The sequence below is a fragment of the Rutilus rutilus genome (genome assembly GCF_951802725.1).
Source record: "Rutilus rutilus genome assembly, chromosome: 15".
In the NCBI taxonomy this organism is placed as follows: Eukaryota; Metazoa; Chordata; class Actinopteri; order Cypriniformes; family Leuciscidae; genus Rutilus; species Rutilus rutilus.
This window is the reverse complement of record NC_140220.1, coordinates 26,751,355-26,812,302: the sequence shown is the minus strand read 5'-3', so window position 1 is coordinate 26,812,302 and position 60,948 is coordinate 26,751,355. Positions and strand designations below refer to the sequence as shown.

Below are 60,948 nucleotides of genomic sequence, written 5' to 3'. Positions count from 1 at the left end.
CTGTTTGACATTTACAGATGAATTTGTCTGACTTTGCTAGATTTTAAAATGGGTTTGGGCACTGTTTGCTTTTTCACCCTGTCATGAGGTGTATTTGACAAAGTGACATTGGTCAGTCATGTCTGGCCTTTAGCAGTTTGTGTTTATGAGGGCACAGTTGACCTTTGCTCAGGTACAGCGAGTTCCCAACATACAGGCAGGCACCTCAAGGCCATCCGATCCCACTGTCACTGAGTGTGAGCAAGGTGAAGGAAAGGTCTAGAGATTGTTGAGACATTGAAATAAAATAACTTCAACTTTTATTTATTTATATAGCACATTTAATAGCAACGTTGTTGCCCAAAGTGCTTCACAGTTAACTAAAAACAGTAAAACATACATGTATAAAAATATTTATCAAGCCTAGCAGATGAAGGCATGACTACACAATCTCAGACATACCCCTCACACAACAGTATAATGAGATCAGTGTAGAGAGAAATAAAACTAAATAAAAATAAGTTATATCTACAATGTACAATACCCTTAACTAAAAGCTAAGTTGAAAACATACGTTTTTAATTGAGACTTAAAGATGTCTATTGTTTGAGCTAGCTGGATATGAGGGGGAAGACTGTTCCACAACTTGGGAGCCACAACTGAAAAGCTCAGTCACCCTTTGACTTTCTTTTTAAAATAAGGGACCGCCAGCTGAAATTGGTTAGTTGATCTTAATGTCCTGCCTGATATGTAAGATCCTAAAAGGTCAACAATGTAGTTTGGGGACATGTTATGCAACGCAAAAACATTAATAAAATCTTATACTCAATCCTGTAATGAACCGGTAGCCAATGAAGAGAGCATAATACTGGAGTAATGTGGTCCCTTTTTTTAGTGCCAGTCAATTATTACACCAAGATTTCTCACACTATCTTTCACCGTCATTTCTAATGGAGCAAGAGTACTGGCTATCTTCTCTTTGAATTTTGGTGGACCAAATATTGTAATTTCAGACTTTTTTTCATTAAGCTGGAGAACGTTTTTAGACAGCCAAACTTTAAGCTCATTCAAACAGTCCAACAAGGACTTGAGGGACTGTTCATTCCTGACTTTGAGAGGTAGATAAATCTGTGTGTCATCTGCATACATATGCTAAGAAATGTCATATCGACGTCAAACAGATCCCAAAGGACACATGTACAGAGAAAACAATGTAGGACTTAAAATAGAGCCTTGAGGGAGGCCATATTTTTAAGGTGGCCGCAGAGGATGAAGCATTTGCAAAATTAACAGAGAATGTTCCTCATGAGTGAAACCATGTTAACGCTCTTCCACGAATGCCAACCTCACACTCCAACCGGTCTAAAAGAATCGAATGATCAACAGTGTGCGGCACTGAGATCTAATGTAATTAAAACAGCTGCCAGGCCAGAATCAGTTGGTATTAGCAGGTCATTCAGCACTTTTACCAGAGAAGTCTCTGTACTGTGCCCAGCTCTGAATCCAGATTGGAAATTATCCAGGATATCATTCTCACATAAAACTGAAGTAATCTGAAGTAAAACAACCTTCTCTAATATTTTAGATATAAATGGTAATTTTGAAATTGGGCGAGAATTATTCAGATCAGTATAATCAAGGCCTGGCTTTTTGATTTGGGGAGTACCCACTGCTTGTTTGAGACAGGGTGGAACAACACCATTTGATAATGAACTATTCACAGTAGATAGTATATCAGGGCCTATGGTTGCAAACACATCTTTAAAAAGCCGGGGTGGAATAGGATCCAGAGGAGTAGATGACAGTTTCATATGCTTGACTATATCTGCTTCCAAAGCTAAATAAATATGCTTTATTTATTTATTTACTTACTGTCAGGTCAGTGAACTAATTCACAGCATGCACCTCAGCATTCAAATATGGCCACCTCAGACTCCATATCCCAGAATACACACACACAGACAGTGCTCTATCCACCTTTTGTGTGAATGTGCGAGACTTCCGATTTATTAGCCGCTATAGGGAAATAAAAATAAGAATATATCAAAGTGCAGTAAACTGTAAAACTGTTTGCGTTACAAACCAGCGTTTTTAATTAAGACACTACATTGAAATAATATGGTAAGAATATCAAGCAGCATAACGAGTTGTTTTGTACAGCTACAAATAACAGGAAGCAAATGACACCGGAAGCCAGACACCGGCTATGTCCGAAATCGCCCCCTATACCCTTAAATAGGGCACTATTTGAGGGGACAGCTATTTGTAGTGGTGTCCGAAACCATAGTGGACGTTATCAAGTACACTCATTCAATCCCACAATGCACTGCAATAAGGAGTGTACAACTGATGTACGCTCAACGGCTAGAGAATACCCATTATGCACTGTGAGAGTCGCACGTTTGACCAGAAGTTGGCGCCGCAGCTGAATCATCAACCCATTCATTTTCCAAACCTCTGGCCCAATGTGGCTACAGCGTAATATCATTCAGGTATAACTTCTGTTTTAATTGATTATTAAATTGTTTAATTAAGGTTTATACATGCTAGATTCCATGAAGAGTTCAAGATCATTTTTTTCATTACAACTAGCTGCCAATTTGTTAAGTTTCAAATGATTAAACAGCAGTACAAACCGCAAAAGAGTCAGTCCTTCCGGCGCACTCAAAAGTCCGTATTCACTCACTCGTTTTCATTCACTCCTTCAAGTGAACTATATTAGTGGAGGAATGTAGGGAATAGTGAATGAGGGTATAGGGGGTGATTTTGAACACAGCCTGTGTGTGTGTATTCTGGGATATGGAGTCCGAGGCGGCCATATCTGAATGCTGAGGTGCATGCTGTGAATTGTAGTTTACTGACCTGACACTTACTTACTTATTTACTTACATTAGCTTCAAAGGCCAAATGGAATTTCCAGAATTTCTAATTTGCCAACTTGACATTTGGTAAATTCTCTGAAAGCATGCTGTTGAACGTAATGTGGCTTAAGAAATTAAGGCCAGACTATATTTAGATTTCTCATTATTAGCCATTTCACTTCTCAATCATCTATAAGACCTTTTTTAATCTCTTTGCTTCAGCGTTTCTCAGATTAATGAAGAAGATTTTCTTCTGAAAGTGAAGCTATAGGTCCATTTGGAGCAGCACTGAGTTGGAGGTCATGTTTATAAATGGCTCCTGACATGCTTTTACTAATACTGACCATGTTTCCACATCAAAGAGTGCTGTATTAATGTGGGACACGACAGCTATTTCAAAAGGAAAACAGTTTTATTTTCTTACTCCATTGCCAGATTTTCTTTCTTGTTTTAAGCATTGACTCATTTAATTTTTTGATAAATTTATCAGCAAACAAAACTTCATATCTTATATTATCTTGTTGCTCAAGTATAGTAAATGTCTCGATTCTAGATGTTTAGATATTTGTACGGGAAAACAAGACAACAATAATATAGTTATTACAATGAATCTGAATGATGACCATGGAATATTTTCAGTAAATAACTTAAATTCCAGTCTGACTTTGAATAGGCTATAGTAAATTGACAACGTAAAATGTAAACGTATAACGTATAAACGTATAAACCCGTAAGTAGCCAACCATCTTTACTGATCACGGAACGTTATCCTGATGGTTCTTGTGTCAATCTCGAGGTTTTATCAAATTTGAACACTATTTACAGACAGAGCACGCAATAATATCCTGTTTTTGTGATGACATTCAGTTATTTCCAGCTCTTCGAATGCTGACCACCACACCCACTGTCAGCCAATTCCCTACTGTACCTCCACAATGCGTCTTCCAGCACACCCTCCCGTGTCTCTGAAACGACACTGCAGTTCTCGGTGTCACCAGCAGAGGGCGAGGCGAGCTCGTGCATAGATGATGTCTGACCATTTCTGCACCGAATGAACCTTTCAAGACAGATGATAAAAAATTATTATAAACATCATAATGACAAAAATGGAAGATTTAATTTTAATTTTAAGAGAAAGTCTCTTGTCTAAAAAATCCATTACATTAGTGACTGTGTGTGTGTGTGTGTGTGTGTCTGTGTGTGTTCCATATTTTGAGCGGATACAGATCCCGCTGTTTTCCAAGTTCGTCCCACCTGTTCCTGGAGCGAAATTGTAGCATTTGGACAATAGACAGGTACACTGGGCACACCTAGCAGTGCCAGCTGACAGATGGGCAGCGTCCTAATTCAAGTGAGTCATCTCCAATCTGCATTCATTATTCATATATGTACTGTAACACAACAAACATCACTGGCAGGTAAATATTTTCACTTCCTGATGCCACGCAAATGTTTTCTCCACTTCCTGTTAGCGTTGTCTAAATGTCGGGGAGAACCGGGATGGTTGTAACACTTTTTGCTTCAGCACCTATAACTCGCTGATTTTTGTTTTGTTTATAAAAAGTACCCACAGTACTACAAATGGAACCAATTCAGGCCTCTACAAGAATATCACAGACCTCGTGAGTTGATGTCAAATACATGGTGTTCCTTTGTTACAACCTACCGGTCCCCACTACTGGGGTAGGTTGTATCTATAGACAAAAGCAGTAAAATGGATGCCATACCATATGATATTGTTCAAAAACAGATTTATTGAAATAAAAGAACATTGTATCTCTCTATCAGACTAGGCCTATATCTGTTTGACTCGTGTGTGTGTGTGTGTGTGTGTGTGTGTGTGTGTTTAAAATTGTGTTTAAAGTACACTTAATAATAACACTTGGCTACTACAATGTACCTAATTAAATAACATCTTTGTACATCTTTAAGTCTAACAAAAAATAATAAATGTCAATGTGTGTGTGTCTATGTGTGTATATTCTTAATCAGAGTCACAGTTCTGACAGATGAATGATGCTGGTAACCCTGGAGTGCAGGCTTGATGGGCCCAGAAACTGCATAGGGCGCATTTCACCCAAACCTTCTTTGGCTTTCAGTTGTTAAATTGCTCCATGCAAACCACTTTATATAAAACACTGGCAGAGACACCTCTGTCAGTCTTTCTTTCCCATGCCCTAGTTATTCTTTAAAAACATTAAAATCAAGAAAATTCTTAGTTATATTCTTAGTAAGGGGATGGTTGTAACACTTTTTAAATAAGTGTTACAACCCACCCCACCCCTGTCAGCCAATGTTTAGCTAGCTGTATCAGCATAGTGGTTTGAAATTAGCAGGGGGAAAATGCATCACATATTGCCTAAGAAACTACTATTTAATCTAATATAAGTCAAACAATTGTATCTACAATACTAAACAAAATATAGTCTTGGCCAAAATTTGTACTTTTTGACCTCAAAATCAGTTTTTTTCTCTATATATATTCTGCATGTGCCTGTTTCCAGCCTTGACAATCACCATGTTGGATCGGAGAGGAAGTAGGAAAATACTGAAGTGATCACAAGACTCATATCTTATCCCTAATTGGTGGAATTGATGGTGTTACAACTTTCCCCATGTTACAGCCATCCCCGGTCTCCATGGCTTAAATGTTGCACCTTACCCGGGCTGACCCGAATTAGGACGTCCATACAGCTAAACTGTATAGCAATATATAAGTGAATGCATATAGGCCTACATGCAATATATATGAATAGCCTATTATAAAAATAGTATATACATATTTTTACTAGTATAGAAAAGAGACAAAATAAACAGTTTTCACCATTTTTAGTTTAGTATTATTTATATATAGGCATACTATTATAGTATTTATTCATATTTCAAAGTAGCTTTTATTTTTATATTTAATCATTTGAATTTGCTTTTATTTTTTCGTTATTTCATTAGTTTTAGTAATTTTAGTACTTCAATATCAACTTATTTATTATTTACCAAGTGAACAAAGTTTCATTTAAAGGAGTTATTATCTATAGTTATTTTAGGCTAAATAAAAGCTAAGCTAAATGGGACATTTATGGGTTTATGTGACGATTGTTATAAGTTTATTTAATTTTAGTTCAAATAAGTTTATTAAAGTCTAGGCTAATTGTTGTTAATACATGATTCAATTTAGGTTTGATCATTTGCAGTTTAGCGCTAAATTTTGGCTTTCAAATTATACTGAATGGCTATAACCACTCTTTTTCTCTCAGAAATTGGATGGAAAAAATCATTGGTTAAGACAATATTGTAAGGTGAAAGATGCTCCATGAAACATGAAAAGTACATTTAAGAACATTTATTTTCACATTCAGTATTGAGTACAGCTTAAGTGCAAATAGTTAAGAGTCAATGGCTAAAAGATGAACAACACTTAACAGTACAAAGATTGACAGATTCTAGCTGGCAATCACTCACAGAAGCTTCCTTCTCCTCCCTCTCTTTTGTTTTGTATCATTTTCAAGAAAAAAAAAAAGATAAATGACTGCACAAAAAAACATGAATCTCTGTAGTGGAGTCCTACGAAAAAGAAACATACTCTGTAATGCTATAGTGAGCTGACCATATCTAATCAGAACATTGCTAAATAGTTGCGTTTGTGCCCAGATATCATGAACCTCAGCAGATCCATGTGTGTAGCTGACAATGACGATTACTGTATGTTAATAATGTTTACAGATATAGTGATGGAGGAGGAAAAGCCCCCACCCAACGCCCTAGACACAAAGAAGCTTGTTTTTTTGTTTGTTTTTTTCAAGAAGAGAGTGTCACTGGAGAGCAATAAAGCTGGAGATCCTTCACATACTACAGAGATTTTCAGCACAGCTGAGAAAGCACATAAACTTCAAAGATAAAAAGAGAATTCATCAGCACTTAAGACTCTTGACTTCATGCACTTTATGAGCAACACATAAAATAAAAAAATCACATCTAGTCTTTTTACCGGATTTGAATAATATGTTTCATGGTTACTTCTACAATTCATCAAGTAGTTGTACTTCTGACTAGATCCTGAATTGAGAAACAGCACGCTTTACTTTTTTTTCTTGGTTTTTTTTTCTATGGTTACAAGATGAGGATGGGACTTCTCCTGCACAGCTTTGCCATTGCTCTAGACTTCACAATGTGTACAAAGTAGAACTATGTTCCAGTGATGTTTATTTGTGGCTGTTGTGTGTGTGTGTGTGTGTGTGTGTGTACAAAGAGGAACCCTTGATCATCATTCAGCTCTCCCTGCAATGGGTCGGTCTGGGGCTCAGAACCTCCTCCAAAAGGGCCTATTCAGCCTTTCGTTTGGCCCCTGGAATCTTCTCCTGGATCCTGTACAAACAAACACACAATTATATTATATTCAGTGTGATTTTTAAACACAATTATAATTTAAATGATGCATTAAATTGATCAAAAGTGACAGTAAAGACATGTATAATGTTACAAAATATTTCTATTTCAAATAAATGCTGGTCATCTGAACTTTCTATTCATCAAAGAATATTGAAAAAAAAAATGTATCTCTGTTTCCACAAAAATATTAAGCCGCACAACTGTTATAATAATAGCAGAAATGTTTCTTGAGCACCAAATCAGCATATTGGAATGATTTCTGAAGGATCATGTGACACTGAAGACTGGAGTTATGATGCTGAAAATTCAGCTTCGCCATCACAGGAATAAATATAAGAATCTTAAATATATATTTATTTACTAAATTACTATATTATATTATAATGCTTAAAGGGAGTACTTACTTTCCTACCACAGAGTTGACTTGGGTCCTTATTAGGTCCAGATACTGATCAATCTGTGCCTAGAGAGAGAAAGATTAAAAAAGTGAGTCATTGTAGTCATGGTGCTTATGAATTATACATGATGCTGTAGTCATGGTGACAAAGGTGCCTCTCTGACCTGGTATTTCTCGTAGACCACCGGCATCGAGAACATGGACACCACCACTGAAGCAAGATGCAAGGTAAATGTTAAAAGACAGAAGAGTGCATGATGAGTAAACACAGTAGTCTGTCATTTAAAAAGCATACATTAATCTATATTTTAAATCATAGGTGTAATTTGCGGATGGAACATCTCACTGCACGGATATACCTAATGCAAATGAAACATGTCAAGTTGAGGATAATTTGTCTTAAATAAGAGGCAATTTGGCGCTGGAATGTGTTTTTGAAATCATGCTGAGTGTTTGTTGCCACTGTTATCAGCGGCGGAACGGTCTCTTTTGGCTCGTGCCCAGTCTTCACACAGACGAGCGCTTTAATCTATCGCTTAACGCCATTGCGGAGACTCTCTGTTCTTTCCGGTGAAATCACAAAACAAAATGCACACAAACGTGTCCACGCTCGAGATATACAATCCCTTATGAACATCTTTGATTTTAATGAGGAAAAATAAAACTATACGAGAGTAAACTACATTTTTAGACATCGTAATGTTCTTTTTTTTCCTACAATTTTTACATATCTGATATGGCATTGTATTAACAACTCCCCCCACACACTCTCCTGTTTCACCCACTTTTTAAAAGAAAGTTACACCACTGTTTCAAATTACAAATACATATGGAACTGAATAAACTGCTCACCCATAATAAGAAGAGTGAGACCATTGAAGAGGGCTCCCACATAGGTCAGCAACCACATCAGCACTGCAAACTTGAGGCAAACAAAAACAACTAGCAGTTAACACACAAACACATACTAGGTATAACATGGTTTATGATGCATTTCTGTGGCAGTAACTAAACCATTATAGAAGTGCACTGACACTCATATAGCAAGAATAAACCAATAAGGTGATAAACTGCTCTAATTTTCTGTATACTAACTCTTGATTTCCTTTTAACAAATCGATGCTAACTTTAAATTGTAAAAATAATATTCCTGAAATGCACATTTCTGTTTCATATTCACTATCGGTTTAAAGTTTGGGGTCAGTACGATTCTTCTTTTTTTTTTTAAAGCAAGTTAAAAAAAAATTCCAGCAAGGATGTATTAAATTGTTCAAAAGTGACAGTAAAGTCATTTATACAGTTACATAAAAAAAATGCTGTTCTTTTGAACTTTCTATTCATCAAAGAATCCTAAAAAACACCAGGGTTTCCACAAAAATATTAACTGTTTTCTATAGAGCCCCTAAAGGGACATGGTGATGAAATTATGAGTAGAGAAGAAAAATTATACGTCAATGCTTTTGCGTTCGCTCACAACATGTTTGCGTTCCTTGAGAAACTATGCGTTAGCTCGTAAAACTTTTACGTTCCCACGAGAAACTGCGTTCGCTCGCAAGGAAGTTTTCAACGTTTCTTGGGGGAACAAAAAAGTTGTATTATGAAAAAATGTGTTTCTTCCCCACCATAATATATTTTTTTCATCACCATGTCCTTTTAGGGGCTCCGTAGTTTTCAACATTGATAATGAAAATAAATGTTTTATAGATCAGCAAATCAGCATATTAGAAGGTTTTCCGAAAGATCATGTGACTCTGAAGACTGGAGTAATGATGCTGAAAATTCAGCTTTTAAAATTACATTTTAAATTGTACAAATATTTCACAATATTTCTGTTTTTACTGTATTTATTATTATGAAATAAATATAGCCTGAGTGAGCATAAGAGATTTGAACTTGAATCTTGAACGGTCACAAAATTCACGGTTCGGTTCAATACGATACACTTGTATCACGGTTCGGTACGTTTTCGATACAGCAAAAAGAGAGAAATGCCAGAGAAATTTTCTTGATTTTTTTTTTTATTCTTTTTTTATTAAAACTAACATCATAAAGTATGATTTTTTTTTCTTTGAGCAATGATGGAGCTATAATTGACTCTTCTTAGGAGCATATAAAACAAAACAGCTCCTTGGAAAAAATTAAATGTAATATTTTGTACTTATAAACAAATGTTTATTTTAGTTCAGATTAACATTTGAGGGCAGCAATGTTATTCATAATGTCGAAATAAAACCGACATAACGTTACTTGAAAGAATTGTAGCCTAGCCTACTATTCCTGCCAAACTTCCAAAGTTACAGTGTAGTGTTACTACAGTAAATCCATGGTGAATGTTGCTGATCTGTGGACACCGGATAGTTCATTCATGGCACAATGTTTCTTCCTGGTTCCACGTCAGCGCTGTTTGATCCGTCAATAACGGAGAAATGTGAATGTTTCTCACTAGATCTCGCAGCGATGTTATTACTTCAGTGGCGAATTCAAATGCTTTCTTTACTGGATCTCTTAGCGCTGTGTAGTATAAGATCGGCTCGCGCTGCTTTGGTCCAAACTGATAAACGGTCCGTCAAGAGTAGCTCAGTTTCGTTCCGCTTACATTGCGTTTGCCATTTGATGTTGTGGTCGCGCCAGCGTCTCCTACATTATGAGCGCTTTCGCGACGTGCTTACATTTGAAATAACCGTTCGGTTTGAAAATGCGTACCTAACACCGAACCGAAAGCCTTGTACCGAACGGTTCAATACGAATACGCGTACCGTTACACCCCTAATACGGACTGGCAAGTGGAGTACATGTTATGACATGCATGCTGGCACTTATGTGTGGGCAATCGGTCAAAAAAAATAAAATCACCTCCCATAATTTCTGTGCTTTCCTATCAAGTATCAATTTAAGAAAAAAGTCTATCAAAATCTGTCATTTGAAAGAAACTTTACAATCCTGGTGTGTATTAAATTGACCGGATGTTCACCTTTAGTGAGTCCACCAGATCCTGCACCAGGAACAGTCTGCGCAGTTCTTTCAGTGTGCTGTTGATATAATACTGGATGTTTTCTGCATACTTCTGCATCTGATCATGGGACAGTGACATCTCCACATCCAGATAAGCTCTGCATCCAGGTGATAAAAACATTGTTAGTAACTCAATGTGTGGCGCACGCACACACACACACACACACACACACACACACACACACACACACACACACACACACACACACAGCCGTCTTACTTGAAGGGATGTCCCTCGTCTGTTTTCTGCACAGCCTGCAGCACGGACTTGTAGACTCTGAAGCTGATGGTGGCGGAGAGGGCAGCCAGGGCCAGATAGGCCACAACGCTGACCACGCTGAACTGAGTCAGGGAGAAGAGCAGCAGCAGCAAACTGCCAAACACCAGCCCACTCTGCTTCAGGTTCCTCCAGTACAGCAGCTCCATCGCTGGATAGGAAGAGAGAGAGAGAGAGAGAGAGAGAGAGAGAGAGAGAGAGAGAGAAAGATCAGGTAGGGTCAAAGTCATGCACATTTTGGATTGGTGGTGTATGCCACAAATCTAATAGTCATTGATTGTTTAAGGATCCTCAATTCAGCATTTAAGACCTACGGTGATGTAACCACTATTGAATCACTCTGCACCAGCGCTGAGTCAGTGATAACACCATTAGAAATGATTACACAAACAGAGAGGAGTACGTACAAAAAAATGCCAGGATTCAGTCCGCAGAATGAGACAGAATACGTGTACGTCCCTGCTTTACAATGTGCCAAAAGATGCATGTCAAATGAGAAGGAATGTTGAATAGCCTTTAACTGGCAAACAATACTGCATCTGCTTCAGATTCTGAAGTGTGAAACAAGTGAACAATTCACTATCCCATAAGGCCACGGGAGCTGAGGAGATTAAAGTTCACCCTAAAATGACATTTCTGAAACCTAATAGGCTAGATTTGAATTTCGCTCTACATGTAAACACATTTACCTGCATTCTATCAACTTCTTCAGTTTTTGAAGCCTTGAAAACTTTCTTGCATTGTCACTTTTTAAACGAGCATAATCAGTCTTTTGGGTAACACTTTATAATAAGTATGCAATAAAGTTCTTACAAATCCTTAACAAACTATTAGTTTTCAGTTAATTCATTGTCATCTCTACATTGTTAATATATTAATACTAGGCCATATACAAATACTGAGTTCTTCATTAATTGTCACTGTAATGAACACAACTATTATTGTTTAATTAGCTTGTAGTAAAGGAAGTGTTGATTGGTTATTAGGAGTAAATAGTTCTCACTTTAGATTAGGTTAAAGAACGAAGGATAATGTCATTAATTAAGCGCTTTAAACCAAACTTTTTGGACATTAATTGCATTCGTATTCAGTGTTCCTTAAAATGTTTACAAATACATTAAACACACACGCGCACACACACGGCATATGCTGTGTACGGGAATGCTCCATAGGTGTAATGGTTTTTATACCGTAAAAACTGTATATTCTATCCCCTTACACTAACTACACCTAAACCTACCCATCACAGAAAACTATATCTCATACTATATATATATATAGTTTGGTACATGTACACTGGTATTTATACATTGATTTAAAAAATGCGGTTTCATTGATTTGCAATATGTAATTGCCATGCCAATGAACAAGAGCGGAAAAGGATTCTGTAATTAACCCATTTTCTACATAGTCACATAGCATCAATCCACTGTTTTACCACAGCCATTCCAAAGCTCTTCTCACTGGCCTTTGTTTTACACCCAATTTAAGATGATGCGAGACAAAATTAGGCAGTTTATCGAGATTAAAATTACAACGTAGGAGCAGAAGTTCGCTCTAATCACAGGTATGTGTCTGAGCTAAATGGAGCTGCATGGTCTAGACAGAGTCCTGCGATCATTTCCTTGGATGTGTGCCTGTCATACTCAGTGACATTAAGAGCATTATTTTGGGCTGTGCTAAGTTAGAGCTTCTCCTAAACTAGCGCTACGGATCTCCACAACAGCATCATGCTCAGTGGGATTCTTTGTTTGTGTTACGAAGGTGTGGTGGACACCCCTTTTTGCAAAATACAAAGATTCCTGCATCATGTATAATTCATAAGCATTATAATTGTACAGCTCATTATAGTCAATGATCAATAATCAGTCCTATTCTATTTATCAGAAGTGAATAAGAAACACAGGTCTTCATTAAACCAAGGGAGTGTATTTCCTCTATTTATTTTCAGGTAGAAATCAACAAACAATAGGACACTTGCTCATTTATGCCCACTCTTTCCCATCATGCACCGACACATGCTTGTTTAAGGGGTCATTACGGTGAGCTTCTTATAAAATGTGTGGGCCGTGAAGTTGGCAGTTGAGCTCTGAGATGAAGGGAGCGCGGTCGCCACGGAAACTAGAGAGATGGGTGCAGTGGAGTGAGCAGGGATGCAGTTGCCATAGCGATGGAGCTGCCCCCCCCCCCTCCCCTCACAGAGCGCTGCCTGCCAGACAGAGTAATAAGGTACTGATGAAATGATGGGGGAGGGGAACAAGAGGTAACACTGGTATGACAGACACACAAGCAAAGACCCTCTTGCTAAAACAGCCTATTGCTGACAACAACATGCCCCTCGTTCATGAAAGACCTTTGCTTTATATCAAGCAAAAGCACAACAGCAAACAACAGTCCGCTCCTTGAGGGCAAGAATGGCTAAATATAGCTATCGCTGTGTGACTGCACTGAAAATCTTTAATTTTTTTAAGATTTTCATTTTTTCATTCTTGCTGTCCATACTTGAGAAGTAGCTAAAAGTGTTTAGTGTAAAAGCTAAGACTTGTTTTCAGAGAATAGGCCTATATCCAGTATACAGCATAGTATTGGCAAATTGGCTTTTTTTGTTTGTTTTAAGCATGTTTGTGCTTAAATCTTAATATCTTACTCAGTTTTGCTTTTCAAGTAAATTTATCTTGTTTTAATTTACAATGTGGTAAATAAATTAAATTACAGTAAGTTAATATCTAACACGATTTTGCTTCTCAACTTTTCTCAAGTCTCAAGTCAAGAGTTCTCAAGTCTTATGATGTTTTGGTATTTTACTGAGAAAAGACAAATAAAATCAAAATAAATATATAAAAAACATTAGAAGAAATCTATTAAATGTTTTTAGTATATTATATTTTGCTTCTTAACCTGGTTTTAGCACTTTCTGTGTGAATACACACACACACACACACACACACACACACACACACACACACACACACACAAAATAATGGACATGATTCGAAAAGGTTAAATGGTCCTGGAAAAAATAGTCACACTTATATTGTTCGGGGTCAAAAATGGCCGCATTGGAAATGAATGGGAGAGGAATTTCATCTATTGGAAAGTAAATTTTTTGAGATATCAACTTAAAATTTGGAACACAGCTTGCTTAGATTTATGGATTTGATTTTCTCACAGTTTTAGAGTAAAACGTTTTTTGGAAAATATATATGTCATCTAAAAATTTTCTTTTTGTGCATTTTTCATAACAATAAATGTAAAAAAGTTTTTTTTCAAGTTTTCAACTTTTTTCACTTCAGCAATAATCTGCCAAGAGTTGTTTTTAAAAAGAGACCAAACAAACTTAAGTCTGTGCTCCAAACTATTCGAGATATATGACAGTTTAAGTTGGAAATTTAATTTTCAGGTCAAAAAGTGAATAAATGGATTATAACTACTGCATAAATATAATTTAGTACCATAAAATCCCCTAAAAAAATATTAAATAAAAAATATAATATAGTTCAATAATTTAATTGAAATAATAATAAAAAGAATCTGTCATTTTTGACCGACACACGAACAGTACCAGAGGGTTAAGTACATTAATCTTGTTTTAAAGATGTTTAGATATTAAATTCAGGATATTGACATAGATATTTTATTTTGTGCAGTGTGGATATGGTTGAAAAAACACTTTCAGGAACTTTTTAAGAAAAATGTGACCTTCATCCCCTAAAATTAAGTTTGAGATGTAGCAGAACAGTGATCTAAATCCAACCAAGGTGGGATCCAAATAAAAACACATGGTCTAACAAACCATCCTCGTATAGCTTGTCATAAATAGGACTACACACAAGAGAATGCTGTTTAACACAAACAATTTATGTGGTTGCTTTAGGCTTCTGTGGTTATATACTGCAAACCTAAATGCAGATTGGATAGTTCTTTTAGGGTCATGCTCCATTGTAGACACATAGCCTGCTTCTGACATCAGTGGATCATACTCTTACAACAAAGAGATCACTTCAGACAGCCCATGACTAACATTATTACACACTAGACACTAATCTGGATGACAACAATCTTGGCATGGGACAGAGAGATGCAGTAAGGCACCAGGCAAACAACGTTTCTCTGCTATCAATAATGAAAGCTCTTTGGGTGTGAACCCAAACAGCTTCCAGATAAACATAAAAACGTCTCGGCCTGGTAATACAGTGAAGAAAACATCACCGATGCCACAATGAGACAGAAAGAAACTCAAAAGTCAGCAGTAATTAATGGCTCTGTTTAATCACTCCTCTAGACTGGTTCATCTTACTGCCCTATATGGGACAGCATAAGTCTATAGGGCATACATGTATACTCTTACAATTGTAATACAGGTTAGACTTGAGATATTAGGCAAACTTAAGAGATGTAATATATATTCTTGCTTAAGCATCTGCTGGCTAGCGTGATAAAACACTGATCCTGTCCCAAATAGAGCTCCTTGCGGTCCTCCTCCAAATCCACTTTAATGATTTAATGCTGTATAGGTTATTTGATTGCAGAGCCTGCCTCAGAAAGCGCTCGAGCTCCTTCTGAAACCTAAAGTGTCAAAGTTGCTTTGAAATTATATGTACTGTGAAAAGCGCTATACAAATAAATGTGAATTGAATTGAATATTTATTATAAATGATTTATCCATGCACATCATAATTTTTTTTTTTAATTCATGTACCCTCATAATCTTTAATCAAAATAACTTTCCCTCCCTCTCGCAGCAAATTTTTGAACTCAAAGGGATACAAATTTAAATTATGTCATCATTTACACGCCTTTATGTCATTTCCAAACCAGGACTTTCTTTCTTCTGCAGAACATAAAAGAAGATATTTTGAAAATGTCCTATTTATACGAATATAGTCATACAGGGGTTTGGAAATGGCATGAGGGTGAGTAAATGATGACAGAATTTTCATTTTTGAGTGATCACTTTAAGCAGTGTTGCTGAGAGACAAAGCACCACACATGTATCTTGAACAATGAGCTTCTATATTATTATGGGATATTCTGACCCACAGCAATGACTACTACAAACATCTGAAGAGTCAACAATAACCATCTTTCACAAATGTAAGTACCACACATTGATTCGTCGTCATTTTACCAAGAAAAACTGGGGGGGATGAATATGGAAAAATAGACCTTTGACCAACATAACACTAACACAAATGGCTGCTATGTCCTCCAACATCATGTTCTGATAACAATATTAAAGCTGATATGGATCCAAGATCAGTGAGATCATATGACACTGTTTTAAGCCTGGCTGACAAATGCCACTTATATCCTCCATTGAATAACCACTAGTGTTTACCACACCTTGAATTCTACGTTCGATATTTCCAGAGTAGGTCTTAACCAGAAATCAATTATTGGGAGAATCTGAACTGAAAAAACTAGAGGGTTTGAGGTTGGGAATGTATGTTGGATCAATCCAGTCTTATCTGGTCCAATCTTTGGTTCCAAGTTTTTATCAATCAGAACGAACACATTTGCCAGTGTGAAGTGATCAAATCTGTTTTATGATTTGCAGTTAATGGAAGAACTGGAAGATATCATTTTTGGACTAGTACCAAATGACCATCAGGACAGTAACAGCCAATGTGGCCCCTCAAGCCACAGATTTGACTAAACTGCATACTTGAGAGAAGACTGTGAGAAGAAACAGAAACTGCTGACTTAAGAGAAGCCAGCACCTTTGCTGCGGTTTGACTTTATAGCACTGAATCAATACCTATAGGACACAGACAATCCTGAGCCAACAGGCACGACTATAGAAGGAGATGGCAAAAGAACACAAGTCCCTGTGCTGACACAGGCACATCTTCATTAAACAGTACAACTTAAACCATTAAAAAAAGTGAGAAATGTTTGTTTTTAACATCTTCATATCTGTTTTCATTTTGGCAATGGCTTCGTGTTGCAGTGCCAACACAGCAGTGTTTTCTCAACTCTAAAGAGGCACTAAATCCCACTAAAGCTCAAATGATCTTAATTCAGGCAATAATGATAAATTAGATAGGACAGATAGATAAGATTATAGAACTATGGAAATAACATATAGGATAGATAGATAGATAGATAGATAGATAGATAGATAGATAGATAGATAGATAGATAGATAGATAGATAGGTATAGTATATTAATCCAGGTTAATACTTATAAAATACTTTTATAAATTATAATTAAGCTACATTAATAAATGCTGTAAAAATGCTGTTCATGATGCCTAATACATTAAATAATTAATTCTTATGTTAAAGTGTTTCCAAAAATCTGAAATATAAAAGGAACAAAGACTGAATGCCATTAACATTTAGAAACTCTCATTTAAAAGTCAAATATTCATAAAAATAGACCTATTTATGTTTTTAAGCCCTTGAACTGCCAGCAATGCGAAATGCTCAATATATAAATAGCCACAACCAGAAACCCTCCCTCTTAAATTGTTCTAGTTTTCTTCCTGACGATAGAGTCTCTTTTTAATGTGACAGTCTAGGCACTGGATTGATTAAAGTGATGGATGCATAGTTGTCTTCAAGTGGATAGTAAATAAATGACAGCAATAACGCACTTTTATTATACACATAAAACACATGCATGTGTATCTACTATCCATTCTTTCACAGAACAAGGGGTTTACATTTAGGCAAACACCACAAGCTATATCCAGGTAGCCACACCCAATACCTCTCTCTTTCTTCTTTTCTTTATTTCGCTTTCTGCTCCCTATGCAGCCTGAAGGCCTTTATGATCAACACAGGAACAATCAGACAAATGTAAAGAAATACAGCTCTTTGTGGAACTATCCGCATCTAAATGCCCATCTGACCTGAAAAGGAGGCAGTCATGCACATCATTGGCAATTAATTCTAATCAAACACACCCAGAGTATATGAATTCAGTAAGGATCCACTAAGTACAATGAGAAGGGGGTAGAAGAAGGGTGTGCCCAGCTGTCTCAAATCCCCCCCCCCCTCACCCCCCCAGTCTGCCGCTCGTATGCCCATGATGGCGGTGGCCTCGATGCGGAAAAAATGCGAAAGTGTGCATGAGCATCTTCCAGAATCCCACATGCACCTGCCCCCAAGAAAATCCAGCAGCCCTAATAAATCAACCCCTTTCTGTCCAGACATGCGCATGCATCTTCTTCACCCCGGACCCCCTTTCCTCCACACGCACTCACAGTACCCTTGCTCTTCCAGTTGCTCCAGAAACCTTCAGTCTTGGTCGAGTCTGCGGCTGCCATGGTGCTGGCCTGCATGCTAGGCTGGGTGAGGGGAAGGACTGCGAATCGCTTTCTGCTAACGCTACTGCTACAGCCTCTCCGCTCCTCGCTCCGTATCTGTCGTTATCTCTCTCTGTGCTTCTCTCTCGCTCAGCGGTTCACATCAGTGCATGAATGACCCATAGGAGGAGGGGACCGAGAGGGGAGGGGATGCAGGGATGGAGGAGGGGAGGAATAGGAGTTTATGGTGATAGTGCTGCCCACTGGTGGAGGAACTGATTTAGTTGAAGGCAGACATTTGAGGGAGGGGCGAAGCGTCATGATTGACAATCATTACTGACAATCTTTTCTTCCTTATTTTGACGTATATCCGAGTTAAACGGCTTCACAAAAAAGTAAAAATGTAGGACGGGACTTGATTTGTCCATCAGAAATTGACTGGATCATTGTGGGTGTGAGTGACAGGTTCTCCCTCCCTCATGCCAGTAAACGCATCATCAGAGAAGAGAACAGATTTTGTAACAAAAGGGAGGAAAAGTTACTTTGATTTAAGTTTATGAGTGCACATGGATAAAAAACAAAAACAAATCTATAATCCATAAAAAAGAATTGTAAATTTTGATTTCATAGTGCCTTTAAAGGAAATCAAGATGTTTTTTTTTGGAGCTTGACAGTCCCTGGCCACCATTCGCTTTCAGTGCATGTAAAAAATCTGCGTAAACACATTGCTAAACATCTGTTTTCGTGCTTTACGTAAGAAAGAAAATCATACTGGTTTGGAACGACACGAGGGTAAATAAATGACACTTTTTTTTTGGGTCACTGTCACTGCACTGTCACTGCAGACAGACACTAAAGTGGATGGATGAAATATTTGTTTTCCTCTCTTTCTCATCTTCAGTCTTTTAGATGGGAGACTAATCCCAACTAATCCTCTTGAAAAGATTGAAATCTGGTGGTAAACATTGCTGCACAACTATTTTTCTCGTTCAGAGCGAAGGCTCATTCCGTACTCATCGCATCATATTTGATGAATTTCACTCTAGACTGCTATAACAGTGAGAGTGTGTGTGTGTGTATTTGTGTGTGTGAGGAAGGAGCCTCATGAGATATGGAGAATGACTCAGCACTCTCGGTTAAAGGAAACAGGATGAGCTCACAGGCAAAGCGGGCAGTCCTGTCCAGTGGTCAGAGATGGACTTGCCATGTGACATTTTCAAATGGGCAAGACTGACTTATTGGCATTTTTTTGTGTTTGTTTTTGAAAGAAATCTCTTTTGCATCAACACTAAATACAGTAAAAACAGTAATATTGTGAAATATTACAATTTAAAATAACTGTTTTCTATTTGAATATAATTTAATTCCTCAGTGTCACGTGATCCTGAAAATGGTTGTACAATATTTGTTCTATATATTCATTCAGTTAGATCCTGCCTAAACTATTCTCTTGCTGCAACAACCATTGTGACAAATCATAAATAACAAAAACCTCTCCTTATTTTTCACATTATGAATTGAATAAACCTTTTAATATTAGCCATGAGCCATGTTTTTTTTAAATCTCAGACTATAAAGTCTTAGCTATAAATCACTTAATCATGGTCTCTGATTCTAGTCATAGTGGCAGACTGTAATGAGACACTTCAATGCACAGAGAACATCCACCATGATCCCATATGTCATGCATAGTAAGAGATAACAATAACTGCACCTAATTAATTTATCATACAAAAGAACAGCACATCATTGTGAATTATGCATGATCTTTGACATCTTTAACTCAAAGGTTTAGCATTTAATGCAAGACCAAACAAAGGAAATTGGCATATGTATAATGTCTGCGCCTCAGCTTCCAGTAAACACATCACACGTGAAATGCCAGGGGCCTTTAAAAGTTAAATAATTGATAGAGACAGAATCAAGCATAAGATAAACTAGAAAGACACATATAAGACACAAGACACAAATAACTGCTTATTTTTGCCAGTCTAAATGTAATGATTAATCAGAATTAGATTTTTTTTTACAGAATTTAAGGGGAAAAGCTGCTGTTAATGATAACCTCATGAGGAAAATGTGATGAATGCAAAACCTGGTTAAGAAAGACTGCATCAGTAGATGAAAACAGGGAATGCAACACATCAAAGAAACCTTAAAGAAAGATGTACTGGTTTCAACTGGATAGAATGATTTCAAAAGGATCATGCGACACTGAAGACTGAAGTAATGGCTGCTAAAAATTACGTTTTGCCATCACAGGAATAAATTATATTTTTAAATATATTAAAATATATAAAAGCCATTTTAAATCTTTCACAATATAACTATTTCACTGTACTTTGATCAAATAAATGCAGTCTTGGTGAACACTTCTTTCAACAGCATAAAAAAGAATCTTTTGAACCTTAATGTACGCACAATGAACTAGCATACAGGAACACATACAGGCCAGAAAACACACCGGTTTCTGATGTGTTATAGAGATCAAAATCTATATTTTCTACAGGCACACACTATGATAATGCATTATCAAATGCACAACCCCTCTCTAGTCTATGGGCTGACAGCAAGACAATGACTGCACATGGTAAACTGAGCCCTCTGCTGGAAGAAATTAGCAGTGTTACCCATCCTCAGTTTGTGTACATGCGGTTACAAGAGCCATCTCATTTCTAGAGGCTTCTGTGAGACACTGAGCTCAAGAGAGGAGGGGGGAAAGGGGGTGCGGTCAGACACAGACTGTGGCACCATACCTAATTTGCAGACTGCCATAGACACACACACATACAATGGTCTGCAGGCAACAACAGTAAAGTCAGTCTGCTTTTACAAACAGTTCTCCTTGATTAAGGGTGTTGTAAAGAGGAATATAGACTGAAAAGCATCACATGAAACATTGATAAGAATCGATTATAAGATAAACATAAAATTCACTTTATGCTGAATTTCCAATTACATTAGTACTGCATGGCAGAAGGATTTAGAGCTGTCCGTCATCCACCGTGATACATGTGATAGTCTGAACCTCAAATGAAACGCATATCAAGGTCTTTTTTATCTCACTGTAGGATCTGTGCAATGCCTTCTCATCCCACTGCAGTGTGGCTATGTAATCACAAGACGGCAGCACTCATTGGTCACAAACGTAGCAGACAGAAACTGACCTGAACCACATGGGGAGGCTTTGTTCTGAACTCTTCAAACAACAGTCCAGCCCAAAGCATTGGTGACGTAATGACTTCAACAGATAAAAACAAATGACGTACTCATTCACTAATACACTGAAGTCAATAATTATTTATTTTAAGACAAAACTAACATGAATCATTTAACATTTATTAAAATATATATATATATATATATATATATATATAAAATGATATATAAAATAAAAATAATTATTTAAACAATAATTCATTTTTAAATGTAAAAAAATTTAAAATATTTTTACATGTTTTTTGTTTATTGTGAAAATACAACAAATAGTGATTAAGTCTATATGCGGTTACTTGTATCCCTCAGTACTGGGAATCTGGGATGTGATCCAAACTCTAAAAGAATGAAAATGTTTTCAATAAATCTGTGGGTTTTACAATCCACAGACTGTTGTAGGTCAGCCAGATCTTCTCTAATAATTTTTCAGTTTCACACAAGATTTTCCACTGAGTTCTGCCGAACCCTGAAGACACAACAGCAGATGCAGGGAGCAGTCAGGTGTGAAATAAAATCTAAAACATTAGTCGCCTAACTAAAGACACAGGGGACTGTGTGAGAAATGTGTGTTGATATAATATTTCATGTGCATGACCTTCTGGAGGTCTGGAGATGATTAGAAATGTTATATCACACTGTGTTGTACTTCTCTGGACCGATGCTGTTGGATGACGAGGAATCTTGGTGAAAAAGCAGAATTGACACGTGAAGTAAACAGTTGAGAGCAGGAAATGCCTCTATGAAAACTGAGTCCAGTGTATTTTTTTGAGTGTTCTGAGCTACAATCACATTATCTACATCTGTTAGTCCGTTACACTTTTTGCTGGACTAAAGCATTTATATGACATTTTAAATACACAAACTATTGTTTTAGTCTGATTGAAATTCAACTTTTAAAGTGCATGTGAATGAACTGATGAACCTGCATGTTAAATACTACAATTAATTTAATGTAAGGAAAATATTAGCTGTGAACTGTCAGCTGGCCTGTGCATGCCCAGGATTGAGGCATTGAAATGTGTTTTTTCCTGCTTCTAAAGCCAATGGGAGTTTCCTCCTAGCAGGGTGAGGCCAATAAGTGTGAGTCAGTTTTTTATTTTAATTTCAGTGTATCACAGACTTCTGGCCTTAAAGTGACAGTTCAACCAAAAAATGAAAATTCAGCCATCATTTACTCACCCTCATGTCATTCCAAACCTGTATGATTTTCTTTCTTCTTTCTAATAAGGTGATCATATTAGCAAAATTTTGCGGACAAAAATGTTTACATTATCTATTTTCAAAAGTGTAGTGATGTACGAAGCAACAACAATAGCAACAATAACAATAAATGTGACCATACATTTAGTCTGACTGAAATTGTTCCAGTCTGTTTTTGCAAAGTTGAACTAACAGACCTAGATATTGCAAGTGTAGGTTGGCATCGTCCAGCATGTTTACACATTAATCCGACTACAATTGGCTTCACACTGTGCACTTGCTCCGAAAGACAGAGGTGATGATGTGCATTTAATCCTTTAAATATTCGATTACGCATTGTGTCATGCATACTCAGATAGATGGAAGAAGATAGAAGTTCAACTACGCAAAAACCCTCTGTAGCTCAATAGTAACTGTGCACTTAAATGCAATATGGTGACTGTCAGAACTTGTGTGTTGTGTGACCATTAGTGATTGGGGAACGTGTTTACCTTTCTCCCTGGATAGACCCTGGAAGACGACAGGTGGTACAGTCGTTCTTGCAGAGCCCCTGCGGCCTTGACTGGAGCGCCTTCTTTCTTTCTGGTGTACCTCCCCAGCAGGATGCTCCACCTTCAGCTCTGGCAGGCTGGGACTGGGGGTTGTGCTGCTGGGTTTAGGCTTCTCTTCCATGGTGGATGTTTTCTCTTTAGGAGCGCTGGTTGGGGCTGGAACGGTCGGAGGAGGTGTAGTGGGAGTCATAATGGGTTCTTTAGTTGCAGAAGTCAGGGTTGTGGGTTTTTTGACCAGCTGTGGGCTCTCCTTGAAGCCTTTTGTGGAGTTGTGGGTCAATCTTTTGGGACTTTCCTCTCCGCAGGACTCCAGAGCCAGTTCACTGTCCAGCTCTGCTTCACGCTCTTCCCTCAAGATGCTGTACTGCATAGTAGGGTTTGGGGCAAACGCAGGAGTAGAGGACGGGACAGGCGCTGTAGCTGTGGTCGATGGAGAGGTGCTGGGACTCTTACCGAAGCTCATGTAGCCAGAGCTGGGAGCTCGTGGACTAGGCTCTTCAGACACCATCTCAATCTCAGAGTCGCCAGATTCTGCGCTGCTACCCTCGACATCCTGGGAGGAAAGAGGCAAGGTGGGTTTTGGAGGAGAAGTCTTCATTTCCATTGGGGAACTGTCTTGCTTGGAAGCAGGTTGCGAGGGTGAGGTGGGTGACGTTTGAGTCTTGTCTTGGAAGGAGCTCATTATTTTAGTTTCACCAGCCAGGATATTTGGTTCTGATGGAGAGTCAGAGTCTTCTATAAAGAAAGAGAGGGAGAGAGAAAGGAGAGGGAGTGTTTTTAAAAAGGTAAGGTGTCTTGTGGCTATCTGCTCTGCCAAGGCACCCAACAGTGTTAGCAAATATGTTAAAAATGTGTATTGTACATGTACTATACTTGGATAGTATAACTGAAGCCTTGGTGAGCATAAGAAACTTTCAAAAACATTAAAAAATCTCCAATCTTTTGAACAACAAATAGTGTAACATTATCAATGGGTCTCACCACAGTTTCCCTTGGATTTTATGTTGTAAAGATGCTCATTTGTCAATCACTTTAGATAAAAGCGAAGTTAAATTAATAAGCTGAATAAAATGTATGAAAGTTCCCAGATCGACAAGTACACCTACACAGGACCATAAGGTCAGCTAGCAGAGGGAATTAACGATGGTGTGGTGGATACATTGCAGTGAAGTGCTTGTGTGGGATGATGATGCTTACCTGTAGGGGGTGTAGATGACTCAGGGCTTTCATCCTCTGGCTCTGAGAGGGTGACGGTGGGCACTCCCTCCAGCCCAAGACTCAGGATACTCTCCTTCTCTGACACTGTAAATGTGGGGCTGTGCTGGACTGTGGTGGGCGATACAGATGTAGGTGGCATTTCTGTCAGAGTGATCTTTACTGGACTGGCACTGCTGCCGGTACCTGGAGACCTATAGGGCTGATAATCAGACAGTTCTTCATCAGATGGTTCCTCCACATATGGGAAGGTCTGAGAGTCCAGAACTTCTGCAGAGCCAATGTCCTCCACATCCACTTCTACCGGTGATGGGCTCTTCTCCAGTTTAGTGTACTGGGTGGGCTCTGAGAGGCCGCTCATCCTCCAGTCCTCCAGGGGGCGCTGTGAGCTACAGGAGTCCTCTTTACGGCTGATGTCCATGTAGTTGTAAGAAGAGTCAAAAGCTTTCTCAGAGTCATGTATCTTGTGAGAGCTATCAGTCGGGTCTGCACTGGATTTTATCTCGATTCCGGAGTCCAAGGTCAACGTGAGGGAATGGGATCCAGAAATGAAGTCATCAGTGCGGGATGTATGTTTGTCATCAGATCTGCCCATGCTGCCAGAAAGGTAGGAGGTGTCTTCATGTGAGCCATAGCTTTGATTGGACAAGAGGAAGGTGTACAGGTCATCCCCGTCATCAGTGGATTTCTTCTGGAAGTTTGAATCTGATTTATCTGCATGAGAAAAGAGGAGCATGAGGAAGACTTTGTTTTAAATAACGTATTTTAACAGAGTAAACCATGTTTAAACAATGATTATTCTATTAAATTAGTGTCATTATTCAGTCAAATCTAGTAAAAAATATTCTGGGGAACGTAAAAGTTTGCGAAAGAATGCAAAAGCATTACAACGTATTTTCGTATTTTTTTCCTCCCATCTCATATTTTTGTTATCTAGCCTACTTTATCTAATTTTTGTTTTTATTTATTTCCTCATATGTCTTGCATATTAATTATCTCAAAAACAATAGATTATTTTCACATTTTATGAATTTATTCCAAAAAAAAATGTATCACAATTATTCATTTATTTATTGTACTGTTTACATAATTTGATTATTATATAGTAAAATAACTGCAGAATCCTAGATGAGAACTGCACAACAGAGTGGCGGTTTGACCTCTACTGCATATTGTGCCTCACAAAGCTCTTACATCAAGTGACCTCGGGGTGAATTAGACTGTGTGCATGTGTTGTTTGTGAAATTCAGATGTTAGAAAGAGGATGTGTGTCTGTTTCAGGTAGTCATTTTGTTGTCCTCCAGAAGGCTTTAGTGGGGTGTAGCAGTGACAGGTCTCATCAGCAGTCCGTGACGGCACCATCACACCCCCCTCCACACCAATTGTCCTTGTCTCTAAGTCCTTCTCATCACATTCCCTGTCTTTCTGTCCTTCTCTCTATTATACCGACTATTTGTGGCGGATGACAGTTTTGCAGTTCAATGTTTATCTGAAGGTCGACTGCAGTGCTATCACATAAGGGCAGAAGAAGCACACACGCACACACGCGCACACACACACACACACACACGTTGGGTTTTCATGTTTTATGGGTACATTAGTCATAATGATTTTTATACTGCAGTGCAAACTATATTGTATATTCTGAATCTGTCCCCTAACCCTAATCCTACCCATCACAAAAAACTTTCTGCATCTTTACATTTTCATCACTTACAGTTTTTTTCAGTCGCTAACAAGCGTTTGTCCAATCAGTGTTCACATTTTCAAAACTCTAAACACAATTAGCACAGCATCGGTCTTTTGTGGCCATACCATTCACACATTTCTTGTCGTTTTCACACAATATGCAGTCAGTGAACACATTTCCATAATGCTTACATTTTCTTAACAGACAAGCTATACCTCCCAACAAAATGATGGATTGTTTTTGTAGTATTTACAAATGTTAACACACAACATCCCACAATAGCAAAAACAATATTCCAAACCTTAGATACAGTATGGACTGCATTTATTTATTTACCATTTACATTAACTTTTACCATTTTTGTAAATTTCATGATTTTAGCAAAATGTGATTTTGATTGCTAGCAAAATGTGTTGCTTTTGAACAATGTCATGAAGAAACAAGCTTTTCGAGTCCATATGCATCTTCCTGGAGTAATGATGCTGAAAATTCAGCTTTTCATCACAGGAATAAATTACATTTTACACAATTTATTACATGACATACATATTTTTAAACAGAAATCAGTTATTTCAAATTGTACTAATATTTCACAATATGAAAGTTTATAAAAACCTCTGCTTCTGCAATGATATCAGTTCAAAAACAATATATCAGTGAGAGTCAAGGAGCTACAACGACAATATGTCCAGGTATAGTGTACTGTATATTCAATGTCCAGTTCTATAAGCTTTGCACTTTGCAAGTAGGTAACCTACACAGTAATAGGTTACAGTATAGTATACAGTAATGACATGATTTACATAAACTTTGTTTTGAGAGTTATGGAATTGGAGGCCAGCCATGCCCCTCATGAATTCATATACATAGATGAGGCAGGATTCAATCTGGCCAAATGGCGTCAACCTGGACAAAATGTAATGTGAAGGTGGAAGGTTTATGACCATCAGCCACATGACCAGATGTCCCTCCTTGAAGCCATGGATGCTAGCTCCAAGGGTGGATCCGACATACCAAGCAGTTTTATCCCAGGTGCATCACCTTGGATGATATCAGATGTGATCTTGATGAAAACATGTGGCTTAACCCTAAAGAGATTAGATACAGTAATTTTGTGGGGGGTTTTGTGGGTGTGTTTTTTTGTTCAGAATGATCTTGTGTGTTTCATGGATATTTTGTTCACTGTAAGCAATACTGTAAAACTTTTTCTGTTCTATCAAACCGTGTTTCTACTGTACCTCCTGTAGTAAACAGTAAAGGAATAAAAAATGATTTGCTTTTTACTGGAATGCTTATGAATGTGAACAGTACTGTACATGTGGACATACAGTTCCCAACCAAGACATTTAGTGTAAAAACGGTGGATTGCATATTTTGCATGCAAATACCTGTAAAACTGAAACATAAAAGTCTATGCAGTTTTAGTAATGTCAACAATAGCCAGGATTTTGAAACCTGGTGTACTTTGATTGACTGCATGTACCTTGTGAAGTGAAAACAAGTGTTATTCTTTGACAGAAAAATTTCATTTTGAGTCAGATTTCCAGTGTTTTGGTAAAGTTAGTGTGTGCAGAGAAACATGTGTTCTGTTTTGAAATGAAGAGTTAGTATATATTTAACTAAATGTGTTTTTGAGAAGACAATTAACCATTTGGCCAATTGTGTTTTGTAGGTGTGAGTCTGTGTTAAGAGTTTAGAAAAAGTATCTGAAGTATGGGTAAGCGCTTGTTAGCGATTGAAAAAAACTGTAATATGATTTTTAAGCTGTTTTCCTCATGAGGAACAAAAATGTCCCCACAAGGACAAGAATTTCAGATATTGCCATCTTTGTGGGGGGACACACACTGTGAGATTTCAACTAGGGATCAGTCTAAAACAAGAAGGAATATACAGTGATTAAAAAAGAGGATCTCCAATAAGTCACTTCCCTTTAAAGGTGATGAGTGTTGTTTTTTCAATGTTAAAATAGAGCATATTACCCTTCCTGTCACAGTGTAATGTGCAGAGACAAGGGTCAAAAATGATCTTAAAAATAAAACTTAAAACTTGGATAAAACTTTTGCAACTGAAAGTGATGAACACGTTCCAGATATTTAAGATGTGTGAGCAGAAATGTCTCTGTAATGTTTTATCTGTTATATAACATTTTTATCTTATGTATAATATTATCATTCACAATATTTAGCCGATGTAGCTGCCTATGGGTTTAGTGACTCAGCAGATATCACAATGATTGTTGTTGAATGTTGAGCTAATAAGAAGTGTCTTTTGTTGAAAAAATTTAATAAAATCATCCCTAAACACAATTCCAACAACTCCAAAACCAGAAACAGTGATTGGATCAAAATCAACACATTGCTGAACTGTATAATTTTTTCAATTCCATGTGGTGTGGTGCCAAATAAATACACATTTAAAACACACTAATATTTACAGTTTATAGATATCACTTTGAAGGTTAACTTGATGAAGGTTAACTTTAAGGGATAGTTCACCTAGTTCAACTTGAGGGTGAGTAAACGATAACAGAACTTTCATCTTTGGGTGAACTATCCCTTTAATGATTAAATTGTTAAAAATATTGATCAGTTATCTTACTGTCTTTCAAAGTATGTGCATTAGCAGCACTATCCCTGAATCTGATCATGCTATAAGTGAATGGATGAATGAACAGATGGAACAGAGGAGAGAGTTGAGAAGATGGATGGATGAGTACGTATGTGTCAGTAATATTACAATTCTGTCAGGACCACTATCATCAACTACGATTGACAATTAGCATTCAGTTTGGATTGGTAGTATGGTTCTGTTCTGGGCAAGAACTCCCTGCGCATTCATGCAGCCTAGCATGGATAAGAGCAGGGAGAGCAGCAATAACCCCCCTTTGTAAACAAAACAGAACCAACATGAATGTATTGCAGATATCATTAATTAATTTTAATGTACAACATAATTAGAGAATCTGATTCAGGGGTAATCAGAATGCCAAATCCTGACTGATGAGAAGAGGAGCTGGGGATGGAGGGGGGTAATTAGCTCCTGAGAAATGCGATAGCTGCTGATAATACTGAAGGAGCTTATATATGAATATGGTGATAAGCGTCGTATTCCTATAGGTAGACATGGATCAGCTGAGAGTCAGCTGATGCGAGCTTGACTAACGTGACCTGCCAGAACTGACTCTACACTTGAATTTTGAACATTTCAATTGTTTTTTTTTAGATTTCAGATCAATTCAGGTGTTAGTTTTGAAAATTACTTAAATTTCACTAAGGTCATTTTAATTTCCCTTATAACAGAACCACAAATTGTACCATCTGCTTGTGATGAAAATACACATTATAACAGCATCATACCTAAATAACAATAACTAAATTACCTTTGAAATTTTGTTTTAGTTCAGTTTTTTGTTCAAAAACCCATTATTTTAGATACAATATTTCAGGATCAGGTGTGTTTCCCTCCACACTACAGATGTCTAACTGAGGATAATTCCATGACTTGTTTAAATCCCCATGCTAACGTGACCCCACTCCATCAAAAGATCCTGTGCCTCTGTCTCTGTACTGCCCTACATTCACTGGGCAAAATGACTCCATTGGGACTCTATTTTTAACCATAAGTAGCTAAGAAGTGTGAAGATCTATAAAAATAAAAGTGCAGAGAGAGAAGAGAGCCACTGATTCTTCAAAAACAAAAACCATATCAACTTACACCCTTCTTTATCACATTGCTAAGCAACACACCAACTGAACTGACAGTGTAACCTTAAAACCTGCAAAGCAAACTATACAGTTGTGGTCAGAATTAATGGCACCCCTGGTAAATATGATCAAAAATGGCTGTAAAAAATAAATCTGAATTGTTTATCCTTTTGATCTTTAATTTAAAAAAAATTGCAAAACTAATTTTGGGGGGGTCACATTATGAAATACAGTGGGGAGAACAAGTATTTGATACACTGCCGATTTTGCAGGTTTTCCCACTTACAAAGCATGTAGAAGTCTGTACATTTTTTTATCATAGGTACACTTCAACTGTGAGTGACGGAATCTAAAACAAAAATCCAGAAAATCACATTGTATGATTTTTAAGTAATTAATTTGCATTTTACCTACCTTTTTTTTTTTTTTGCACACTAGGAACATGAAATTGTCTAGCTATGACTTGGCTGGAGTTTAAATATGATGAAACAAAGGCCAAATTCCCTTAATCATCCATCACAATGAGTAAAACCAAAGAATATAGGCTAGTTCTGATGTGCATCAAAAGATTGTTGAGCATCACAAAATAGAAAGTGGCTGTAAGAAAATAGCTAAAGAATTGCAAATCCCCATTTTGACCATCAGGGCAATAATTACGAAGTTCCAATCAACTAAAGATGTTACGAATCTGCCAGGAAGAGGACGTGTGTCTATATTGTCTTAATGCACGGTGAGAAGGAGAGTTTGAGTGGCCAAAGATGGTCAGATGAAACAAAAAAGGGCTTTTTGGCAGCAAACCCACCAGATGTGTACCCCATGCCTACGGTTCAATATACTGCTGGATCTTATATGTTGTGCGCCTATTTTTTTGCTGGAGGTCCTGGACATCTTGTTTAGATACATGGTATTATGGATTCTAGCAAATACCTACCAACAGATAAAAAATCTTTGAATAATCAAAACCTGACTGCCTCTGCTAGAAATCTTATAAAGGCCCGTGGTTGGATCTTCCATCAGGACAACGGTCCAAAACAAACATCAAAATCAACACAAAAATGGGTAACTGAGCACAGAATGAAGCTTCTGCCATGACCGTCCCAGTCCACTAAACTGAACCCTATAGAAAATGAGTGGGGTGAACTGAAGAGAAGCACCACCAACATGAACTTGTGAATCTGAAGGATCTGGAGAGATTCTGTATGGAGGAACGGTCTCTGATCTCTTGTCAGCTGTTCTCCAAACTCATCATGCATTATAGGAGAAAACTCAGAGCTGTTATCTTGGCAAAAGGAGGTTGCAAAAAGTATTTAATAACAGGGAGCCAATAATTATGGCCAGCGTGTTTTGGAGAAAAGCATTTATTTCATAATGTGATTTCCCCCCCACTTTCAATTATTTTACTTCAATGAAAGGTAAGACTTTTGCGCATTTTTTTAATGAAAGATCAAAAGGATAACCAATGCAGATTTATTTTTTACAGCCATTTTTGATCATATTTACCAGGGGTGCCATTAATTCTGACCACAACTGTATAACAATTGGATCATCTCAGCAACTGTCACAGGAATATCACAGAAATGTTTCTGTATGCGAGGGCCGATCAGTGTTCACACCACACCTCTCACCTCCAACATTTAACAGTGTGCAAGGCAAGCCATGACTCATCCTCTCAAAAACACGCCGTTAGCGAGAACACACAGTGGCCTTAAGTGCTGATCTTTCATTTAGAGTCTCTGTTACTAAAATGTGTTTCACCTGCACAAAGACAATGCTTGGATTTTGAAAAACAGCATATAAAATTAGTTTCGCCTAACAAACCCCATTACACTGGTAATTCTCTCCTGTATATATACTGAAACTCAAGTATTCAGATGTTTCTCTGTTTTAAACTAGTCATTTACTAGTGTGGTCTTTGACGAGAGAGGATATTATTCTTTTAAACACTCCATGAAATCAAAATTGGATTTTTGTGGCATTTGTCCATGTCTGTTAGCTTGAACTCCATCTATATGATACACTACCATTCAAGTGTAGGACAGTAACATATTTTTCATGTTTTTTTTATTTTTTCACATCTACTGCTTGCAAAAGCTGCATTTATTTGATCAAAGATACAGTAAAAACAGTAATATAGAGAAATAATATTACAGTTGAATCGTTTTCTATTCTTAAAATATATTAAAATGTAATTTATTCCTGTGATGTCAAAGCTGAATTTTCAGCATCATTACTCCAATCTTCAGTGTCACATGATCCTTCAGAAATCATTCTAATATGCTGATCTGCTGCTCAAGATTATTATAATTTTTTATAATTATCAGTGTTGAAAACAGCTGTGCTGATTAATATTTGTGTGGAAACCATGGTAATATAATTCAGGACTCTTTGATGAATAGAAAGTTCAAAAGAACATTTGCAACATTATAAATGACTTAAATGAAGGAAATATGTCAACCTAGAAAACAAAGCCACATTTAAGCTTTACTAAGCCAAGAACAAGACATTCATTTAGATAAAAATATGTGTCACGGTTCTGTTAGTTTGGACTTTTTGTGTTTCACCACCTTCAGCCTGAGTTAGTCGTTTGTTATCTTGCTCACTCGTTATGTTCAGCTGTGCACTCACTATCTACCTTGTTATCACGTGTAGGCCTACTTAAGTTCAGTTCTGTTTGTGTTCATTGTCGGGTATTGTCTACGTTACGTGTGTGCGAGTTGCTCTCTCGCTCTGTTTTGGATTTAATACTGTGGTTTAATTAAAGACACTTTCCTTTTCATCATCTTGTTTGTGTCGATCATCTACACAGCATGTGACAATATGTTTCTCTCTTGGTCATTACAAAATTCCTAAATGGTCGCATCCTGGCTCAAAGAAGTGTGAGTGAATGAGTGTGTGCGTGTGTGTGTTTATTAGGACCATTGTGGTATTGTTGGAACAGGTGCTGGAGCTCGGAGTAAAGCTCATGTTATGACGAGGTGTTAGGTAAGAGTCAGGCATTAGCCATGACGCTAACAATAATGCACGAAAGCTAATCACTCCTGTCCTCGGTTTAAACCTAAATAACTTATTGGGGAATTAGCAGGATCCACAGCCTTAATGAATAGATCTAGGACATACAACACTATACAAATTTGGACTTGACAGCCACCATTGCTCAAATAACATTTCACTGCCTAGTGTTGCATATATGGATACTTAGAGCAAAAAGGAAAAAGTAGGCTAGACAGGTCAATAAATGCTAAGAGCAGGGCTACTGACTTATGGTGACATATGTATATCTAAGATCTAGGGATGCACCGATGTGAAAATTGTGGCCGATACCGATAACCGATATTAATATTGCTGTTATGGCCGATACCGATATTTACCGATGTCGATATCTCTGTATAGAAAACAAATTTTAATGATTATCAAATAAAGAGCTATTTTCCCAAACACATTTTTTTTACTTTAGAAATGACTGATATTGGGCACCTTTACCTGTGTGCAAAATATGTCACACATACACACATTGCATTGCATATAATGTGTGCTGGTCAACTTGTCTAAAATTAAGAAACCCTTAGAAAACAGTAAAAAAAAAAAAAAAAACAGGAACATGTGTACAATTAAGATAGGCTACTTCATTTATTATTCCAATATCCAAATATTATTCTAAAAAATACCACAGGGAAAAGGGCTTCTTGTGACTGTCTTTGCGTTTGAACATTGCACATTTTAAACAGGACACGCAGCTGAATAAATGTTAGCCAATACAAACATATTTATAGAAAACAGTTGACAATGAATAGACAGGAGTCCAATAATAGCATAACGAATCACTTATTCTAAAAATAATAACAAGTAGGCTATAAGACGAATCCGACATATGGGCTGTGTTAACAGTAAAACGTCCGTCATTTAACGAATTTTAAAAACACAGATGGATAATACAAAATGCTTTCTGACATTTTGACAGAAAAAAACAAACAAGCAAGAACAAAATTTAAACTTAGCCCGTTTTCATTTTACAATTATCTTCTCTCTCTATGTGCGCGCGTCCGTGTTTGTGAGAGAGAGCTCGCGCAGCACCGGTAGCCTACTTTTTTAATCCATAAGTAACGAACGCGATAGTTTTCATACAAACTAAATATGTAACATAATTAGGTAGGCTACTTTAGTTATTATTAACACAATAACACATGAAAAATAGTGCTTTCTGCTTAGCCCGTTTTCATTTTACAATTATCTTCTCTCTCTATGTGCGCGCGTCCGTGTTTGTGAGAGAGAGCTCGCGCAGCACCGGTAGCCTACTTTTTTAATCCATAAGTAACGAACGCGATAGTTTTCATACAAACTAAATATGTAACATAATTAGGTAGGCTACTTTAGTTATTATTAACACAATAACACATGAAGGCTACATTTCTCAACACTGAGAATGAATAAATAAACGCCTGTTTCTCCACTCGCGCTTATTAGAATCCACAAATCACACGCGCTGTCACTTTTGAGAAAAATCAAATTCGAATGGGTATCATATATCAAGCAATATATTCAAATATCTACGAGTCAAAAAACGATCAGTCAAAAATGTGTCATGAGGAGGAAAAAAACATAAGTCGCACTGGACTGCATTAACAATGTTACGGACGTGAGCGCTCTCGGCACTTAAAAACTGCTTTAAAACTTTCACAGAGACCTCAAGCAGAAAGCACAAAGCCTGTCTTTAAATTTAATTTCGTTTTGTATTAATTGTATCTTAATTTTGATCAATGTTTCATCAACGAATTGCATTGGATTTAATAAATAAAAAGTATATATACTAGAAAATATTTAAACAGGACAGAGGCGACGGCGCGTGAACCTGGAGCGCGTCTCATAAATGAACCGAAACCTAATTGTATCTTAATTTTGATCAATGTTTCATCAACGAATTGAATTGGATTTAATAAATAAAAAGTAAATATACTAGAAAATATTTAATCAGGACAGAGGCGACGGCGCGTGAACCTGGAGCGCGTCTCATAAATGAACCGAAACCTACCTGCCTCACAGACCTGAGACATATATAGAAAGCTTGAAACTTCTATTTTTAAACAGAACAATTCAAAATGAAAGAAAACAGACTGTTCTCTGCTTATGTCATCTGTATGAAATGTGTATTTCTCTCACATCAACCTCTTCAGCTTCACACATTAAATATCGGCCTGTTCACATCGGCCATATTTTGACATCGGAACGATACCGATGTGTAAAAAAATGACCATATCGGCCGATATTATATCGGTGGCCGATATATCGTGCACCACTACTAAGATCGCAACATAACCTTGTTGTAGTAAAGGACTCTTGGGAAAAATCATATGGGCATGTATCAAGTTGTTTAAAATAGCTAATGCTAATTTACTTTATGCCTCTTTGCACTTAATTGTAGTGTTTTTCAAATCTTAAAAGTATATTTTTATAAAACTATACTTGCACTACTGAAATACAATACAGAAATATAGAAATAGATATAGAAATATAGTCTATAAATATATTTCAATACATACAAGTTTCAAAAGAAATGACATTATATATTATAGTTTACCATAAATTCTTGTCAGTACTTTTGTAAATACACTTGCAGTCCTACTGACTATATTTAAAGTTCAGCTAATTGCATTTAATATACATTTAAACATTACATTCAGTTCGCACTAAAGTATATTCTTATTATGAAGATTATTATTTCAGTAATAAGTAAGTAATAACTCTTTTAAAAAGTATGCTAAAGTGTACTTATTTTTCCTCCTAGCGGCTAAAAGACTGCACAGTCAAAATCTGCTAAGGGGTAATGATGGAACAACAAAAAAGTTATTTTTCAATACTATTTACGACAGGATCTGCATTTTCATGGGTTTAATATATTTTATAATGTAATCATTTCCCAGTTGATCTCAAACATTAAGACAGTATATTTTAAATTCTTGTTTAATGGCATATCTTTCACTAAGTCCAGTATCACTAATACTAATACAGCTGCCTCGATGAAAATTTTAAACATTAATTATAGCCATTTAACATTACAGTGTATTGAAAGCTATAAAATAAAATAAAAACATTTATTAGCCTTCAAAAAAATGCAACAACTTTTATTTGACGTGAACTTAAAACAATCCTCACATGAACCCATAATAAATGTCTTATTATTTACTTGTGCCATTCGTGTTAGTTAGGACATATACAGAAATTGAATAAAGTTATCAAACAGTCTGCACTGCATAAATTGTAAATTAAATTTAGATTAATCCTCATTAAAGCTACAAAAGTTCTTTAGTCAAGAGCAGTTTTCTCTGTTCCCTTTGTTCTCTGATGAACTTTAATGACAGACAGCATTAGTGGCTGCCGTCACTTTAAGACCTTCTGCTGCGTCTCATTTTCTCACAACTCTTGAACTGTTAAATGAGTGATCTTGAGATGAGTCCCTGTAGTCATCTAATTTGGCTCTCATATGCTGATGTAATATGTATTATAAACTTGACAGGTGATTTTTATAAAATGTATTGCTTGCTCACTATCTCAGTTGTTTAAAAGATTAAAGGGGCTCTAAGCGATGTTGGGTGACGTCACGTCTTGTTGACGTTCGAAGTATTGTCAAACAAAACGGAGGCTCGACCCTCCGTCCTCCTCATCCCGTCCCCTCCCCCTCCCTTCCGTGCTTCCTGAAACAGTCATGAACCATTTAGAAAAAACAAACTGGATTTACCCACCTGTCCAGCAAAAACAGAGCCACCTGAATGCCGGATTGGAAGCCCATCTGCCGGCGGAGTTCTCGCCACTATTTGAACGCTTTTCCGATGTAAATTCGGGACTTTGCGTTCCTTCTCCTTATCCCTATTCTTTGTTGTTTGTTCATCGGAACGTCGTCTCTTAATTCTCAAGAATATACAATTTTAACGGTAGTCGTTGTTAGGACATCTCTCCTCTAGCTAACTTCCCTCTTCATGCTTCTCTCTCCTCCACTCCCCACACCCCCGCTTCATGTGCACACGCACTAACCCCCCAACCCCCACCCCTAAATCATTCTTGTCAGTTATTGGCTGGAACACTGTTTGTTATGTTTCGTGGCCAAGGATGGGCCAGTTTGTTTTTCTTGCCGTTTGTGGAGCCTGGGCTGTCTACAGAGACCGCGTTTTTTTACAGCGTGTTCAGGGGACAGGCAGCTAGCGGATAGTGAGGAGATGTTTGCTGGATGTGACAAAAAATGTGTTGGCCTAAAAAACGCATGACATCGCTTAGAGCACCTTTAAGACAATAATTAAATGTTGTTCAATTTTCCAATAAAAGATGATAAATTTTTACATGATGTGTTACATTGAATTACCCGTCAGCAGTTTTTGACTATATAATATTAAAATTATATATAATATTAAATACCAGGTTAAACATAACTATTTTGTGGTGGGAGGAACTATTGGCATTTGGCAAGAAGTGCATTTCTCTTTCCCGGAGCTGTACAGCTCAGACAGTTTTAACTGAGCTTAGAAAGTAAGCTCAGTACATTTTGGGGACTTCCTTCCTGCAGCCTGAGTTATTTCTGTTTAGTGCCAGGTCTATCTTCACAGGAAGACACTGATGAAGCGACACCAAAATATTTTGTTAATAAACAAGAGTGACAAAAATGGACTGGGAGGTAAAGTGTGACAGGGGTTATGTTTCAAAGCAACATAATTATTATGCCCCACAATTACATCAGGATGCCACTGACAGGTTTGTGACACGTGATAAGGATTTGGAGCCAACTTCAAGTCACTCCAGGGGCACTTTCACATAATTACTCTACGTGTAAGTGTATCAATAGACTGGATTTACTTCTACATCAGAACAGATACAGATGAGGATAGTTGTGATGATGGCAGCTGTTGGAGGTACCTCTCTTGTATCTGAAAATAAACTGCTGATGTCTGCAGGAATAATGGGATTATTAGAGTAAAGTTTTGTACATGTACATGTCCTACATTTTGTAGGACAAAGCATAGTCATCTTAATATTTAAGGAACAATGTAGTAAATTACATAACATGTAATGCAAAATAAAGTGATCCAGACCATCAACAGTGGTTTGAAACATCAGCAGCTTCTCAAGTCCACTGAAAAGTATGCCCCGAATTGTAAGCATTGCCTAACAATTACTTTTCTCTGCATCACTGTGGTCAGTTACCAATATGGCTGGGCTAAAACATTTTTTTGTGATGAATCGTTTTTGTTTTGTTTTTGATATATGGTTTTCTGAGCACATTCATCCGAAGCACGTGCACAGAAAGCTGGATGTCAGACGGTGGGTCCCGTGTGTATTAAACTAAGTTCTCTTTCAAGTCTTATTGCGCTTAAAGCTGCATTCAGTAACTTCGGGATTTCTGGCCGTAAAGCAATTGTTTACATCGCGAGACCTGATATCACGCGAGACTTCCTGACGCGGCGGCCGGCGACCACCATTCAACCCGAAATAAGTAATATAACCATTCCAATGACTCCGAAGCTGTTCAGTTAAGGTAAAAAAAGTTACTTAGTTCACCTTTAAACTGTCAAATACACACATGGTAAGGTCAAAAACACACTGAGTTCACATAAACACAGTCGGTTATGTCTATTCTAAACAGCAAGTAAAGAAATCGCATGTGTATATTAGCTCAGTGTATTAAAGTGAAAGCAGCATAATATACAGTACCTACTAGGGGTGGAACGGTACACAGAAGTCACGGTTCGGTTCATACCTCGGTTCAGACATCACGGTTCGGTACGAGTTCGGTACAATGGAGGGAAAAGCAAAACAAAAATGTATTAGGCAATTTTTTTTTATTGAGCATGTCTCAGGCTGTTCCACCAAAGGAAAATAAATGTCTTAAGCCTTGTATTTTTTAAATAAGTTTTATTAATAAAGGCATAGAGGCATATAACCAGTTTATTTGTAGTGCATTGATAGTTTTATATAATTAGTTTATTAATTAAATTAATAAAAAGACAAAAAGACCTTGAGATATGTTTGGTAATTGTACCTGAATGAATTTAAAATTAATTTGCTATATTTCAGATCAATATATTTGTTTTCCTTAAAATTTGAATCAACACTAACTTTATTCTCATCTGAATTATAAATAATTTATTTCTGTATAAAATAATACTACCATTACCCTTTTTTAATCAATGTAGAATGTGTAACTTAAAAATAAACAGATTAGTGCTCTGTTTGAGGACAAGAAATGAAAACCAATGCAATATGATGAATGTGCAAAAGATGGCACGACAGACTGTTTTTAAATGGGGTTGGATAAATATTTGTGTGTGTGTGTGATTTTGTTTGGCTGACAGTTGTAGGTTACAGTTTGTGGTGGTTACAGTCCACCATTGCAATCTTGACATCGCAGCTTGTTCATTACACAGACAGTAAAGGGGTTCATTATAGCCACGGAGCTTCACAGCTAAGGCAGAGCTACAGATTAGGTGTCCCTAAAGAACCCGCGTATCTAACAGTAGTTCCGCATTACATTAATTAATTTGCACGCGAGTTTTATCTATTTTTATACCGTGTATTCTCCGTGTATATTCATGCACCGAACCGTGACGCCCGTACCGTTTCGGTTCAATACGAATACATGTACCGTTCCGCCCCTAGTACCTACTGCTATATGCTGTGAATCAAACAACAAAAGAAAAACAGAAAATCTCTCATTTCTGCTCTTGATTGAATGACTTTAGCAGCTTTAATAAGAATACATTTCTTACTTGAATGCTGCTGTTAAATGCTCTGGCAAGGGGATAAACATGGCGGAGTGTGTACAGCTCACTCAGGACGGAGTCTATGCTAATAGGGCAGAGTCCGTCAGCAGTCGTGGGCGGGGCCTAAGCATTTGTGATGTCACAAAAGCAACAATCTGCAAACAGCTTGTTCTGAGACACTGCTTATGATCTATGGGGATATCATATAATACTATATAATATAATTGAATCCCTTAATAGACAACCCTCTACATTGCGAGTAAATCACTCACATATGCGACTAAATCTTCACTCTGGGCGACTAAATAATGTCTATCTTTAGCCATTGGCTAATCAATTCTCAGATTTTACTCGCCAGTGTGTGTTAGAGGCTAAGTATAGCCTAAGTCTCGCATAGATATATTTTCACTCGTTGAACACTCTGACTGACTGATTAGTTCTTGAGAGTTTCGCTCTGTGTCAAGCGATCCATGCGCAAGCGTACCTGTATTTGACGTACTGTAAACTCTAGTGTGAAGGCGCAAGTCTCGCCGTCGCTTTGCTGAGAGCGCTGTGTTTCTCACACATGCAAAGAGAACGAGAGCGAAAGAGCCTTAGGCTACATACCATGCAGAATCGACGCCCTACATGTAAACGATATTCTTTGTTGTATTTTCCTGTTAAAAGAGTTCATTTAGAATTATTCAGCTTTTAAGAACAAGCAGAATATATGCCGGTTTCTACGGTAGTGGGCGGAAACTAATGCGACTGAGCAATCTCATTGGCTGGCGCACATCCCTGTTTTGATTTCAGCAAATCCGTTTGAGCGAACGCTGACAACGTGATTAATATTCATGAACCCAGCAGCTCATCAATCCTTAGTGTATTGTATATATTGTTATTAGTAGTAGTAGAATCAGTAGTAGTAGTATTATCTTTTAATAATAATTACTGTTATCTATTACTATTATCTATTTTTTTTACAGAAACACTGAATGACCAACATTATCTTAAACACAACCACCAGTCTTAAGTTTAGTTAAAATGACAAATATGCATTCATACATGGTTACCAAGTTTTAGTTCTAATTACTAAAGTTCTATCATTAAATAGTGCTTATCATAATATCATAATATAATAACATAATAATTTTACAAATTTAAGCTGATTTGGTGGAATCATATACACTCACCTAAAGGATTATTAGGAACACCTGTTCAATTTCTCATTAATGCAATTATCTAATCAACCAATCACATGGCAGTTGCTTCAATGCATTTAGGGGTGTGGTCCTGGTCAAGACAATCTCCTGAACTCCAAACTGAATGTCAGAATGGGAAAGAAAGGTGATTTAAGCAATTTTGAGCGTGGCATGGTTGTTGGTGCCAGACGGGCCGGTCTGAGTATTTCACAATCTGCTCAGTTACTGGGATTTTCACGCACAACCATTTCTAGGGTTTACAAAGAATGGTGTGAAAAGGGAAAAACATCCAGTATGCGGCAGTCCTGTGGGCGAAAATGTCTTGTTGATGCTAGAGGTCAGAGGAGAATGGGCCGACTGATTCAAGCTGATAGAAGAGCAACTTTGACTGAAATAACCACTCGTTACAACCGAGGTATGCAGCAAAGCATTTGTGAAGCCACAACACGCACAACCTTGAGGCGGATGGGCTACAACAGCAGAAGACCCCACCGGGTACTAGGGTTGTGCCGATAGACAATAGTATCGTGTATCGACGATAGACAGAGATATCGCCGATGGCAGATGCCTTTGACGATATCAATACGATAATTGGCTCGTTTTCCTATTAATGTATTAAATCATTATTATTATGAAGCTAGTATAGTTACAATTATATTTGCCTTGCCTAAATTCATAACGACATCTCACCACATAACCACACTTGCGACATCACATAACCACACATGCAACGTCACCGACGCGCGCGTATGAGGACTCCTCAAAGAAAATATTTTTAAAACAGAAAAAAATTACATCCCACAACGAAATTGAATTGCAAGGTGATCCATTCACAAATTGCCAAGAGTGCTTGTTTTAACAGACGCATCATTCTTATACAGAGCCAAGATGAAGACGCGGCATCGTTGTTCGTCAGTATTTTGTTTCCATAGCACATTAACAAAATATTTAATGACAGTAAAAACACTAAAAACAGTACAATTACAAAATATTAATTATAATAATAATATCAATAAAATTATATAGGCCGCCTAGGCCTAATAAAGTCTTTAGTAGGCTACACGAAGCATCTGTGAAACTCTGCCTGTGAAAATCACAAGCAACTTCAAACTTGTTTAACAAGAAATATTCTTCTATTTTTTTCACTGTCAATAATGTAAGTCCACAAGAGAAATATTAAGCCAGTAAATTAAGATGCTGTAGCCTACCGTTATATCCACCGTCGTCTCTGAGAGAACGCGCAGTTAATGCAGTGAAAGCGCAGTCCGTTTCTGCTTTCGTTTTCAGGGAATGATCGCGTTTACATGCACGTTATTAACTCGATTATGCTGAATAAACTGACAATGCATGTGGTCATGTAAACGGATTAACCCATTTTCCTTTATCAGAGTCAAATCATAAGTAAGTACCGATCGACTTTTAGATTTTTGCCTCTGATTTCTCCCGGTATTTAAAACCCGCGTTATTTCGGTTTATTGAAGTGCGGTGCGCATAAGTGAAGTGCATCCAGACAGAGAGAGCACTGGTAGGAGGACATATCGCAGACTCCGACTCTTTCTTGACCCAATAAATTAAAACGTGTTCTCATGATCTCGTGCAGAAGCAGCCTACAGTCAAAATGCTGCATCAGTAACGGCATGAGGGGATCATGTGTGTCCGTAAATTTCCCGCTGACATGTTGAAATATACAAGAATGGTCAGATACAAGAATGATTAGGATCTTTTTTTTTACCTCACTATACCAGGAAACAACCTGATTTAGCCTATTAATAAACACTCCACCTTTGCTAGCAAAATAGAAAAAGATTCTCATTTAAAACGAAGTAATAAAACAAGCAAATTGATGAGTAAATAAGCAAGTTAATAATCAAATAAGTAAGCCCCGCCCCCCTCACGATAATATCGTGTATCGCCGATCTCACAGGCTGACGATAGGACGATATGAAAATGGAGCATATCGCGCAACCCTACCGGGTACCACTCATCTCCACTACAAATAGGAAAAAGAGGCTACAATTTGCACGAGCTCACCAAAATTGGACAGTTGAAGACTGGAAAAATGTTGCCTGGTCTGATGAGTTTCGATTTCTGTTGAGACATTCAGATGGTAGAGTCAGAATTTGGCGTAAACAGAATGAGAACATGGATCCATCATGCCTTGTTACCACTGTGCAGGCTGGTGGTGGTGGTGTAATGGTGTGGGGGATGTTTTCTTGACACACTTTAGGCCCCTTAGTGCCAATTGGGCATCGTTTAAATGCCACGGCCTACCTGAGCATTGTTTCTGACCATGTCCATCCCTTTATGACCACCATGTACCCATCCTCTGATGGCTACTTCCAGCAGGATAATGCACCATGTCACAAAGCTCGAATCATTTCAGATTGGTTTCTTGAACATGACAATGAGTTCACTGTACTAAAATGGCCCCCACAGTCACCAGATCTCAACCCAATAGAGCATCTTTGGGATGTGGTGGAACGGGAGCTTTGTGCCCTGGATGTGCATCCCACAAATCTCCATCAACTGCAAGATGCTATCCTATCAATATGGGCCAACATTTCTAAAGAATGCTTTCAGCACCTTGTTGAATCAATGCCACGTAGAATTAAGGCAGTTCTGAAGGCGAAAGGGGGTCAAACACAGTATTAGTATGGTGTTCCTAATAATCCTTTAGGTGAGTGTATATATATATATATATATATATATATATATATATATATCAGTCAGGTGAGCAAACTAAAAAATGTACTAGCCAATGGCGATTCTATTGCCAAGGTGTGCATAGAGGGTTGATAGAATATCAACATATGACAGAATGTAATCCTTTTAAAATCATGACAGCAAGTGCTAAGTCGCAGAGCTAACATGTGTTACCACAAAAGAAAAATAGCCTAGATTATTTTAATCTTGTTATAGTTCTTAGCACTTTCTAATGTTTATGCAATATACCACAACCAACAACACTTTTTGTATGTGTGTGAAGTATGAGTGTGAAGTAGAAAGTGAACTTGCATTCAAGTTTCCCTAATGAATCACGACTCACTGAAGTGAGAATAATTGTGGTAACACTGAAAGCACAGTGGGGTCTCTCCAGTACATAACCTATACATGATATAATTGCTAATTGTATGTCCTAAATCAAACAGTGTTGCCAGTATCCCAGGAAACATCCATGGCAAGGCACTCTCTTCTTACTGTAGCCATGGTTCAGTACTGGTGAACTGTTTGTAGAGAAAACTGAGTACAGAATCAAACTATCAGGTTTGTTCTTGGTGAAAGACATAAGAGTAATTGCATTGCAAGGAAGCAAACTTTAACAAGTTAGTTTCAATCTTTCAAAGTTTCAACAGGCAAATGCTAGAGGAAAAACCTGAAAAGTTTTTAGGTATGAACCAAGTCTTTTTTATTTTAATAAGTCTTAGTTGAGATATTAACAGTATAAAAAACCCTCTGACCTAGCTGTTCTCAAAAACAGGATATATTCACATTAAATGCATTCTGTCAAAGGTTATGTTTCACGTCTGTCCACTAAATTATTCATGTAAAAAAAAATGCACGGCTAAACTAAACCTAAAATGGTCTTATCAAAAGTCAAAAGTGTAATGGAGTGATCTCACCCAAACAATCAGGTTCATTTCATGTTAAAATTAAAATTTTAACAGGTTAACAATGCGCTCAAAATGGGATCTAAATGGTTATCAAAATGGCAAGTATCACATCCTCTAAGAGTCAGTATTGTGGTTCAATAAGCACTGGGTTAGGCTGTCATTCAGCTAATGAGAGATTCAGTCTGATGAGAAGGATTTTACCACAGGACTCTGATTTTCATCCACTTGCCAATGTCAATCTGATGATTCAGACACGTTGTGTGACTCACTCATGACGCATCTATAAATAAACTCACAACGTTTAAGATACTAATTTAAGTTAATTTATCAGTGATTTAGTCCATAAGTGTTTACATGCACGGGTTGGGAGAATTTCCTACGGTGGCCACAAGAAACCTCACTGAACACTGAATTCATTGCAAAGTGACAAATGTTTAAAATGTCCTTTTGTGTGGTTAAACAAATTAGGAGCTATTAGACTGCAGTTAAAGCACTTTTATTGTTCCTGCATGCATTATTTGACTATATGATTTATTTTTTCCCTTTCCACCTAATACCATTTCCCCATTAGCTGACTGTATTATAGCTCATAATTAGGTTATTTGTGTGTTACCCAATGATAACCTCTCCATCTATCTGTGATCCCACAAGAAAGACTATTACATAATCTCACTCTCACTCACCAGTCTACAGCATTAAGATCAAACAGAGAAAGAAAGCTAAAATTGAAAAAGAAAACATCTTTAGTTTCACAACAAAGATCTGGTTTAAGAAAATGGGAGCAAAGGAAACATCCTACTTCATATAGTCCTTACTTATGTCTTATATTTTCATCTGGTTGTAAAGACAGTGGCTTTATTGAGAAATTGAGCTACAATCTATTTTATCTCAGTAAAATAAAAACAATCTGAATTGCTCTGTCTTCACTTTATTTCTCTACTAGCACAATGTCATAACATAACATAACAAATTATGTCAAGTATTGATCTCTATGCAGTAAAGGACCTGTAAAGGTTACTGTAAAGTGTCTGATCTGGAAAGCAGCTGGGACACAATGGAATAATAACAACAGACAAAAATAGTTGAAGGGGAAAAAGAGTGAGTTATACAGCACCTCACAAACACGGTACACAGGTAAATAGGTCTCATTCATGACTTAATTTTAAAAACAATTATAGGTATAGATTTACGGAGACAATCGAGGCCTCGGTTTTGAGATATTGGATGAATATAGGCCTAGTATATTTTGTTCTTGTGAATAAATGTTTGATGTCATGGGGACAAAATGTCATTCCCCTTGAGGAAGTCATACTAAATGATGATTTTGCTTTTGCATAATGTTTTTTTTGCAAGGGTTAGGTTTACGGGTAAGATTAGGGTTATGGGATAGAATATAAAATCATGTCTATGTGCTACCTGCTCAGTAAGTGCCACCTGTGCAAATCGTTTTTGTTTTGTTTCAAGTTAAAACATGGGTGGTATGCTTTGTGAGGCACAAAATAAGCTGTCAGATGTTGTACGACAACACAAAATCCGCAAATGATTACTTTTGTCATGTCTGTCCCACTCGAAATAAACAAGAGATTTAAAGCTGGTGAGATTTAAATCAATTACTGACTGGTTGTTCATTGGACAAGATATGGGTTAGGGTTAACACTAACCCTAACCCTACACATTATTTTATTACAGTCCGTGATATTTTTTAGGTATTTTATATAATAGCCTAACGTTACATGGTTAGAAAAGAACCAATTGTTAGATTGTCTGTGTCTAACACCTTTTAAAACAAATAAATGTAGCTACTATTAAGCCTATTTGTTGTATCTGATATGCTTAAATTTGAAATGATGATCTCTACTGTTGAAGACTGTAAATGCCAAGTAAATGGAATAACATTTTCTCAGATATGTCTTCCTCAAAAGTGCTAAAACAATAGAGAACACTTAAATTCCAACCTCATTTTAGCACAACATACTTCCACCCCATACAAAGCGAGCCATAAGCCTAGGTATCTGCTAACGTTACCTGATAAGAAGGCCCCGGTCGACAGAGAAGTTAAGCACTAAGGTTGTTCAAAGCATTGCATAAAAGACGGTGTAGATCAAAATCCCATTACCTGTGGAAGCAGTCTCCATGACAACAGGGAGCGGTTGCCGGTCGCTTTCGGGATGGCTGGAAAACTGTTTCTCTTCACTTGACTCGTCCTCCCAGTCTCTCATCTGCCTCCCCTCTCCCAAGTCATCACGCCGGGCGTTAGTGGTACTCCCAAAGCGATCAATCTCCTCAAAATCATCCCCGTACCAGCTTCCCTCCGAACCCGCCTCCGGCTTCACAGACATTTTTGAGCACTCGTCTATGTGCGATGCTTTTCAGAGAGACAGACGAAGGAGAAGCAACACAAAACAAAACAACAGTGTTCAACTCCTCGGATCAGACGCTGGGTAACTATCAGAAGTGGTTTGGGCAGACCGAGGACTCCGACAGGGGCTCACGCTGCTGAAAATGGCTTGTTTAGTTCAGTGTTTCGGCGCTGACGTCACCGTGCCTCGAGCTCATAGTGTGGCACGCGCAGTATTAAACACACAGAGCTGAAAATGGTCATAAAATAAGGCTTTCGACAACTGGTAATACATTAAGATGAGGAATTGTTTACGCGAATAAACTCGCTCTATAGATAAAATTTAAAATTAATTTCATTAAAAATATTGGGAACAACGCAACATCGACTGTAAGTGGATCTGAGCGTTGCCGTTGTTCTAAAAGTTACATTCGACTGTTATTGCGTAGTCATAGGTCTTGTTCATATTTTAAGGAAATAGTGTCATCTAGTGGTTTCAGGGATATTCTGCATTAGACCTTTTTTGGTAGTTCAGTAGGCTATAACACCCCAAAGTCTGACCCTACCCATACTTACATGCATTTTAATTCTGACCTGTAATAAAATGCATATTATACGATATTACTTACATAGCCTACATTGTTTTGATGTTAGCAATAGGATTGCAATGCTTGCAGCACACTGTAATGAAGGAGGGAAAATTAAACATTTAGCTGAACTTTAGTGTCTTAACTTTAGCTGCCTTTGGCTGATATTAAATTAATATTGTATTTGTCACAATAATTACTTTGAGATCAAGCAATAATTGCCGGTAAATCACAGTGGATCTTGCGTTTAAGACCCAAGAAATCCATTATGTGTTTTTATGTTTAAATGTGTTTATTTATATGCCTACACATGTACTTTTTGGATCATTTCATTTCCTGTTTGGAATGGATTAACGAGAAATGAAAACCAGCTCGTTTATTCGTTTTTTAGTTTAGTTTAGTTTTTAGGCTCGATTTTTAATTTTTCGTTTGTGGTTTACAAATCGGTCTATCATATGGGTTCGATATTTCATTTGCACACGTGGGCGGCGCTGAAACGCCCCTTTCATCTGATTGGTCAAAACGCTCCGCCTTCAGTAAGCTACGAGCTTTTCTTTCTGTCAGGCGGAATAAGAGTCAGTACAAGGGAGGCACTTACAAATGTACTTTAATAAAATAATGACTGAAACCACCACTCACTGTTAACTACGCACAATATTTGAAGCAGAAATATGTTGCTAGTCACGTAATTCGTGCTGCTGCGACTTGAAAGCAACCCCATTAATATGAGCCACAGTATATGACAGATTATTTTAGCATGATGTATTTCCCATTGATAAATACAATGCAAATAGTTCCGTCTCTTTGGATAAAAGGGAAGTGGAAATAAAAATCAATAATAGGCTAAACTCTACCATGATAATATGTCCTTAACACTCTCGTCTTTTATTTACATCAAAAGGCAGGTAGGCATGTGTGACATATGTAGGCTATTAATAATGGTGAAAATTGAAGTTTATATTTATGATTGTAAGCATGTGTAGCCTACCCAGTTCACATGAAAAGAAAGAGACAGAAAAGAGAGAAGCTAGAATCAGTGAACGTACATTAATACTGACAAAAATACCAGGTTTGGGATTAATTAAAATCATGTCGGTTGAAGAGCACGGCATAGGCCTACCTTTAAAATGTTATTAGTTTTTATTATAAATAAAACTAATACAATTTTATTACATACTGAATTGGTCGATGTTTCTCTGAGTTTTCTTTATTATATTGGCTTAAGAAAGCCAGCATATATTTAAACATTATTATTATGTATTATTATTATGAGAAATTGACTCCGCCTAGAACTTTAATGCTTCACCAAACTCGGCTCAGACCTTCAGACTGGTCTGACTCGCTTATATCTTTTCTAACTGGTCAGACTTACTTTCCCAAACTGTCCACTTACTGTCCACTAGAGGGGGCAACAGGATAATAAGTATTTTCTACTCTCTTTCCCTGTTTGCATAAGTTTAAATGACAAATAAATGCATGAATTTCAATCATAAATTCATTCATTCATTCATTCATTCATTCATTCATTCATTCATTCATTCATTCATTCATTCATTCATTCATTCATTCATATCTGTGTATCCACTCTCTAGTTTATTTTAAGATATTGTTATTCACACTGGTTTTTGCATTTAATGTGTGTCCATCTGGAACTTTTATTTTTCATGAGCTCTATATTTTAAGATGTAGCCTACTAGAAAAAAATATTTTACTCGGCAAATTTGTTTTCCTTTCAAGTAGGCTATAGCCTACAAGTTATCCTGTTTTTTTCCATGGCTTGCCAATACTGCCCAGAACAAACAATATTTTCTCCACACAAGATGTTTAAAAACCCTGCATGCAGTTTTTGTGAAGACGAGCGCATATCTTTCAAAGGTTCCGTATATAGGCCTAACACATTTAAACTATCTATCTATCTATCTATCTATCTATCTATCTATCTATCTATCTATCTATCTATCTATCTATCTATCTATCTATCTATCTATCTATCTATCTATCTCTATCTGACTGACTGATTGACTGAGCTTCCTTTGTTAAAAATAGCAGACCACCTTTTTTAAAAGATAAGGAGTCATACACACACACACACACACACACACACACACTCACACACACACATATGATTGCAGGTGTAATATACATATAAAGTATTGGTGACCAGTTTTTTTTTAAATCACAAATACTATTATTTATTGGATGGGCCATGAAAGTACAAAATAAGACTGGGATTGTACATCAATTGTCAAGTTGTGTCACTGGACCACTCATATCATATTTCTATGGCACTATATGCTATAGATTATTTTCAGAGGTGGACAGTAACAAAGTACATTTACTGTACTTAAGTACACTTTTTGAGTATCTGTACTTTACTTGAGTATTATTTTTTCTGAAAACTTTTTACTTTAACTTCACTACATTTGAAAGACAACTATCGTACTTTTTACTCCACTACATTTCTGTCAAGGCCCTTGAGTAGAAAGTTGTAACGTCAGTCAGGGGATGATTTTGGTTGCAGGGATTGCATTTTGGTTGGAAATGAAAGCCGGGTTGAAATCAGATTGACGTCAGAACCCGATGTCGGGTTTCTGACGTCAACCCGATTTTCATTTTCAACCACACTACAACGTCTGTCCAACGTTGGAGATTAACGTCAATCTGACGTTGGATTCTGACATCAACCTGATTTTCATTTTCAACGTTGGTTTTGGTCTTCTAAATGAGAATTTTGTCATTGTTTTGGAGCACACTAGCTTGTAGATAACAGTAAGGCTAACATATTCATACTAAAAGCCAAAAAACTTTAAATAGGGCACTATTTGAGGGAACAGCCATTTGGGTGTCCGAAATAACACTGTGGATGAGTCGACACTAGTTACCGAAGGCCAGAGCCAGTGTGCAGATTTTGAACAGTCGGAGTTGACAGATTTCACAGAAAATCACGTATTGTATGATAGGTAGACACTATTTTTAATCTTCAGTCTATGAATCCATACAGTTGGAGGATATCAGACATGTTTGATCTTTTGTTAGGATTTTAAACACATTGTTTCATTTGTCATGCATCTCCTTACACTCAGGCGTATGTTTCGGCGTGAGTTCGCTGTGTTAGGGACGACTTTAAAGTCTGATAGTGTGTGATCTTCTGCCTTTTTTTAGTGTATGATGCCCAGTTTTTCTCTGTAACCATTTACAAAATCGATAAGTGTATGATCCTTAGAGTTTTAAAATCTGTTCATACATGTAGTGTATTCCATCATTTAGTTTGCTTCTCAGATCTGTTTCACATGTTGAAGGCAAATCTGATTTAAAATACAATTTTAGTTTGACCACTATTCTAAGGCTCGAGTCAATTATTCGTTTATTGTTAAGTTACACTGAATCTCATCATAAAATCAGTTTGGTGTTAATGTGTGCTTTACAGAAAAAAAAAATATCATCTGAAACTGTCTCTGAGGGGTGACTAGTTTAGTGACTTTTCATGCTTTTCTGTTGTCAGGTGTGATTCTGAAGAGGTCAAATCGTGTCTTGACCATCCAACGGGTGAAAAAAGAGGACAGTGGTCTTTACATATGTACAGCCTGTAACCAGCTGGGCTGTGACTATGACGAGGCTCATATCACTGTGGATGGTGAGTCTGTAGACAAAGCTCACTGCTTGATTTATTTTATTTTTTATTGTTGAAGATAGGGCAGTTAGGACATATACATTTTTTCTGTAAAGTTGTGCAGAATTTTATTATAATTTATTATTGGAATATTACAATTGCCCCTTTATGTCTAACACTAATAGATCTTGATATTATGATTTAGTCTTTATCTTTACAAATATATAAATGGTAGTAATTTTTGCCACATACTACTGTTCAAAAGTTGGGGGTCATAAGATTTTTTTTATGTTTTTGCAAGAAGTCTCTCATGCTCACTAAACATCCATTCACACAGAACGTTTTACATTCCACTGCGCTGCTTTTCCATTGTTTTTCTATGTAAACATGTAGACGCGTTTGACCATTGCGCCCGTGTCTTGCATCTTGTGTAGCATCTCACGCATGAAACGCCATTCTAAAAAACGGTGTTAAAAGAGTCTCAAGAGTGCATTTTTTTCCCATTCCACTGACCTGCGACTGGCGTTTTTAACCACAAAAACGTGTTCTATGTAAATGGTCCTTATGGCTACTTTTATTTGCTAAAAAAAAACCAGTAAAACAGTTATATTAAATAGTATGTTAAAATAACGGTTTTCTATTTTAACATATTTTAAAATGTAATTTATTTCTGTGATGGTAAAGCAGAATTTTCAGCATCATTACTCCAGTCTTCTATTATCATCATTGTTGAAAACAGTTGTGCTGCTTAATATTTTTATGGAAACAGTGCTACATTTCCCTCCCCTCGGGATTCTTTGATTAATTGAAAGGTTAAAATAAAACATTTATTTGAAATTGAAATCTTTTGTAACGTTTTAAGTGTTACTTTTGATCAATTTTGATAAAAAAAGTATTAATTTCTTAAAAATATATATAGGCTATATTATTGACCCCCAAACTTTTAAATGGTAGTGCAAATGTTTCTTATACCAAAACATGGCAGGTAGAGATTCATAGTTTGTCAGTTTTGAAGGGAGGTGTGTTAACTATTAAAGATCCCATTTTAAAGGAGTCATAATGTAGAAATTTCACTTTTCCACGAGAATCAATGTATGTTATGATTGCATAATGATTGTACACTGGCCGGGAAGCCGATATTTAAAAGTGAAGCGTTTGTTTACCTCGGGGTTTGTAAAATAGGCCACGTGCACGCGCACGAAAAAACGAGATTTTGATTTCTTCCCCTTCTTGACGTCAAGACGGGGGAGGATATACCAAATATGGACACCGCAAACCTATGCCGCGGGAAGCCCGCCCCTCTCCCCCTCAGATTCAGTTTAGTCGACTCGAGAAAGATGGAGAAATCGAGTGCACACCTGAGATGCTCTGTGGGTGACTGCCACAAACAACATGCAAATGTGTTTTATCTACCAAAAACGGACGAAACTATCAGGGAACAGTGGATGAAATTCATTTTTAATGACGCTGTCCCAACAACTCTTTCAAGTGGCGTATCGTTAGGTGTGTGTGCTAAACATTTTACACCGGAATCTTTTACAAATTTGGGGCAGTATCAGGCGAACTTGGCCTCGAAGCTCCGTTTGGGAAAAGGTGCCATCCCAACCATCAGGGACTTGCCAGAAATTGAAAAGGTAAGACTGTGTTTTTATTGCTCTACTGTGGTTAACAAATAGCAGCTAACAGCTAATGCGGCTATTGTATGTAACGTTACCTTCGAGGTAAACACGGGGAATGGACTCTACGAATGCTAGCCACATCTTTCGACTTTGTTTTACACTAGCAGCTACAGTAGTGACGGTACAGGAGTCCATGCTCAGTGGCTAAAACTGTTTAAATGCAAGTATGAAAACAATATACCACTAAACATTATTAGCCAAACTCATGCAAAACATGCAGTTTGAAAATAGCTTTCAGTTAGTGGGGCTTCTGTAAGAATGTATATGGCAATGGTGTATTTTTTCTTTTTTCTTTGGTTGTGATTACAATTTCACTAACAATAAGTACCGTCACATTTATTGAGCTATTGCAGTATTTTGTCTATGTTTTTGTACCGCTTGGAAGTAGTAAAATACATTCCTGCAACCAATCAACGCGCCCCTCATTTGCATTATTATAATGACCGTCCACGACAGCCAAAACATCGCATCAGATCTCGCGAGACAATAATGCCTTTAGAAATAAGGGTCTGAGGGGCTCTGTGTTGATTTTTTTTCCACTTTTCTTTTTTAGAAGTGCCTAAAATACTATAATAGAGCATTTGGGTATCCAAGGTAACACAACATTATGACTCCTTTAAGAGGAGACGTTCAGAGACGTGTCATGGGTGTGAGGCAAGCTCAGTCTCCCACTCTCTCTCTCTCTCTCTCTCTCTCTCTCATATACATATACAGTGAGGAAAATAAGTATTTGAACACCCTGCTATTTTGCAAGTCCTCCCACTTAGAAATCATGGAGGGGTCTGAAATTGTCATCGTAGGTGCATGTCCACTGTGAGAGACATAATCTAAAAAAAACCTGAGAAAATCAATGTTAATATTTGGTACAGTAGCCTTTGTTTGCAATTACAGAGGTCAAAGGTTTCCTGTAGTTTTTTCACCAGGTTTGCACACACTGCAGGAGGGATTTTGGCCCACTCCTCCACACAGATCTTCTCTAGATCAGTCAGGTTTCTGGGCTGTCGCTGAGAAACACGGAGTTTGAGCTCCCTCCAAAGATTCTCTATTGGGTTTAGATCTGGAGACTGGCTAGGCCACGCCAGAACCTTGATATGCTTCTTACAGAGCCACTCCTTGGTTATCCTGGCTGTGTGCTTCGGGTCATTGTCATGTTGGAAGACCCAGCCTCGACCCATCTTCAATGCTCTAACTGAGGGAAGGAGGTTGTTCCCCAAAATCTCGCAATACATGGCCCCGGTCATCCTCTGCTTAATACAGTGCAGTCGCCCTGTCCCATGTGCAGAAAAACACCCCCAAAGCATGATGCTACCACCCCCATGCTTCACAGTAGGGATGGTGTTCTTGGGATGGTACTCATCATTCTTCTTCCTCCAAACACGTTTAGTGGAATTATGACCAAAAAGTTCTATTTTGGTCTCATCTGACCACATGACTTTCTCCCATGACTCCTCTGGATCATCCAAATGGTCATTGGCAAACTTAAGACGGGCCTTGACATGTGCTGGTTTAGGCAGGGGAACCTTCCGTGCCATGCATGATTTCAAACCATGACGTCTTAGTGTATTACCAACAGTAACCTTGGAAACGGTGGTCCCAGCTCTTTTCAGGTCATTGACCTCCTCCCGTGTAGTTCTGGGCTGATTTCTCACCTTTCTTAGGATCATTGAGACCCCACGAGGTGAGATCTTGCATGGAGCTCCAGTCCGAGGGAGATTGACAGTCATGTTTAGCTTCTTCCATTTTCTAATGATTGCTCCAACGGTGGACCTTTTTTCACCAAGCTGCTTGGCAATTTCCCCGTAGCCCTTTCCAGCCTTGTGGAGGTGTACAATTTTGTCTCCAGCCTTGTGGAGGTGTACAATTTTGTCTCTAGTGTCTTTGGACAGCTCTTTGGTCTTGGCCATGTTAGTAGTTGGATTCTTACTGATTGTATGGGGTGGACAGGTGTCTTTATGCAGCTAACGACCTCAAACAGGTGCATCTAATTTAGGATAATAAATGGAGTGGAGGTGGACATTTTAAAGGCAGACTAACAGGTCTTTGAGGGTCTGAATTTTAGCTGATAGACAGGTGTTCAAATACTTATTTGCAGCTGTATCATACAAATAAATAGTTAAAAAATCATATATTGTGATTTCTGGATTTTTTTTTTTAGATTATGTCTCTCACAGTGGACATGCACCTACGATGACAATTTCAGACCCCTCCATGATTTCCAAGTGGGAGAACTTGCAAAATAGCAGGGTGTTCAAATACTTATTTTCCTCACTGTATGTATATGTCAACATTTGAAGTCGATCAAAACCTTTCATCAAAGTTGTACATGAATTTTGAGCAATACCCGTTCTTGTCTTAGGACAACTTTGATTAACTTTTTTGATCCACTTCAAATGTTGACTATTGTATATATATATTCTTCAGCACACGGTATGGTATGGTTCCGTCTCTTGCCTCACACACATAAAGGACAGAGAGCACAGAGGCACACAAATAACAGAGACATACTCCATGTGTACGTGACTACTCTCTCGCCATCACTCTTTCTCATTGTCACTGAAAATACGACTGTCAGACGGCAGTCATATTCACTAACAGCACCGTTCCCACAAGGAGAAAGTAAGAGTAAAAGAGAGGAAGGGAGAGAGAAATAAACTAAATAATCTACATGTAATGATTGATTGACCAGTTGCATGTTCTAGTATAGAAAAGAACATGATACTTTTTATCTAATGGGAATCGGTTCCTACTGGTGGACTTTGGCTTCATGTTGCTGTTCGCTCTTCAGTCTTATTTTGATTGGATGTAATATCAGGTCAGCAAACAATTCACATTCTTTGCTCCTGGAGCCATCATACACGCCCAGCAGCATACAAATATTTCAAGTAAACTAGGTTTGTCCAGGCAATTCCAGCCTTCCTTGGCTCTTAATATAAAACTAAGAAGCATTTTTCCAGTTTCTCTCCAATAATAAAGTTTTAATAAAATTTTCTAATAATTTTTTTGCCCAAGTATCAAACCGGCACACAAATATGCCAATTCATGTCATATATTCACTATTAATATTTATTAAAACATCTGTCTGTCTGTCAATGGGTCAGTCTAAAGTTCTATCTATCGGTGTCGTTCGTTCTATTTATCATTCTATTTAGGTTGTTTTGGTTAAATCTTTTTTAAATGTCTTTGTGTGTCATCTTTGTTTGTGATTTCTTATTGATCCCACAGGTGCATAAGATAATATGAACGTGGAATTGATTGTGCCTATTGGTGCCGTTGTCATCACCATCACCATGTTCCTCTGGCTCCTCATCGTCTTTGTCATCTGCAACAGGAAGCGGTTAACATTTCATCAATTTCCCTTTTCCTTGTTTTCTCCAACTCTCTCATTTACACGCACAGGCGCTCACCCAGCTCTCCTCTGACTGATCAGTTCCGACTACCCTGACTTGGCTTAAGCCATCTCTATTGTATGCTCTGCCCACATTCTGCAAAGAGCATTTCTTTATTGTGGAAATAAAAGTGACGGACAAATAAATCTGCTATTATTATTATTATGGGTATTATGACAAAACAGCTCTGTCAACGTCTGTAACAGAGCCATAATAATTATTGTAATGTAAGAATAAGTTATTGTGTAATGTAGGAATAATAATGTAGCTGTAGCATATCCTTATGCAAGTGCTCATAGTAATTATCCATTGTTGCTCAGAGAAATTATCAGTAGGCTCAGAGGCTAATTTTCACACAGGGGACGGAGCTTCAACAGCTTGTGTCCTTTTACCTCACGCAGACTGTAAATTTCAAACACTTTTAGCCTTTTATGTCCAAACCAGAGTCAGACAATGATGGAGAGACTTGACAACATGTAGAATGCAACAGGACATTTCTGAATGGTTAGTTGATGAATTTATGTAGCTTATGTGTAGTTATCTTCTAGTCATTGATTAGCATATTCTGTCATGATAATCTATAAATCGTGTTCCGGGGGCGGGGTTTATGTAAATTTTAGGGTTGGCGATGTCTCTAACCGAGGAGGAATGTCATGTAGTGCCTACCAGCCGTTTGTTGTAGTCCTTAAAAAGCAATTTCTTTAAAAGAAAATATTACCCTTTGCTTTGAACTTTGAGCATTGTAACTTTGCAGATGACTGTTGTTTATGCTCAAACAGCAACATTACACACTAAAGTTAGAAAAGTGAAATCATAATCACCCACCCCTTCAAAGTCCCCGTGAACCGGAAGTTGCAAACGATTTTTCTCCAGTGTTGTGACGTATTCCTTTGAATTAGGAATGTCATATAAAGATATAGTGCAGTCTCTGGCATTAAGTATGTAAGTAAAGACATCTGAAGCGCATTCTTAAGTTGAATGGGCTTTTTCGTCTGAAATTTGCTGGCTTGAATGAAATACTCGGGTCATGAATAAAGTCCGGTTTAAGGCAGTAAACAAAAACAAATTATGAGAAACTTAAATGAACAAATAACAAAGTAGTTAAGTCCAGAGTCAACACAACCGTCTACCAGGACATTTTAGAGCACTTCATGCTTCCTTCAGCAGACAAGCTTTATGGAGATGCTGACTTCATTTTCCAGCAGGACTTGGTATCTGCCCACACTGCCAAAATAACCAAAACCTGGTTCAATGACCATGGGATTACTGTGCTTGATTGGCCAGCAAACTCGCCTGACCTTAACCCCATAGAGAATCTATGGGGCATTGCCAAGAGAAAGATGAGAGACATGAGACAGAACAATGCAGAAGAGCTGAAGGGCGCTGAAGCATCCTGGTCTTCCATAACACCTCAGCAGTGCCACAGGCTGATAGCATCCATGCCACTCCGCATTGAGGCAGTAATTCATGCAAAGGGCCCAAACCAAGTACTGAGTACATATGCATGATTATACTTTTCAGAGGGCTGACATTTCTGTATTTAAAATCCTTTTTTTTTTAATTGATTTTATGTAATATTCTAATTTTCTGAGATTTTGAATTTGGAGTTTTCATAAGCTGTAAGCCATAATCATCAAACTTATAACAAATAAAGGCTTGAAATATCTCACTTTGCATGAAATGAGTATATGTTGCACATTTGAACCCTTTCACACGTAAGTTTAAAATATTCTTGCTGACCCCCCAGCGTGAGTTTTTCAAGGCGACCATTATTTAGAACTTGTCACTTTATGGTTTCCATGATGACGCGTCATTGCTTGTCACGTGACACACCGCAGCAGCAACAGCGCTGAATGAATGATGATCTGCTTTTATGTCATTTTTCTTTTTTTTATTCAAAATATTCACACATTTGTTAGCTATGGCATGAAATATCTGATATTCCGGTTGTCAAATATATGCAAGTGGAAGTGTTTTGTTGTTTAAACACCTTTATAACGATCGCGTTAGTTGAGCTGTATGCGCGATGGGCGCCGCCATGTTAGTTTGTGCCGCAGACGCAGTTCAGAGAATCGGATCTGTTGGATTTACAACACGTGAATTCATTCACTTCTCCCGAAATATAAGTACTGGTGAACTGGGAGAAGAATAGAGTCAACTTTAAAGTTACTTACACAATGTGTATCTGATATGAATAAAACGTGTCTAATTATAATGGAAAGGATTATTATTGCCTCTTCCATAGACATCAGTGTGTATTTTACAAACTCTAAATGTATAGTATTTTTAGTACTTACATTTACACATTTACATTTAGTCATTTAGCAGACGCTTTTATCCAAAGCGACTTACAAATCAGGACTAAATTAAGCGAGTCATCATGAAGAGGCAAAAGACAACAACACAAGAAGTGTTCAGAATACGAAGTTCAGGCATTATTCAGAGTAGCATAAGCATGATAAGTGGGATTTTAAGGGAAAGGTTTTTTTTTTTTGTTTGTTTTTTTTTTATTTTTTTATGAGTTTAGGTGCTCATGGAAGAGATGGGTTTTCAGCTGTTTTTTGAATGTTGTCAGGGACTTATGTGAATTTATGTGAATTTACTTATGTGAATTTATATGTCTGAAACCTAAAATAAACATTATGTGGTTGAAAACACAGAAAAGTTGTGATGTATGACATCTCAGTGAGCACGCCTGTCTCTGGCTCAGCGCCAGCCAATGCATGATAGCACATTTGAATTTAGCAGTTGATCACGTGATGCACTGACGTTCTAATCACACCGGTGTGATCGTATGCTCCAGGGACCAGCCTTGCCTAGACTGATCACCGACACCGTTGTGATCGTACGTGCGAAAGGGTTATGTTATGTTATGTAATTACTGAAATAAATGAACTTTTGCACGATATTCAAATTTTTCGCGTTTCACCTGTGGCCACAACAAAACTAAGTGAACCGAACATGTCCCCTCCCGGTCACCGTACTGGAGCACAGATGGCGTGACCGCAATAGCAGAGCCCGTCTACGGAGAGCCTGCCCACTCCCTATTAAGTCCCGAATTTTGGTTGTAGTTCCACCAGAGTTCCACTGGGGGCGCTCGCCATGAGTGCAAAATGAATGGAAGTCTATGGGGCTAGACGGCTAAATTAGTCTCTTTCACCCGATTGCCATTGATAAATCTCAGATTTGATTGTAGGTTTTGCAAGTTCAACATGGGTTATAGGTCGAAAGTTGAATGAACGAGTACTTATGTCCTTTCGATTTCTTACAGGTTTAGTTGTTGTTGCCCATAACACGCTAGCATTCTGCTAATGAACGCTGATTGGTCAGTGAAGGACTGATTACGACTAGAGATACCGCTTGATGGCATCGCGGCACCCGAAGCGGGACCAGAAACAAACAAAACAAAAACTCTTCTAGCACGTGTATTTACCTGTGTCAGCTGTGTTGTCGATGCCTCGAGAGAAAAGAAAGTGCAGAGCGCGAAAGCACCAAAGTGAGTGAAGGATTGCCGTAAATCAGTATCTGGTCGTACGATGTGTATGACGTCATTGACACTTTAAAATACTTTTTAAAGCAAATAAGTGACTCTAAAAAATCTAACACCCAGCGATGTGTAATTTCTTTGCATCTCTTTTCGAATACAGCATTCAAATTACTAGACAAAAAATTATATCCTGAGAAAAGTGTATTTTGATGGGTATACTGCCATAGACCTCCATTCATTCTGCACTCGTCCTGTGAGCGCCCTCATATGGAATCAGAGTGAAACTGCAACCAGTTCAGAAGCCGGAAGTTTACTGAGAGTGGAAGTTCTCCCCTTATTAGACATTCTCTGGCAATAGTTTACTACGACGCGCTGAAAAAAATCAGAAACATATTCACTGCTCTTACCTCCTCCTTTCGTGGCATTTTGTCCCATACAGGGATCTGTGTGTGGATGAGCCTCTGATGAAGTGGAAAGGCAGGCTGGCGTTTCGTCAGTTCATTCCATCTAAACGGCTAGATTTGGGGTCAAGTTTTTTGTTTTGTGTGATGTGCTCACTGGTTATGTGCAGGACATGATCATTTACTCCGGATCTACCACTGACGTCCAGCATTACCAAGGACTTGGTCATTTCTGGGTCTGTTGTGATGACAGTAGTCCCACACTTTTCCAGCACCTCTTAGTCACTTGGCACTGGAGCTTGTGGGACTGTGCGCGCAAACAGGAAAGGGATGCCAAAGTTCAAGAAAATGGATCACAGTTGGCAGTAAAATGGCATGACAAGAGGGATGTGTCCTTACCACAGTCCACCCAACTGGTATGGCAGCCACAGGGAAGCTTGATCACATCACTGGGCAACCAAAGATGAAACCAGTATGTGTGCTGGAGTATAATAAAAAGATGGGGGCAGTTGACAAAGCTGACATGATGACTGGTTTTCTTGAATGCACCAGAAAGTCTACCAAGTGGTACAAGAAGATCTTCTTTCACCTACTTTTACACTGTTTTACTCAACAGCCATATAGTCTACCGGCAAATTACTGGTAAGTAATGGATACAAATCATCTAATAATAAATAAATATAAACAAGATAAAAAGTGATAACATTTTCAATTAATGTAATTTAAAGTGTTAACAAATGTACAATAATAAACAGACCACACTGTCACATACTATTCTATTCTCCTCACTCCGAAATCACCTCCCTGCTATTCAGGACGAACCTGATGAGAGGGGCTGATGGAGGAGTACAACACATTGCGGTGTCCAACCAAAGGAGGGCGTCCTGCCTTGGACACTCCTCTGTGCCTTACAGCCAGGCATTTCCCATCTGAAGTCCCTCAGACCACATCTCAGGGCAGCAAGACCAGGCGTCACTGCAAGGTCTGCCTCTCCATGCAACACTCTCTTGTGTGCTGTCCCATGTTTTCAGGAGTACCGCACACTGAAGCATTATTAAGCCTGTAAAAAGTCAGAGTATATTCATAATTCATGATGATACTATTTTGATTATTATTCATTGTAAATATATTAGTAAGTATAAAGGTATGTATTATATGGTTTGTTTTAAACAAAAACATTTACCAAA

At 37.6% G+C, this 60,948-nt stretch overlaps 1 protein-coding gene and 1 long non-coding RNA gene across 4 annotated transcripts in view; one reads left to right on the top strand and one right to left on the bottom strand.

The window, feature by feature from the left end:
- Positions 1-6,165: 6,165 nt before the first annotated feature.
- On the bottom strand, positions 6,166-47,054 carry rtn1b (reticulon 1b). 3 transcript variants are annotated; one of them, XM_084431488.1, is made up of 9 exons: positions 46,390-47,054; positions 24,330-25,061; positions 23,073-23,867; positions 10,856-11,063; positions 10,595-10,733; positions 8,476-8,545; positions 7,788-7,834; positions 7,631-7,689; positions 6,166-7,202 (listed from the first exon to the last, which is right to left on the bottom strand). In XM_084431488.1, the coding sequence occupies exons 1-9, from the start codon at positions 46,610-46,612 to the stop codon at positions 7,160-7,162; spliced, it is 2,316 nt and encodes a 771-aa protein (XP_084287614.1). In that variant the 5' UTR covers positions 46,613-47,054; the 3' UTR covers positions 6,166-7,159. The 3 variants fall into 3 exon arrangements, with proteins under 3 accessions (XP_084287614.1, XP_084287615.1, XP_084287616.1); XM_084431489.1 differs by having other exon boundaries at positions 23,073-23,864; positions 46,390-46,743; XM_084431490.1 differs by lacking the exons at positions 23,073-23,867; positions 24,330-25,061; positions 46,390-47,054 and adding an exon at positions 18,129-18,341.
- Positions 47,055-59,261: 12,207 nt separating this feature from the next.
- LOC311305495 overlaps positions 59,262-60,948 on the top strand; it is a 7,887-nt gene continuing 6,200 nt past the window's right edge. Inside the window, exons 1-2 of the long non-coding RNA XR_014630015.1 lie at positions 59,262-60,403; positions 60,577-60,743. This is a non-coding gene — a long non-coding RNA (uncharacterized lncRNA). The remainder of the gene's footprint in view (positions 60,404-60,576; positions 60,744-60,948) is intronic.

Coding starts and splice junctions, on each gene's coding strand:
- rtn1b (XM_084431488.1), bottom strand. CDS start 46,612: ATGTCTGTGAAGCCGGAGGCGGGTTCGGAGGGAAGCTGGTACGGGGAT. Junction 25,062..46,389: donor CATGGAGACTGCTTCCACAG/GTAATGGGATTT, acceptor TTTCTCATGCAG/ATAAATCAGATTCAAACTTC. Junction 7,690..7,787: donor TGGTCTACGAGAAATACCAG/GTCAGAGAGGCA, acceptor TTCTCTCTCTAG/GCACAGATTGATCAGTATCT.